This window comes from Ornithorhynchus anatinus, chromosome 19 (genome assembly GCF_004115215.2).
Source record: "Ornithorhynchus anatinus isolate Pmale09 chromosome 19, mOrnAna1.pri.v4, whole genome shotgun sequence".
Taxonomy (NCBI): Eukaryota; Metazoa; Chordata; class Mammalia; order Monotremata; family Ornithorhynchidae; genus Ornithorhynchus; species Ornithorhynchus anatinus.
Window position 1 is genome coordinate 6,268,702 of NC_041746.1, and position 57,849 is coordinate 6,326,550.

Genomic DNA, 57,849 nt, shown 5'->3' on the forward strand with positions numbered 1-57,849 from the left:
ACAAATGCCATCATTATTATTATCTGCTATTCTCCCCACTCCCACAGCACTTATGTACATATCTTCAAATTATATATCATCAATTATTTACTCATATCACCGTCAGTCTCCTATACTGTAAACTGAGGTCAGGGAAGGTGTCTATCAGTTACGCTATGGGGTACTCTCACAAGCGCTGAGCACAGTGCTCTGAGCCTAGTAAGCACTCAGTAAATACCACTGATGGTGGAACTGTCATTGGCCACCCATTTCCTCCTACCTATGGAATATATACCTTTGGAATGTATACAGTCCTCTTTATCTCTTGTATTTCCCAAGCAGCCCCCACTCCTCTCCTGGGCCAGTCCGTGCAAGGTCGGCTGGTCCCCCCAAGACGGTGGGTTTGGGCCCCCCCCCGGAGACTGCCCCCTGGCGCAAGGGTGGGGGGACAGGCCCCCTATAGGCCCTATACCTGCCACCGGAAGTGAGTGAGGAGGGCAGTATAGGCATTTCCTGTGACGCGACTGCCTGGACTCCATTAGGCAGCAGCTGGGGGAAGAATCAACACAGCAGGGAGCGGAGCCGGAGACAGAGGCAGCGGCTGCCTCTGCCGCCGCCGCCGCCGGGGCCCAGCGCAGCGGCGGGTCCCCTCGGCAGCGGGGACCGACCCCCCAGCCCCCCCCCAGGACCGGCTCGACCCCCGGGACCGGGCTCCCCGAACTGCCTCCGGGAGGAGGGGGAGAAGGGCCCGGATCCTCCTCCTTTCCACCACTGCCACCTCCTTCTGTCTGTCTGTCTGTCTCCCTCCTTCCCCCTTGCTCCCCGTCCATCCATCCATCCATCCATCCACCCACCCACCCACCCTTCCCTACCCCTCCGTCCCCCTCCTCGCCCCACCGCCTTCCCACCACGGCCTCTCTCGGCGAGGAAACTCTGGCCTCCGCTTCCTCCTCCTCCGACTCGGACACCGGCGGAGCCTCCCCGCCCCCGCGGAAGAAAGCCCGAGCCTCGGCGGCGGAGGGAGCAGGAGAGCCCGGGGCTTCATCAGGCAGAGCAGGCCTCTCCCCCCCGGCCGCGGCGTCCTCGGCGGCGGCGTCCTCCTCCTCCTCCTCCTCCTCCTCCGTGGTGGTAGTGGTGGGACTCCCCGCGGCTGCTGCCTCTCCTGCCGCCGCCCTCCACCGAAGCAGCGGCCACAGCCCGGTCAGCGGCGGCATCATGCAGGCCAACGGGGCAGGAGGAGGAGGAGGAGGAGGCGGCGGTGGTGGTGGTGGTGGGGGCGGCCAAGGACCGGCCCAGCCCCAGGAGCTCGCTTGCCTCTCGGCCCAGAACGGGGAGTCCTCCCCGTCCTCGTCCACCGGGGGGGACCTGGCCCACGCCAACGGGCTGCTGCCCGCCGCCCCCTCCGCCGCCAGCAACAATAGCAACAGCCTGAATGTCAATAACGGGGTCCCCGGCGGGGCGGCCAACGCCGCCAACGCCGCCGCCAACGCCGCCTCCTCCTCCTCCTCGTCCTCCGCCTCGCCCAACAACGCCAACACCGCCTCCTCCTCCTCTTCGTCCTCGGCCGCCGCCGCCTCGGACCTGGGGAGCAGCCTCAAGAAGAAGAAGCGGCTCTCCCAATCGGACGAGGATGTTATTAGGCTAATAGGACAGCACTTGCATGGCCTAGGCCTCAAGTAAGTATCCCTTGGAGGGGCAGCAGGGGGACGGACCGTCGGACACCGAGGGGAAGGCTCAGGCAGGCCCGGGGACGTGGAAAAGGAAGGCCCTCGGCGAGGAGGAGGGACGGACAGGCAGACGGACAGGCGGAGGGGGTGGTCGTGGAGGGGAGGGGGGGCCGGCAGACAAATACACCAACCCCTCGGGCCTTCTCTGCCCCCACGATGATCAGTCGATCCGGGCAGATCCATCAGGGGGTCTGGAGGAGGCCGACGACAGGTCTGCCACGGAGACTGGATCTGGAAGGACGCGGGGTCTAGGGACAGTCCGGGCAGACCTGGACAGGTTAGAGCCCCCCCGGGGGCGGGGGGGGAACACACGACACCCCCCCCCCCCCACATACACACCCAGATCTCTTCCCCACATCAGAGTTGAGGCTCCCGGCCCGAAGTTGTCAATCAAAGGAGAGAGACACCTCCAAGTGGGCTGGGGTGGCTTGGGGCCCTGCTGGAGAAATCGAATGGGGCGCTGGGGATGGGTATTTTTGTTGGCTGCAAGTCACCTTCAGGGGGGGTTTGGGGAAATCCACATCTCAAGCGTGGCAGTGAGCCCGATCTAAAGATGTATCATCTCGGAGAATCGTTTCCCTCCCCCGCCCCCCCCCCCAAGAAAACCCGTTTTGGGTGATTTGGGGGCGGGGGGGGGGGTGGCTGATCAAGGGGGGAAAAACAGCCTTGGCCATCATCAGTGATATCGGTGTGTTTACATATCAAAGACAAACCAGAGGGTGGGGAGAAGATTTCAGGGAGAAAGCTGTTGAAAATAATGGAGGAGGTGAAAGACTCAAAATGAGACAGCCCTCCCCTCCTCCCCCAAAGAAAACAAAAATGGAGCCTGCCACTATAGAGGGTGGATTCGTAGACTCTGGGGGAGGAAAAATAATTTTTGAAAAAAATGTGACATCAGTGCACAGACACCCAGAGTGCTGCAGTATTTTCCTCAACAGTAAGTGGAGGTGAGGGAGAAAGCATTGAATCCAAACAGAACAGACATGGAAGGCCAATAAATGAGGATTCTAAAACCTCAAACCTTCACATATTCTTCAGTTTTGGAGGGCTCCACCGTTGATGAACCCCAAGGAGATTAAAAGCTAAACAGCTGTACTTTCAGGAAAGACATCTCTGTTATGAAAATGAGTGGGAACGAAGTTAACTAAAAAAAAAATTATGACTTACTGACACAAGGCAAGTTGACAGCAGCAGGAAGAAGTAACTCGTGACTGGAGTCTACACCATAGTAAATTGGCTATTTTTAGTGTAGAGGGCTGGGAGACGGTTTTTGAGGATTTGTTTATTTCTCTTAGGTAAGACTGAAATCAGACCCCGCTTGTATTTATAAGGAGCATAGTGTAAGATCATTAATAGCATTAGCATGACCTCCCCTTTAATGTCATGTCCGGGAACCTACATTTTGAAATGTTCCTTCAGACAGCTTATGGGTAGCAAGTGACATTTTATAACTGTTCAGTCAGAAATACTTTGTGATAAGCCTTGAAAGGAAGGACACCTTTTGATGCTACATAGGACATTTAAACCTGTTGATAGTGTATAAAAATAGCTCAGATTTGATCATGTATATCTGTCACTAGTTTGAAATGAGAAGTGTGGTTTTATATATTTCAAGCTGTTGTTGTAGACGTTGGTTTATTTGGAAGAGTTAAACTACTGAAGTTGGTCAGGTTTTTTTTACACTGTATCTCTCCTGCAGCCAGACTGTTGATCTCCTCATGCAAGAGTCAGGATGTCGTTTAGAACATCCTTCTGCTACCAAATTCCGCAATCATGTCATGGAAGGAGACTGGGATAAGGTAAAGTAGGGCATATAGGACAGTATAACTGCTGTTAAATTTACAGTGTCTGATGTGCATTTCATAACACTTTGCTTTTTTTTTCTTCTTATACCAATTTTTACAGGCTGAAAACGACCTGAATGAGCTTAAGTCTTTAGTGCATTCTCCTCACGCTATTGTGGTAAGAGGCGCACTTGAAATCTCTCAAACGTTGTTGGGAATAATTGTGGTAAATACACTTTTATTCTTAGTTTAGAGCAATGTTGACATTTTTTACTTTTTTGAAATTACATAATGGTATCAGTTTCATAGGAAATGAAGCTTAAAACTACTGAACCAATACTAAATATTAGACTATGAACTAGGGATTGTTTTGGTGCAACTCTAAAATTGGAACTAATCCTGCAGACATTTCCAGTGAAAGGAAATACTTGGCCTTATTTTAACCCTATAAAAATGTCAAAAGAATCATAGGATCCAGGGATTGACATTCAAATAGTTTTCTGTTTCACATGAAGCTATTAAAGGAAAGATCATGTTTTTTGATGTATATGCAGTGATCTATTTTATAAGTCCTAGGGATTCATACTGAACATTTCTGATGAAAATGAACATTAAATAATATTGCATGGTTTCATAATGCACCTAAATAACAAATGGTTGGTTTTTCCATTAGATTGGGAGATTTGTGTGTTGGGGGCTGGGGAGTGTATTTAGGGATTTTGTGTTACTGTTTGTGTTTGAGCAAATCAATCTTTGCCATTTTTTAAACTTGAATATTTGAGTTGTATGACTTGACAAGTGGGTACAGCCATCTTTATAATTCTAGTTATTTTGTGTGGCATTGAATACTAATACACTCTGCTAATTGGGCTTATTCCTAGCACAATCTCTAGAGTTGTGTCTTTTTAGAGATTTTCTGTTCTCCCTCTGACCCAGAGATCTTACTTTCAGTGTTGACTGAACTAATGCCTACTTGATTCCAGTGCTTTTCTTGATGTTTGGGAAGGGAGAAGCTTTGAGTCTTTTGTATTTGTATTGTATTTTAAAGTTTCTGATTACAATGAAGAATCAGCTGATGGCTGCTTGGCTTTTTACTTCTAGCTGATTCATTTGTTGTCAAAAGCAGTGTTTCCTGTGTGGTGGGGGAGGGGAAGAAAGAACAGGAAGTGAAGTAGAGAAAACAGATGTTTTGTTAAACATTAGTACTTGATAGATACATTTTGTTTTTACTTTAAAAAAAAAAACTGGGTCAGATTTAACTCTTAAGTCCTATGAGTTAACCTAATATCTTCTTTAACTTAATAAAGAGGGCTATTTACAAAAGATAACTTGTTAAACAGACTGTTCCAAAAGAGATTTCTACCTTAGCAGAGAAATCTAGAATGGATTGTTTGTATTCAAATAAATGAAATTACATAAATATACAGTTTATAGTACAACTTTATTTTTAATTCTTGAGGTTGACTCATTTTAACTTGAAGAGCTTACTCCAGAAAGGAAGCTACTGCACCTTTTGAGGGGTTTTTTTTTCCAGATGGAAATATGCTATGAATTTGTCTGGTTGAGCTATAGACTAAAAGAAAATGAACCATTTTATGAATTAGGAATTCCCCAAAGCAGAAGGAGTGATAGTGTTTGACTGCTTAAGGGCTTAATATAGTGTTCTTTATACATTAACCACTCAGCATTGTAGATTTTATATCTGAGGAATGTATTTGTTTTAGAACTCGATCTCTGTCAATTTTTCAACACGTTTGTGTTCACACAATTTTGTTTATCTTGCTTTAACTGAATGGAACAAGAACCTAGTAGAGAAATGAGGCCTAGATTATCCTTAATTGAATATAGCCATTCCTTTGGAGAGCAGTAGAAGGTTTTCTCTCATTCTTAAAACCCAAGTTTGGGTGTAATGTGGTCTGTGGAGTCATGTTGTTTTCATTTTTTTTATTTTTGATTATGCAAGCTTTCTGCCTGTAACTTTCATTTTGTAAGTATTTGAAATAACAAGTGTCCTATTCTTTGAATTCTTCAAAATTAAAATTTCTGCCAGGATTCATTCATTCAATAATATTGATATTTCACCCTAACACACAAAAATGGAAGTAAAATAGTGCAATTGGGAAGGAAACTTTATTTTTACAGCCCATTTAGATTCTAGAATCTAATAAAAATGACCGAATCACATGCTATCAAGTTGTGTAGGATTTTATTCAGAAGAGGGAATTCCAGTTTTTTTCCTTTGGTAAGTCAGTTTGACTCAACTGACCCTCACCTTGCTGGTTCTGTGCACATTGTTTCTTTTTTAGAGACTCTCCATATTTATGCCTTCAGTCAAATTTATAATACTTGTTGGGATGTAAAAATCACCTGCATGAGCATTTTGCATTGTGATCAAAATCTGTGGCTCATACCCTAATTTGAGTTAGAGTTCATCATTAGTTCTCCAACATTATATAGTGTTCATGTTCTTAAACTAGACCAAGACTAACAATATTTGCTTTGGATTTTTCTGAAACCTGATCTCATGAGCTGATACTTTATTTTGGGTTCAAATATGTCCAGGCATGTCTGGAGGTTTTGTGTGGGCATTTGAGCCCGGTAACTTTAAGACCTATTCTACAGCGTTACAAACAAGTAAGTTTGTTAGCCTCAAATTTTTATAAGGTCAAGTGCAGTTCTGGGTGAGAGAATGCAAACATTTCTCCTCTTATTTGAATACAAAATAGGGAATAGCCATCTAAAGGGTGGAGCATTTAAAAGGTCTTCCTGTTTTCCTTTTTTAGGATTTTAATCTGATTAATCTAGAAATAGTTGGAATAAGATGTGACATTTTTCTAGAAATTATTTCATTGTTATATTTTTCTAGGGAGACTGCTTCTGAACAAGGGTTCCACTTTTCTCACAAATTATGGGAAGCTTTCCTTCACATGGCATCTTCCTGGACAGCCCCAGTCCTAAATTTGCTTAAACATTGGCACACAAATGTCATAAATGATGATCTTTGCCAGACCCTAATCTGATTAAATCTTTGTCAGATTTGTTACCATAAGCCTAGACTTTCTAACTGTGAGAATCTTCTGGTGCCTCAGAGTTAAATAGGCTTCATGCATTGGCATATATTTAATTTTCACCAAGAAATCTTTGCTTTTGAAATGTGCACTTAATTATGCAAGTTGTTTTACATAGAACTTTGATTTTTGCTACAAATACTTTAGACATTAAAGGTGGCACATCAGTGAAATGACTAAGTGCTCATCATATTGCTCTGTTGATTGTCTTTTTTATATTGGAAGCTTGGTGAAATTTGAGTTGTATAATTGAAGAAAAATTATTACTGTAGTATTTGGGAAGGAAAATCTAAATCTAGGTGACTATATTACCTAAAAGGTTTTCTTATGCCACATGGGAAATGAGATGGACATATTCTAAGAGCAAAAAAGTGTCAGAGCATGACTAGTACATCTTTCTTTTTAAGCTGCGATATTATTTAATCAGATTGAGGAAGTGCCAATCACTAGATGACATAATTAGATGTTAGCCCAATGGGGTAAAGGGAAAGTATGCTGGGGAATTAGTGGGACTCCAGTACTCTGCCAGAAATACATTTTTTTTTTTTTTTAAACCCAATCAAACCAAAAGTACTGTCACAGAGTGATCAAATAAGGTGTCCGGAAGTGGCAGGGAAGGTTGCATTGCCTTACCTAAGAAAGCAGAACAAAGTCCATGACCCTTTTTAAAATGTCGAGCCATTGGTAGAACCCTGACCCACCTCAGTAAGTTTCAACTTAGGCTACGCAGTTTTAAAAAGATCAAGCAATTGTTTAACTTAGACTTTTCATGGAGTCTTTAGGATGAGTTGTAATGCACTTGTTCAGGCATTCTAACATTTTGGGTAATATGGTAACAATATCTTTAGTCAATATTTTCTTATTTCTTACTATAGGGATTTACTTTTTTGAGAATTTATTTTGAAGGAAATCTTTACTTATGGAACCAAATCTCTTCAGTGCTTGTCAATTGCATATTACCAGAGCTGCCTCTTAGTATCAGTTTTGGAATTCTTGCGTTGATGGGAATAATCACCTTATACTGATTTTACATTTTCTATAGTATACAAAAGAACATGTTGATATTGGCCTCTTTCTTGCCTTCTGTTTTCTACTTACTCCCTGCCCCTTAGAAATATAGTAGTGGTATATCCTTCTCTTGGTGGGAAAGCAAAGGAGGGAATTGTAAATCGTACAGGTGTGTAGGGCTACGTGGGTTGATTGTTAACTCCTTTTTTTAAAAATTGTATTAAGTATTTGTGTCAGGCACTGTCCTAAGCACTGAGGTTGATATAAGCTAATGAGGTTGGACACTGTCCATGTCTCACATGGTGCTCACAGTCCTAATCCCCATTTCATCCCCATTTCATCCCCATTTCACAGATAAGAAACGTATGCACAGAGAAGTGAAATGACTTGTCCAGGGTCACAGAGTAGGCAAATGGCAAAGATGGGATTGCAGTCCAGGTCCTTCTGGCTCCCAGGCCAAACTGCTTTTCCTTGTGGGCAGGGAATGTGTCCATCAACTCTGTTATATTGTACTCTTCTAAATACAGCACTCTGCACACTGGAAGTGCTCAGAAAATACCATCGATTGACTTAAAACTGTGACCTCACAGGTTGGGGAGGGGGGAAAAGGCGGGAGAGAAGGCAAACATGAATGTCAAGACATGGAATGTGCTCATAAATGTGACTTCCCAAAAAATGCTCAACAAAATTCCTAAGAGCTTAAGCAATCGATGAAGAAAATACCACATGTGCTGGCCCATCTCACATGACAATGAATGGAAAAATCCTGAAACCAATAATGTCCTTAAGACTAAATGGAAATACCACTTATAGAAAGAAATAGGGTTAAATATGAGAATTTTGCATGAAACCAACCACACTTCAGTCACTGATAAATGGGAGCCTGGTCTTGTGAAAACTTCATCTTACAAACCTAATATTACTGAAAAAAGAGAAAGTAGTAAAAGTATACAGAGTGACTTCCATCATATTTCAAAAGCTGCAGTTTTGACATGAAAAGTTTAGGTCTGATGGGCATGAGAGTACTAAAAGAGAGTTGAGTTGCGATGATTGTTTACATGCATAGTAGCCTTGAGGATACCTTTTGTTAATTTTATTTTGAGATATATGCAGTGCGAACCTAGTTTTTTAATGAATTCCATAGAATTTGGTATGTGTAGTTGTTTAAAAAGAGATCCCATGCAATTATAAGATATGATTTTATGACTTTAACCCAAGATCCCATGCAGCAAACCTCCACATATAAATTTTTTTAAAAACTTCTGATAGGAATTAATGTTTTACTTTATCGTATGGATGAGAGGGGCTTCTTTTTTCTCCCTTTTAAATGGGCTGGGAGATTTTCTTTACCTATTTGATTCCATTTCTCTTATGAGCAAGCAAGTAAAATGGTGGTTCTGGAGGTGGCTTCTTATTAATACTAATGTTCCCCAAATGAGAAATTTTCCTATGGAGTAGTGTACTGTAATATTCTTCCATATAATGAAGCATATGGGTTTTTTTTTGTTGTTTTTTGTTTTTATTAAATGGGCATCTCAAAGGATGAGGGGTACCATTTTTATTTTTAAGGGGATTTGACTAGTCAAACACTAAATTCCTAAAGTTCACTAAATCCAACTAACCTTTTCCACCCAATGCCCTAAAATGCAAACATAAATAAAAGGCTACGTTTAAGTATTTTAATCCTTTAAGGGAGGCTTGCAAGACATTTAAAACAAAGCAAACTCTATCTGAGAGAATGTTTGATTTTGTTCAAAAAGAAAATGAAATATATCTCATGGGGCTACCTGTCTGGAAAAACTGACACTTTTGCTGTCTTTACTATTACATGGCTAGCCCTAATACCAATTCATAAATATAATTTTTCATAGTTCATAAATATAATTTTTCATAGTCTGAAAAACAAAGAAGCTGAAAAGTCACTTTTTGCTTTCCTTGTCACTTTTTTGTTTTTACTTCCACTAAAAATAAACTTCTATTTTTTTCAGGACTATAGTAGTAGTTGCCTGATTTTGTACACAGCCCTTCAAGGACTATTCAATTTATGTAGTGCTTCATCCTCAAAATATCTGTACTCTTCACTGACAAAAACTAATAAAAAAAATGACCATAACTATGCTACACTTTTTTTAGTCAAATCAGATATACTACTTGCCATTTTAAGACCAATGAGAGCCTGTTTTTAATAACTTAAAAATGAGCATAATTGAGCTTTTAAAACTCTTAATATGCATAGGCTAATCATGGGTACTAACCATTTTAATCCTGTGGCAAATACGAAATGCAAGGTTATTGAATTAAAGTTTTAATAGGAAAACATGCACCAGGAACGTAAAACAGGAGGAAAAGTTAAAATACTTTTATTTTCCTTAAAAGTGAATTTAATGACATTTAAATAGGGGTGCATATTTATACATTCTCCCATAAAGGAGAATGTATAGTAAGTACTAGCAATGTAGATTGACTACTTACTGGGTCCAGAGCAATGCAGTAAGTACTTGCGAGAGTACAATACAACAAAGTTGATAGACATATTCCTTGACCACAAAGAGCGTATAGTTTAGGGTACCCATTTGTATTTTCCCAAGCACGTAATACATTGCTCCATGTAAAATAGGCCCTCAAAAAATGCTTTGTGTGTGCTATTCCTCTTTTACTGAAGTACATGAAGTGTGGGCCTAGTGGAAAAGAGCTCGGACCTGGGAGTCAGAGGAACTGGGCTGTGATCCTGACTCCACCACTTGTCTGCTGTGTGACCTTGGGCAAATCACTTAGTCTCTGTGCCTCATTTGTAAAATGGGGATCTAATCCTCTTCCAACTTGGGCTGAGGGCCCCATTTGGGACAGGGACCGTGTCCAACCTCATTTTCTTCTATCTACCCCAGTGCTTAGGACAGCACCAGGGACATAGTAAGTACTTACCAAACCTAATTTAAAAACAATTCATGACCCAGTTGATTCAGCCCACATAAAACTGAACAGTGATGGGAGCCCCATTGGAGAACAAAGTCCAGGCAAAGTTCCAGTCTTGGTAGACTTCGAGACAACCTGAACGGGGGAATTGATGATAGTGCAAGTGGTTTGCACAGTACCAATCTCATTCTCTCATCCCTGCCAGCCAAGGTCTCTTTGGGGCAATGGGTGCAACTGAGTTACACTGTTTAGCCCAAAAGTCTCTGAATGTGGGTTTTCCATGAAGTGTGGGATTGAGCACAGCCCCAGCCAGTGTTGGCCCAAGGAGAAGGGTGCCAAACATTCATCACCAGGAGGAAATGCAGGGAATGATGTCTCAAAGAGGAGAGGAAGTCTGGGATTATTTGCAAGCCAAGATGTGTTGACCATAAAGCTCTGTGTAGTTTTTGTTAAAAGTATCGTAGGCTCTTTTCCGCTCTCTGTGGGAGACAGCTGCACAAATGTGGCAATATCGGGAAAATGTTTTTCTCTTATTCTTTCTGTCCTACCAGAGGATGAAGTTTTTGCTGCTGCAGCAGAAGTACCTAGAATACCTGGAGGACGGCAAGGTCCTAGAGGCACTTCAAGTTCTCCGCTGCGAATTGACACCCTTGAAATACAATACAGAACGCATTCACGTCCTCAGTGGGTAAGACTATGAAGTTCATGAGGTCTCCTTAGGGTAATGTACCTATCTAATGAAATGACTGGAGTATTTGAGACTTTCCGACGACAACACCAGGAAGTTTTTGTCTGTGTGTATTTTGTCGTCTTTTCATGTGTTTGGCTATACTGCCATTGCTCTTCAGATGGCAGCAGCCTGTGAGGGTAGCCTCTGTTGGCATGGTGCTCCAGGGCCGCAGCCTTGGTGTCAGGAAGCTGAAATGGAAACACAGCTGCACTCTGGCGTAGCTTAGAGCTCCACACAGGCTGAGGTCAGCCTAGGCTCCGCCAGCCTGCCAACAATCTCGATGGGCATAGGCCAGGCTTGGAGGACTCTTCCTTTTTCCCCCCAGATTTCTTCACCCTTTTCCCTGCAATTAAAAATCACCGAGGGTAAAGGTGGATGGCTTCACGTGGGGGCAATGTCCATGTGACATAAGTTTAAATGGACAGGCAGGTGCCTAGTGCCATTCACGGACAGGGAGGTGTGTGTGTTTGTTGTACTCTGCCAAGTGCTTAGTACAGTGCTCCACACACACAGGAAGCACTCAAAATATATGAATGAATGACAGCATCCCCACTGCATTTGTGTGATTGGAGGCATGCCATTGTTTCTGCTGACCCATCGTGCACTGGCCTCCGCACTATGAATTTGCAGGGGTGCAATTGCTGCTGTGGGCTTTTGAAACTGTAGTGAGTAGAGCACTCCGCCATAGCAACATGGGCCCAGCCCTGCCCCTGAGAAGTGAGAACAGTCCCTGTCGGGTGTTTCTCCAGGCCTTATACTCAGTTCGGTGCATGCCTGACTGGGGTGGGCCAAAAATATCCCACCCCACACTGTCCTTTACCACAGTTCCCTCTAACATTCTCACTCAAACGCAGAACATTTTTCTTCGACATTATCATCGAGAAGTTCTTCCTAGTTGAAAGGTACAGCGGAAAGCTTGATGAAATGGGGAGTCCATTTTGAAAATGGAACCTGCAAAGCATGTTATTGAATTGAAAAAAATCCCTGGATGTTAAACTATTTTATTGAGCTCAGCTCCTCAGTGGTCTGAATCTACCCAGGCATGTCTTAAAAATGCATAAATAATTCTTAGCTTTTTTTCTTCCACTAATCATCAACATTGACCCACATTTTTACCAGGCAGTTGTTTTAATCTGTGTCCTTGATGTTGGAAGCCCTGTGGCTCTGCAGTAGATAAAATGAGCTCTTGAAGTCTTTCAAACTCTGGGTGAAAGTTCCTGTACAGAAACTAAAATCTCAAAGCACTGAGAAAACTAAATTCTTCGAATGTCATGATCTTTCCTGTGTAAATGGAGACAGATACCTAGTTTCTCAAAGGTCGAATGCCAAGTCAGCTCTGGTGGAAATGCCATAAAAGTCAGGTTTCCTGACTCCTAATAATCACATTCAACCAGTGGTTTGTGCTTCCGATCTTTCTTTCTGATTAGGGGTGTGTGTGGTGGGGGGAAGGTGGGCAATGAAAGACGACAGTAAGTACTGAAAATAATGCAAAATATCTTTGATTTGGGTTTCCGACTAGAAAAATTAAGAAAAGTGATGCTTGTGTAATTTGACTTGGTGCCTAAGTTTAAGTTTTTTTTTCTCCTTTCCCCCCCAAAGTCTGTGTTGTTCTTGAATTTTCTTTAATTTAGGGCCCCCAAAAAATCTCCTTCCCAACGTAGTCTTCCTGCAATGTAGATAGGTCTACAAAAACTCAATATACAGAAAAATTAAAGTAAACAATGATCTCATTGTGACAAGAGTGTTGGGCTGAGTAGCTTCTCAAGACTTTACCAGTTCTAATTACTATGATTCAATAATACTTTCTTTCACTTCAAAGTCAGATCTATTTAGTAGTCAGGGGTGGACTAGCAGGGGAGGAACCCATGGCAGAAATACTTTGGAAGTCAGTGGCTTTGTGGACTCTGGAAAGGGCACAAACTTTTGAATTTGTTGTACCTCAGCCAGCTCATGAAGTGAGTAGTGAAACAGGTCCTAAATTAATAGGTTGTTTAGCACCCTTCTGGGGATGACGAGATTCATCTATTCAATTAGATCTTTTCTTACAGGCTGTGGTAAACTCTTGGGGCTGATCTGTTTTTGTCTGGGTAATTTATGAAGTCCATTTGGGAAACCTTTTTTTATTCTTTGTTTACAATTTATAAATGTTGAGGTGCCAGGGCCGTATGTTAATAATGAATTTAATCTGCTTGTTTTGGACATAGTGTGAGTCCTAATTTTAAACTTAACCCAAAATAAAATCATTGTTTTTTTCGTACTCTGCTTTTGTTCTGCCTAGTTATTTGATGTGTAGCCATGCAGAAGATCTACGTGCAAAAGCAGAATGGGAAGGGAAAGGGACAGCTTCCCGATCCAAACTTCTGGACAAACTCCAGAGTAAGACTTCAAAACCTCATGTTTACATGCATTGTATATTGCACTTTGTTTTTAATTTAAAACAAAAAAAAAATGTCCAAATGCTCTTACCAATGGGTGAAGGTGTTGTTGGTTCACTAAGTTGTATGAACAAGATGGCAGGCCTAAAATTGCTCTCTTTTAAGGTAGTCCGGTAACAAAAATTCCAGTTAAATTAGAATTACACAGCTTTTTAGAAAATGTTTGTGTTTTTAAATGATGATACCTATGTAATGGAACAGAGGAGGAAATGCTTTTCTCCCTTGTGCTTATGTCACCACCACCCCCCAAACAGAAACTGTAAAACCCTACTATTGTGTAAAGAGTTTTCTTCCTTGCCCTTTTTTAAGCATTAGTAGGAGAAGGTCCCTTAGGTTCTGTGTTAGGGTGATGAGAACCCAATGATGTTGCATTCGGCCCATCACAGCAAGCAGCGGGAGTGAAGGGGAGGGTCAGAAGTGGTAGCAGGGTAAAGTTAAGGTGGAACTAAATACAGCAGCTTTTCATACCACCAGCCCTATAAATAGAGTGATCGGGTAGGCCCGGGGCACACCCCCAGTTACCTTTCTTTCTTGCTAGGTCTTCCAGCATTAGGGGAAATCTTTGTCATACCAATAATAAACTTCTAATAAGCTTCTGCCTCTGTATTTTAGAGTGGAGACGGTAGACTCTTTTTCAAGTTGCTGGCTGCTAAAATTCTTCACCCAAAATGTGGAATGTCACTTGTAGAACAGAGTAATCGGATAGAAATGATTTTAGAGGAATTGTAAACATTTTTCTGAAAACACAAACTTGTTTGTTTTTATGTTTCAAAGCCTATTTACCACCATCAGTGATGCTTCCCCCAAGGCGTTTACAGACTCTGCTACGTCAGGCTGTGGAGCTTCAGAGGGATCGGTGCCTATACCACAATACCAAACTTGATAATAACCTAGATTCCGTGTCGCTGCTTATAGATCACGTTTGTAGTAGGTAAGATGAAAAACTGTTTCCATCCCTCCAAGATAAGCATTTATAGTCAGTCATAATAAGGTCGATTGTTAAAATGTTTTCTTCCTTAGAGCTGGTGTTATGTTTTTTCGTATTTGTTAAAGCGCTTACTCTGTGCCAGGCACAGTACTAAGCGCTGAGGTAGATACAAGGTGGCCGGTTGGACAGAGCCTCACAGTCTTAATCCCCATTTTACAGATGAGGTAACCGAGACACAAAAAAGTGAAGTGACTTGCCCAAGGTCACACATCAGACAAGTGGCGGAGACAGAATTAGAACCCAGGTCCTTCTATTTCCCAGGCCCATGCTTTATCCACTAGTCCATGCTTTTTCCTATTGTCAATTTCTCCTGAAATTTTGAGGATAATAATAATAATAATGTTGGTATTTGGTAAGGGCTTACTATGTGCAGAGCACTGTTCTAAGCGCTGGGGTAGGTACAGGGTAATCAGATTATCCCATGTCAGACTCACAGTCTTAATCCCCATTTTACAGATTAGATCACTGAGGCACAGAGAAGTAAAGTGACTTGCCCTCAGTCACACATCTGACAAGTGGCAGAGCCGGGATTTGAACCCATGACCTCTGACTCCCAAGCCCCTGCTCTTTCCACTGAGCCACGCTGCTTCTCTGAGGATATTCATGTCAGATAAATTTTCAGTGGAGAGCTAGGTTACTTTAACAGTGGAAGCATACTGCTGTAATTGAAAGTTAATGGGAATTTTTGTGAGGCAGGAGAACATTGCTCCCAAAGACTGAAGCTGAAAGGTTATTTTTGAGCAAGCCTACAAGTATAAATTGAAAAAGAACAATCAAAGTCACATTTGTGTGAATTCCAAGAGACATTGTTTCTCCCTGTGGTTCAGATTCTTAGCATCTTTTTGATTACAACTGTCTCTGGGTTTTTGAAGAAACATTTAATGTAAGCCATATGCAGGACTATCCCTAGGGTATGTCTAATCAAGACAGCCATCTAGATCCTGCAACCCTCTAGTCCCATCCCTTTCTAGGACTCCAGGTAGCTGCTGTTGCGGGGAGGAGTGATGGGGTGGGTTGGGGTGTAGCAAAGGGAGGGCTCTTGTCTGCTCCTATGTTTGGAGAATTCCCCAGACTCCCTCCACGGAATAAGGTGGCAGAAACCCCTGTAGAGTTCAGGGTTGGGGAGAGAAATAGAAAGAATTATGAAAAAAAATGTAGGTTTCTATAAGAACACCACCTCTCCTGCCATCCCCCTCCCTGGAATATAAGACTGGTCTTAAGTCAGATATAAGCATACTGAAAGTATAACTTCTTTGGAAGTTATCAGTTATATTTTGAGAGTAGCTATTGCTAAATTTTTTTTAGGTTGTGCTACCTAGGGTACATTTAATTTACAGGAATGGAAGATGCTTCTCCTTGTATTAGTTGTAAAATATCCCAAGTTAAAAATTGTGCAAGACGATCTTATTAAAACTGAAAAAATTACTTTGAAAGATATATATGGTACATATATCTTTCTAAGTAATTATATATATGTATTTTATATATACATATAGCTGGTGAGTAGCCTGAATAGGAATTATAGAACCTACGATTTTGGTAAATAAATGGGCTTTACAAACTCATCATTCCTAAAAAGATAAACATCTGCAAATAGAAGCTATTTAAGTTGAATATATGCTTTCTTCCCAAATTTGGGGTGCTTTTTAGACCCAGTAGCTGACTATATCTTTTTTTAGATTTAAATCAGAATTTAAAGGGTATATTTGCACTACAACTCCTGTAAATATTTAACAATCACATTTTAGAAATGTGGAATGACATTCTTTTTCCTCAATGCATTTTTTTTAGTCAGATAATAAAATTTCTGGGTACTCTTGGTAATTTTTAATCTTCCTGCTTTTAATACTCACTGTTCTAAATTTACCCTCTTAATATGAGGATTCACAATCTTTTCACTTAACCAGAGCAGGTGTAGGAGGTGATGATGGATAAAAAGACCGTATAGTTTAATATCCTATGACACCTTGGGGAAATATCAGGAATGATGGGGATTTGAAATTAGGGCAGCTGTAAACTGTACCAAAGGTCTTGTTTGGCTTCTTGCTAACTCTGAAATTGTGCAGTTAACAGTGATAATAAGGATGGGGTTAAATACAGAACTGTCATTATTTGAGATGCTGGACTTGCAGGTCAGACGTATGTTTTAAAGGAACCGTTAGCTTGTACCCCAGTTTTTCCCAAACACATGTCCTTAGGATGGAGATCTTCAGAAACACTACCCCCACATTATAGGAGAACTGGAAAGGTTGTTGTCTTTAATATGAAATTTTGTGTGGGTGCAAAAACTCAAACCATAGTAATCCTTGAATCTCTTAAGGAAGACCATCAACTCTGATGTCAAACCTGCAGTTCTGACAAACTGGGTGGTTTGTAAGCATCATGTTTTTTTCCATTTTGGGTACCAGATTTCACTTGCTTCCCCAAGTGACTTCAGAAATGATGCTCAGTGGCCGCACAGACTCAGACAGTGGGAGTGATGTAGCAATCATTCTGTGTTTTGTGGTTGTTTTTTTTTAATTAGCCTAATGCTTGGCACAATTCATACTCAAGACTTTATTCTTCTCCAGTTAGCCCATTGTATTGTGAAACTATAAAACTGAGGGCAGTATAAAACACACAGTATATGCTATAGCACTTAAACATAATGACAGGTGATAAAGTACATAAAGAAAACCTTATCAATCAATTGTATTTGTGCTTCGGATGTGCAGAGCACTGTATTAAGTGGTTGGGAGAGTACAGTATATTAGAATTGGTAGACATGTTCCCTGCCCACGGAACTCTTATGACTTCAAAACTGAATAAATTATTGAATGTAATTTTGATTCTACTGTAGGAGGATTTTAAAAAAAAAAAATCCTGTCAAGAATATTTCCTATAGCAACTTCTGTTTTGTCGTTTGAATTCAGTTCTAATCTTTTTTTGGACCATAAACCAAAATAGAACACCATTACTCAAATCAGCTTTGCCTTTTCAAACTAACCAGGAAAGACCTGAAATTGAAGCAAATAGATTAAATTACTCCTGCTCTCTAGCAGGCTGGTCAGAGGGAAGGTAGGTGGTCCTGAATTCTTACTGAACAGCCAGAGAAGTTATAAAAAGAGAATTTTAAAGTATATTTTGAAGTGTTAGACTTCAAGTGTGTATTAACCTAGCATAGAAAAAATATTTTTTTAGAGGGGGAGATAACTTCGTCAAAGACCTTGTCTAGTTTGAAAGTCTATGTATTTGTCAGTGCTTTGCATACAGCAAGCTCTCAATAAATATGACTGAATTGAATGAGTATGTCTCAACAATCTCTATTGAGTACTTTCTGGGTACAAAGCACTGTACTGGAAGCATATAAGAGAAGTAGATGATCTGATCCCTCCCTTTAAGAAACTTACAATCCAATATGGGAAAAAATTAGATTGTCCTAATTGACAAATATACCATAGTTAGGAGTGGGAGAATCACAATAGTTAGAAAAGTGAATTAATAAATATGAATCTTGAGGTCACTGATTTGGAATGACTGGGAAGTTGAGGAAAGTATCAGGGAATACCACATAAAGGAGGTAGGTTTTTTGGGGGCGGGGGGTTAGTTATTTGGGTAGGGGAGAGTTGGAGCAGAAAATATGGTCTTGAAGTTCAGTAAAAAGGAGTTATTGGGAAGTGTGATCTTCAAGAGTGAGGGGCAATTTGGATGTATACTTGAGGATCATAGAGCATTAGCTGAGAATTAGTCTTGGAGAAAGATGGGTTGAGGCAGCTAGGTAGCTCATGAAGAGCCTTGAACCTTTCTGTTTTATATGAAAAGTCATTTGAAGACTTTTGAGGAAAGGAATGATGTGTTCCTTTGAGCTTCGTTAAAAGAGTAAAGTGAGAAATAGCTAGGGGTAGGGACACAAAGAGGCTACCTCAGAGGTCCAGCTAAGAGGCAGTGAAGGCTTGTATGAGGGTAGCGGTTGTCAGAATGGAGAAGCAGCAGTTCCATGAAATATATCTTGAAGATGACAATTGAGGTAACCCAAAGGTGGCATTACTGTAGCAAGCTGATGCGACAAGATGGATGGTGGTGTTAGAGATTAATGATGGAAAATTAAGAGGAAGAAAGATTTTTAGAAGGGAAGGTGAGTTCAGTTTTGGGTCCTCTTACATTTCAGGTATCAGTGGATCATCCTAATGATAGCCTAGAAGCAGGCAGTAATGCAGCATTGAACAGCAGTTGGGAGATCCAGAAATGTAGATTTGGAAGTGTTCTGCATAAAGGGATGTGTTAAGTCTGTATTTTCTGGGTTCATCAAGTGTTAGTCCTCACAGGTTGAAAATCTGATTTATCCATCCTGACAACAGCCCTAAACCTAAATGGTAAACTAGTCTAGAAACAGCCCGCGTCTCCTTCTGGGTGTTGTTGCTGGCATATGTAGAAGCAGTGTGGCCTAATGGCTAGAGTGCATCCTGGGAATCGGAAGGACCTGGGTTCTAATAATCCCGGCTCCACCACTTGTCTGCTGTGTGAATATGGGCAAGTCATTCAACTTCTCTGTGTGCCAGATACCTCATCTGTAAAATGGGGACTGAGATTATGACCCCCTGCAAGCATCGGGTACTGGGTCCAGCTCTGCACACAGTAAGCTCTAAATAAATATGATTGAATAATTCGCTGGTATCTATCACAGCACTTAATATAGTGCTTGGCACATAGCAACTCAACAAATACAACTATTATTATTATTGTTGTTGTTGTTGTTTTTTATATTTATGCGACTCCCCAGTGAACAACTGGAAGATTAGTCCCAGCAGCCTGGGCTTGAGTCAGCACTATAGCTGCATCCTGGGGTGCCTCCCATCTCTGGCCTGAAATTCCTGGGGTTCCCAGATGTGACTTGTTTTTCATTTCAATGTTCTTCATCTTCAGTCAATCAAATGTATTGTGTGTTTACTGTGAGCAGAGCACTGTAGTAAATGCTTGAGACAGTATTCCATAATGGAATTGGTTGGAGACATTCCCTTCAACTACAGGAAAGAGGTTTTCCTGCTCATAACTTGACAGTTTCAGTGAATAATGGTGACAGGTAAAATTTAAAAGCTTTGACTATTTGGGAACATTGTATTCAATCTGGGAAACTTCATATGAGGGGAATATTAATGTTTTAATATGTTAAATGTAAAACTCCTTGCAAGCAAACATGAAAACTGCTTTCTTAGGAGACTTTAGAGGGTAATTTTACAAACTGAGTAGTGCTTCATTTCCTTGATTAAGGAAGTGAAGTGATGTTGATGGCCATGACTCTTTGACTAACACATCAGTGACATTCAGTATTGGAATGATGCCTACATTCCAGTCTGGGAGCCCTGTAATTTTGTTTATGAATCAACCCATAATATTTTGCCACCTTTTTGAAACACTTCCTGCTATTAATGATTGACATTTATTTGTGAATCATTATGCTAAGTATGCCCTTGGCACATGTTGGATGTGCTTTTTAAAATATAATTGGTAGGTGTGTTATTGCTACACTTTGAATTGTCTACATAGGGGAAAAATACTTCTGAAGTGATTGATAGATGCTAACATAAATCTCAAAGTTTTAATTGAAGAATGTATCAAAATTGGTGTGGTGATATTCTATATTTTTATTAATGTAAGGTCTGTAGTGCTTGTCTACATCAGAAGAACTACAATTCTTTGTTTAAAAACCACATGGTGGCTGTTTAAAGCAGCTTCTAAATTCCTGCTTAAGGCTCAGAATACTTTTTTTTCCCTCTTAAAACATGAGTCCCTCGGACTGCTTTTTTTGTGATATTTATATTTTCATGGCAGATGTAAAGATTTCTAAACCTGTTGATCTTTCCAACTAGTTTTTGTGTTAAAATGATAGTCATAGGTCTCTAATTCAGATCATGGAAATTTAGATGGTATATTCAAACCTTTGCAATTAAAAAAATACAAGCAGTGCTATTCTGTGAATTCATTTTTGAGCAGCGACTAGCCAGTAGGGTCTTACTTTCTTTTGAATTTAGTTTTCATTGCTTTAGCTGCTCCTTTGGAGTAATTGCAAAAGGGGCAGTTTAGAAATAGCATATCTAATCTGGTAAACAGATAAATTTGTTTTACACACACATTCTCTAGGTGTAGTGTTTCTTAAAACCATTTTTTTTCTATCTTGAATTTAATAAACAGTGGGTTGTTCAACGTTGTCTGCAGAGTCAGTGTTTGGGTGTTTGTTTTTCCCCAAGACATTCTCTGTATTTGTGTTCAATCTAGTTTGGATGTAAAATTTAACTAAATGTTGCTTTTCAAAAGCTGTTATGCAACTTTATCCCAATCATTTAAGTAATCTTAGTTCACCTAAGGCCCTGATAAGCAAATGTTGTTAGCCTGATTCATACTTAGCCAGTTGAAAAGGAATTTAGTCTTGTGCAGATTAAATGCTTGGTTTAGATCTATTTTAATCAAGGGGCCATCTTTAAAAATCTGCTTCAGAAAGCATCTCTAGGTAAACTCTAACTTAGGGTAAAGTTCAAGTAACTGATTTTCTTGGAGACACCTGCATTGTTCAAGTGTAAATATTGTTTGCTTGGTATGCAGTTAGCAGCTCTCTGCTTCCCCCCAGAGAGGTGACATTTCTCCATGTTTATTATAAAAAGATGTTTGTAATCAAGTACTATTTCTTATTTGCTTTTGTGACTCTTGGTTTCACTTTGTCTTTTTCTTTAGGAAACAGTTTCCATGTTATACACAGCAAATACTCACAGAGCACTGTAATGAAGTGTGGTTCTGTAAATTCTCAAATGATGGCACTAAACTAGCAACAGGATCAAAGGATACAACTGTTATTATATGGCAGGTTGATCCGGTAAGTTGTCCAATACTGATTTTTAGATTTTTATTTAATAAACCCAAGGTCCTTTTTAGGGGTTTTATTAGTCCTTGCATACCTCCATTGTATAATATAATATTATTTTTAAACCACACTTCCTTTCTCCAGAGCCTCACCTCTATTACCACCTCTTTTACTCCCTTATACAGAATTTGTTAAAATTTAACCCCTTTTGCCATCTTAATGCAAGTTCTGATTAGTCCATGGTAGGTTAGGAAGGCTTTATTGCATCAACCTTCTGTTTTCAACTTATTGCCGTGGTGTGACTTGTGAAATTACACACAAACTTTGGCAAAACATTTCAGGTTTCTGGATTCATTTCTCTGTGATTACTAGGAGAAGAAGGATCTGGTCTCAGGGCAGACCTTTGCGCCCTTCTCTAAACACTAGATGTGCGGTGCGTATCTTTACTTTTTTTTTTTTTTTTAGTCAGTCAACAAGTATTTATTGAACATGCAGGGTACATAAACAAAGTCCCTGCATTCGAGAAGCTTGCAGACTAGTGTGTAAAATGGGAAATATATATATTTATATATATGACAAATATGCCATTTCAGGGGTACATTAAAGCGAAGAGGTTCATTCAGTCGCATTGGGTTCTTACTGGGTGCAGAGCACTGTACTGAGCGCTTGAGGTGAATTGAAGGTCCGTTAATATTAATCAGTGAGAACTTCATGCGGGAGATGGGCTTTAAATTAAACTTAAGGGAAGGTTGTGGTTCAGCAAACAGGTGGGAAGAAATAGTTACATGCATGCATGCTTGGTACAAGTTGAACAGAGACTCCAGGCGGAGGAATAACTGAGGTTAAGGTGTGATGAGAAGGCAAGCATGTCTGTTTTCAAGTTTTGGGCTTGAAAAGCCAATTGGACTGGAGACCCTTGAAGGTGGTAGTTAAGAGTTTATATTTTAAAGTTTGAAATAGCATAGTGACATATTGACAGGCCAGACCAAGGTAATGTTAGCAGTAGACTGTAGTATATTGTGAACATACCGTATGAGAGGCAGTGTGGAAGTAGCACGGTGTAGCAGATAGAGTACAGGCCTGGGAGTCAGAAGGTCATGGGTTCTAATCTCGGTTCTGCCACTTGTCTGCTGTGTGACCTTGGGCAACTTACATCACTTCTCTGGGCCTCAGTTACCTCATCTGTAAAATGGGGATTGAGAATATGAGCCCCATGTGGGACAGGGACTGTGTCCAACCCATTCTGCTTGTATCCACCCCAGCGCTTACTACAATTTCTGGCACATAGTTAAGCCCTTAACAAATACATAATTGTTATTATAATGGAAAGAGCACAGGACTGGGAGTCAGGAGACCTGAGTTCTGTTCCCGGCTCTGTCACTTGCCTGCTGAGGGAATTTAAGCAAATCAGCCACACTCATATTTATTGAGCACTTACTGTGTGCAGAACACTATACTAAGCGCTTGGGTGAGTACAGTACAACAGAATTATCAGGCATGTTCCCTGTACAATATGAGCTTACAGTCTAGAGGGGGAGACAGTCATTAATATGAATAAATAATTTGTAGTAATTTAAAGATACGTACACAAGTGCTCTGGGTGAGGGGTGGGACGAATATCTAGTCTCCAAAGAGAGCTTAGAACAGTGCTTGGCACATAGTAAGCACTTAATAAATACCATAATAATTATTACTGGCATAGATTGAAGTGCATAGATGATGCAGAAGGGAGAGCGAGCTGGGAAAAAGCGGGCTTAATGAAGGAAGGTCTTTTGGAGGAGATGTGACCTTAGTAAGGTGTGCAAGGTGGAAAAGACATACTTTCCAAATCAGTTCAGAGTCCAGAAGTCTAACTGATATAGAGTTCTAGCTTTCAGTGAATAGTAGTAATGGTACTTTATTAGGCAGTTCTTATGTGCAGACCTCTGTATTAAGCACTGGGAAGGAATACATATGTGGGAATTAAACAAGGTCCCTGTCCCTCCGGGGGTTTTATCAGTCAATGATATTTGAGTGCTTATTGTGTACAAAGCATTCATTCATTCATTCAATAGTATTTATTGAGCGCTTACTATGTGCAGAGCACTGTACTAAGTGCTTGGGATGAACAAGTCGGCAACAGATAGAGACAGTCCCTGCCGTTTGATGGGCTTACAGTCTAATCGGGGGAGACGGACAGACAAGAACGATGGCACTAAACAGCGTCAAGGGGAAGAACATCTCGTAAAAACAATGGCAACTAAATAGAATCAAGGCGATGTACAGTTCATTAACAAAATAAATAGGGTAACGAAAATATATACAGTTGAGCGGACGAGTACAGTGCTGTGGGGATGGGAAGGGAGAGGTGGAGGAGCAGAGGGAAAAGGGGAAAAAGAGGGTTAAGCTGCGGAGAGGTAAAGGGGGGGTGGCAGAGGGAGTAGAGGGAGAAGAGGAGCTCAGTCTGGGAACGCCTCTTGGAGGAGGTGAGTTTTAAAGCACTGTACTAAGCGCTCGGGAAAAGTACAGTAAATTTGGTAGACACAACCCCTGCCCAGAATGAGCTTTAAGTTTCATCTAAGAAGCTTGGTTAAAGTATAAGGGTACCCTGATGAACACTCTTAAATTATTTCATGGAAGTGAAGTGAAAAACACCAAAGGAAGTGTAGTTTCTCAGAGGAAATAATGCAAAGTACATTAATGTGATCCCAAGATCCCAAAATAGTATAAATTAAGCATTGATTAAAAAACACAATTATAATATCGTTGACCTTCAGTTAGAAAATGAAGCTGACAGAGCCGACATCTGTGAACCTGAGTGACTTTTGAGAGAAAACCTCTTGCACACATGCCCACCTATTCCATGAAAATACAGTAGTGTGCCTTTTGTGGCCCCCTGCTGTTTAGTTGAACATTGCTTAGACGCCAGCAGCTCGGGGGAGAAGTGTATACTGCTGCCAACAGGACATGTGCTTGAGTTGGTGTCTAGACCTTTTACACACATTGTGAGATGGCTGAAAAGCTGTTTGTGGTTCCAGAACAAAATAACTCTGAGACCTCAACAGCAGTAGACACCCCTCTACCCTCACCCATTTGGTAAACTGTGGCTATTATTGGCATAGTCTGGAAGGGCTGAAGTGGTTTTCTCATCAAAAACCAAAGGAAAAGCAAACGGACACGAAGGACAACAACAAAAAAGAAAATATAATTGACCTTGCACAACCAGGCAGCCTAGAGTTGGAAAACAGCAAGAGCATCCAGGCAGGGCATACTTCGATTAGCACTGTAAATATGTACAAATATATTTCAGAACAACCTGTTAAGACCATGGCCATTTCAGTTCATGTTGCTTTGTCTGGTGCAATTTGTTATAAGCGCTATTTGGTTAACTTGGTTTTTTGTAAGCTAGAAAGAGAAAATCTGTGTAGAATGCTTTTAATGACATTTCTCAACATGCTGTACCTGAGCATGTGATAAACGAAAAATGCCTTGCCCAGCAACAGCAGAAATGGAGGCAAGTGGATGAATCAATTTAAGGGTATTAAGCACTTACCGTATGCAGAACACAGTGCTGAGTGTTTGGGAGAGTGCCATGCAAAGAGTAGGTATAAATGATCCCGCCCACAAGAGCTTAAAATAAAATAAACTACAAGTGGAAATGTATATAAATGCTGTGGGGCTGGAGGTGGGGGGAGCGGGGGACTATCAAAGTACGAAGGAACGGAGCCAAGTGCTTAGGTAGAAGACAGGGAAATGAGGGCTTAATTGGGGACGGCCTTTTGGAGAAGGTGTGATTTTAGTAGGGTTTGAAGATGGGGAGCAAGGTGGTTTGTTGGATAAGAAAGGAGAGGGTGTGGCAAGCCAGAGGGAGGAATTGGACAAGAGGTCGGCAGCAAGAAAAACAAGGCTGAGGTACAGTGAGAAGGTTGGTGTTAGGGGAAGAGAGTATGCAGGCTGGGTTGTAGGAGAGGGAGAGCTCACTGAGTCCTTTAATGGTCTAGCGTGACAAGAGCATGAGGGAGGGCTGACACTTAACACACTCTTGCAAAAAGTGGCAGCACTTAGTTACCCCATGTTTTAAAACTTTAATATTTCACAGTGTAGGTGCATATATTTGGAATCTTAGACATTTTTCCCCTATCAACCTCTATATTCAAGTTTTTTGAATTTCAGTAGTGTTGTTTGTAGATGTTTAAGCTCTGTATAAAGCATGCATGATCTTATTTTGGCTGTGGAGTAGTCATGTGATTTTTTTTTTTTTCTAGACCTGTTAACATCCTTCTGTTATGTTAGTGTAGAGCTATGGCTTCATTTGGAGAGGGTGCTTTTAGCAAGTGAGCGATGCTAATTTCAACTTCATTCAAAATGTTGGCATTTCAACATTTCAAAGGAAGCCTCTCTGCCAGGTGGAAAAAGGATGAAAACTGAAAAGGGGCAGGAAGAATGGAGACCATGTTTTTAAGCATCTCAGGGAAGTACATGAAGAAGGATCCTTCGTTTTATTGTATAAAATCTCAGATGATTTTTTTTTTCAACAGTAGACAACTGTCAGAAAACTGTCCTGTTTGACAGAATTGTTTTCCTGACCCTGCTCAATCAAATCATATCAGATTTATTTTAGTGGCTTTGGACTACTGAATTCAGATGTATCAGTTTTTGGCTTGAGCTATTGCCTGCTAATAGCATCTTGGTTTAGTAGTGTAAACAAATTCATTGTGGGAAGGAAGTTATTTGAAACCTTAATTTAACTTAGCATTTCATTGTTATGGCATTGAAGAATGTGCAGGATCTTAAAGCAGATAGAAATGGGTTATCAAAATATATGGAACATTTAACTAACTGCATAACTTCAACCTCCCAAATCAGCTTATGCTAAGGAGCTAAGGGAAGTCAGATTTTGACCTTAAAATCACATTTCTCCTTTTGTTTCCTTTCTGATAGGGCTTCCCCATATTTTCTGGTTGTTATTGAGACTCTTGGATGCATTTGCTATTTGCAGTCACTCATGTTCTCCATCTTGTTCCATTATGAGGGATTGCATTGCTGGGTGTGGAGTAGAGTCAGTCTGTGTGTTGCGTACAATTGAAAATTTTAGTGGGCCCAAAGTGTATATGTAGGGTGTTTTTTGTGTGGAGGCCTGGCCTGGAAGAATTATGAATAAAGGGGTCCTCATCAGTTTCTAAAATCCAATTTTGTGTATGGCCACTCTGTAGATCATAAAGTTGAAGATATTGTCTGAGAACCTGAAGATAATATACCCTGGAATTACTATTTTAATTATGAACATGCTATTTAGAAACTGCAAAGAATTGAGCAAATTTATTATATTGGTTAAATGTCATAACATTTTTTTCTTAAATTGACCAGTGACTTGGTGTGGGCCTGTGTGAGTGTCTTAAAAAACCTCTTCTAGTCCCTCAGGTACATAACTTGATCTTGAAAATGTCAGTTTTGTGACTGATGAGCTTTTTGGAAGTGATGTGTTGCTCAGTTGGAAGAGTGCTGAAAGTCAGGTTAGACTTCTCTCATGTTAAAATGTACTAACAAAAGTACACCTTGTTTCTTGGCGGTTTAAGCTGTCATTCTGCAGAATAGTGGCACTAAATTCTAAAGTTGTGAGTATGTTGTTTTTCAGGATACACACCAGCTAAAACTGCTCAAGACGTTAGAAGGACATGCGTATGGTGTTTCTTACATTGCTTGGAGTCCGGATGACAACTATCTGGTTGCCTGCGGCCCCGATGACTGCTCTGAGCTCTGGCTCTGGAATGTACAAGTAAGCAGCAATTCCATTCTATCCTCTTCTGAACTCAGAGAGCCATTTGATAGCCATGTAGATACCACACTAGCTGTGAAAATTAACTCTCCATGAAACTTTGTCTCTAGTCATCGCTGGATTGACCCAGAGTGAGGTTATTTTAGCAAATTATCAGGGACCGTGTCTTCTACCATCATTGGCCTCTCCCTAGGGCTTAGTGCTCTGCATGGTGTGAACAGGTCAAATGTACTGATCGAAGTAAACTGTTCGCGGTTTTTTCTTAGCTGTGATGAGAATCTGACAATTTAATGAAACTCGTAAGGAACTGAGTGTTGCAGTCAAGGCCATTTATGGTAACATTGTAGTATACAAAGCTGCTTCTTTGGGATGAATGATGCTCTTCAGTCAAAACATGAAGATTGAGCAAGAATGTGGTTGAAGTTTTGTGAAGGATGCCCTGAAATTGTTGAAGATGGTGACTGTATCCCTGTTAGATCATGTGGCATCTTTTTGGTGACCCTATGTTAAGAAACTTGTGTAGTGCTTGAGGAGTGTGTGTGTTTACGCCCACATGCCAGTTGATGTCAGCAGACAGATTGACAGGTTAAGTCCTTTCAATCCTTGTGGTGGTTCTGACTGTGGAATTTCATGAAGGCCATGTCTTTATGCAGACCAATTGGCTCTGCTTTGTGGAGCCTTGTCTTGTTATATAAAGTGTGTCCAAGACACTGTTGAAGTAGTTTCACTGCCTCTGTGGGATTCACTCCGTGTCTGTGATGATGGAGTCATTGTTTGCTCTTCAGTAGAGGTGGTATACTTCGTTTGGAGACACGTCTATGATTTCAGTGGTGTGTACAAGAGGCAGTCTACGTAGCCTAGAGTGTAGGCAGACTTGCAAACCCCATGACTTGTTTCATATTTCTTAATTTGATTTGCATTTTGTAAGGTGAGCTTCTTTTTGTCTCAGAATTGTTTTGGGGCTACAAGGAGGCATTTGTGCATTTCTGGTTTTGCTGCAGGTAACTTAGCTCTTGAATCGGAGTTACTTTCATCAAAACGGTCTTGTGACAAAATGAAGTATGAATTAGAGAAGGGAGAGGCTTGGAGGCAGGGAGATCAGATTTTATTTCTGAGTAGAGGACAGCCTCTACCCTTAAGCTTGTGATAAGGGTCAGCATTGGATATTCACTTACTTAGGGTTAAAGCAAGAGCTGTTTCTGTTTACATGGTTATGAGCAGCTAAGTTTTCATTTCCTAAATGATAAGGAAGTAACAGTGATTTGATAAAGAATTTGGGGAAAAATTAAGTAGCTCTTTTGGAATCTTTTAAAGAGTAGCTGCTTAACTGTTCCAGTGCTCATTATTTTTGACTTCCTCTGAATCCAGTTCTCCAATAGGAAAATTCTGAGCACTAATCACAGTGACACTCTAAATATGATTGTATTTTTTTTCCTAAAGATCATATAGTCTGAAATGTTAAACTTTTTAAATAGCATGTTTCTGGTCTCTCTCATTTTATTTCCTCTCTCCTTGGACATGTCATAGCGTCAGTTGACATAGTAACATTGTATGTCACTTAGGGAACCCATTAGCTGCACACACCCTCTGGTGGCTGCTTCAGTGACCTCTGGAGCAAGGTAACTGCCAACTATTCTACATCCCTAAATTCTTAAAGGAAAGGTGTGAGGAAGTAATATTTCAAAGGATTGAAATTGGCCTGGAAGGCAAAGCCTGAAAAGTGTTCTGATGCCATTTCATTCGGAAGAATAATTTCAGGGTGTGTATTTAAAATGCTCTCAAATTTTATCAGATAATATTCTTTAGTGTTGGGTGAGTTACCATTTTTGTTTAAATGAAGTTGGATAAGAACTATTCCTTAGGGACTTAGGTGCCTGCAAGTCAGTGGTTAGCACCAAAAGTTAATGTTTAAGATGAAAGTTTACTTCCTCTGTAGCCATTACAATTTTTAATTCCAAGGAAATCATTCGAGTAATTAGAAACATAATTCCCGAAACACAAACTAGTAGGTAGATATGACTTTTTTTAAATAAGGAAAAACTATTTTATTCTAGGATTTTTTTTTTTTTTAATTTCCCCCCCCCCCCACCACCATAGACTGGAGAGCTAAGGACAAAGATGAGCCAGTCTCACGAAGACAGTTTAACCAGTGTGGCTTGGAATCCAGATGGGAAACGTTTTGTAACTGGAGGGCAGCGTGGACAGTTCTATCAGTGTGTAAGTACTTAACACTTGTGCCTCTCAAGGTCACTCGTCAGGAAGATAGTTGCAGTTTTTGCCAACTAAATAAAGTAGAACCTTCTGATAATCAGGAGTGGATGTGGATTAAAAGAACTACTTTCTCAATTCATGAGGAAAGCTTTTAAGGGAATCATCCCAGGTACACAGGGAAGTAAATAGCTCCGATGTAATCATTTCTCTTTGCCTCAACCATAATACTTATATATAATTCAAGGCCTCTGAATTTAAGCAAAATGTGGCACAAAAGGATAAATGTATTTGCTAAACAACATTATGTTGTGTAATAAAAAGATTTTAAATTTTATTTCCTTTGGGTACTTAAGTCAACTGAATTTGATGTAGACTGGAGACTTCTTAGATAATGTTATGCATATTACTGCAACTTTGGTGTTCTAAGCAGTAATTAGGGTAAAATGCCTACTTTATAGATAGTAAAACCCATTGGAATCTTTTTTTGTGCAAGTAGAAACTCCACAGATTTTTCTTTCTAATTTGGGTATTTAAAAGTTTCTAGTTTATCAGACTAACTTGGAAGATGCTTTTTTTGTGTCCTATTTCTCTAGTAGTAGGTAGAATGTGACATAATGGACCATAAAATATGTAAACTCTAGAAATTCATATATTTCCCACTTAAACCACATTTAAAAGCTATCATTTAAACTCTTTCTTAAACTAGAAAGTAAAGTTGTTCTTAAATGAGCCACTCAGAGGTGACTGCCATACTTCCCTCCATTCCTCCCAAATACTAGGTTAAGTGGGAAACACCATTTCAGGAGCCCAAGTAATTAGTTAATGTTAAAATTATTAATGTTAGTAAAAGTAATCTGGATTTTTTTGGAAAGCTGTGGTAAAACATTGGTCATTCCAAGCAATTGTAATTTTTTCCTGTATAGGATTTAGATGGTAATCTCCTTGACTCCTGGGAAGGAGTGAGAGTGCAATGTCTTTGGTGTTTGAGTGATGGGAAGACAGTTCTGGCATCAGATACACACCAGCGCATTCGGGGTTATAACTTCGAGGACCTTACAGATAGGAACATGTAAGTGTTTTCAATAAATGTGTTTATATTATCTTATTTGTGTAAGTATTCACGTAACACAGGTTACTCTGGCTATATTTATCAGAACTCACATTCTTTGTAGTTAGTACACAGAAGATAAAATCGGATCTGCTGTCCCATGATGATAACCTTTAAATGATTCCAGTAGTTGCAGACTGAATTATGTTCTCTCAGCTAGAAATGATTGTTCCCCAATTCACAACAAATTCAGTAACATTTGTGATGTTTTCTTCTGATTACAGAGTACAAGAAGATCACCCTATTATGTCATTTACTATTTCAAAAAATGGCCGATTAGCTTTGTTAAATGTAGCAACTCAGGTAAGAGTAAATATTATTTTAAAAAGACACTGAACTATTTCTCCAGTGGTTGGAATTTTGAGGTCCTTTGTTTGGGACTAGAAATACTTGCACCATGTTTTGTGTACTATTTAAAGAATGTAATGTGGTTTGTGAATTTGTAAACCCAGACTAGAAGCTCAAGGACCAGTTTCACCAGCCAAGTAAAATACCTTTCTAAAAGTTAAAAAAAAAAAAAAAAATACTAAAGGTGAGGACTTTAAATTCAACAAACTTTTATTTTTTTTGTTTCCAGGGAGTTCATTTATGGGACTTGCAAGACAGAGTTTTAGTGAGAAAGTATCAAGGTGTTACACAAGGGTTTTACACAATTCACTCGTGTTTTGGAGGCCATAATGAAGACTTCATCGCTAGTGGCAGTGAAGGTAACTGTGTGATTGCAGATGCTGTATTTCAAAGCTTCAGTGATTAAAAAAAAAAACAACTTTTTTTTCCCCCCCTCAAATTGAATTGGTGATTTCTACTGTAATAGGAATCATAGTAGACCACCAAGATGAATGGACTTGTAAGTGGTATTTCCCAGGCTGTGAGAGTTTTCTGGTTGAGCTGTTTTTTGACTTCTGAATATTAGAAATTAATCAAATTTACTATACCTCTTTGGGGGTGAGTTCAGGTGCTGGCCCTAGATCATGATTAATTTATCCTTTCTGATGGCTGTGCCATTTTTTTTAGTGGGGGGAGGGCAGCAATTGATGCTTTTCAGAAGTACTTGGGGATCTAAGAATTCTAGGGTAATTGGCATGTCATGTTACGTGTACTAATTCAGTCAGGCAGTTACCCATTAGGAAAAGGAACTGTTGAAAGATATTGCCACGTTAGTGTATTTAAGGCATACTTTTAAACATTTTTTTCCCTAAAATTACCGTTAGAGATTATTTAGTTTGATATTTCCCTTGACTTTACAGGTGCTTTTAAATCTGCTAGTGCAGTGACCAATTAGGCAAGCCGAAATGGGCTTTCATTAAGGTTGTGCCTGTCCCTTTTTGTTGATTCTTGCTACTTTGTGGACTGAAGTGCCCTGGTTGCCCAGTGATTCATGTATGGCTTTATTACAATCTCTTCCAAAGCTATTTTTAATGAGAAAATATCAAGATGTTCTACCCAGACTTTCTTATGCATAGGAATCAAAGTGTGAACCAGATCCAATTAATCCTCTCGACTAATGGAAATAGTATAATCCAATAGTAAATGTTGGTTTTTTATCAAATAAGCTGACTGCTCTGAGTTGATGTAAGCCAACTTCAACTGTTACCGGTTCTGGGTTTTGAAAAGTATTTAAGTTCTGTAAGTTGGATGCCTCCAAGATCCCTACTGTTAGGGAAAAAATCTTCTAGGTACCTCTCTTGATTAATGCCTATACCCTTGAAAACATCACCATTTAGATTTAATAAAATTTAGATTAAATATTAGCAGGTGGCTCCAGTCCTTAGCCTTTGGGACAAGGGGTTGCCAGCTGAATCCTGTTGATCCTTTCCCACATTGGTAGAACAGCTACAGTTTATCAGCTGTGTACCTTCTGTGTGGCCTTGGACACGATGCTTAGCTTCCCTGTGCCTCGGCTTCCTAACCTGTAAAATGGGTATTAACCACTCTCCCTCTCCTTACACGTGAGCTCCATGTGGGACAGGGACTGTGTCCTCTTTGACTGTACAGTGCTTGGCACGTAGTAAGCATTTAACAAATACCACAATTATTAGCCACTTAAGCCATGCGGCAAAAATGATCCTTACCCTTGAGGAATTTTCTGCCAAAAGACAAGGTGGATAGAGCGGGCACAGCTACCTAAAGTAAATTAAATTGACTTTTCCATTTTGATATTTGGGGCCAGAAAATGGTGTGAATTTTTGGAATTGTATCTTGACATAAGAAAGGATAAGCTGTGGGCTTGTGTATTTCTTCTCTTATTCCTTCAGATGCCATTCATTATTGGGTAAATGGATTTTAAGAAAAAGAAGAGTGGTTTGTCAGACAAGAAGTAGGAATCATTCAAGGCTAAAATTATTTTGGCCCACTGCTTGAATGACCTGTCTCATTTAAAACTCCCCATTGATTCCCAATTCTTGTCCATATCCAACTCAAGCCTCTTTGCCAGGTTGCTTATATGTACCTAAATCACCTCCCTTGTGTCTCCCCTCAGTCTCCCAGCCCATTATTCTGGCCAAGTTTGCTTTACAATTGGACCATATACTCTTATCTTGGCACTTTTTTCCAGGCCAGGAAGATAAAATATACAGATATCAGTACTCTAAAGACTGTCTTTCTCCAGTATTGGGATTTCATCTCTGAAAGGCAAAAGGTCTCTGACTTCAATTTTAGAAGATAAATTACAGGTGTGAAGCCTGGATTACCTCTTGGGGTTTGGTGGAAGTTAGTTGAGTCAGTTAATGGTGCAGGTTTGGATGAAGAAATAATTTGGGAGATTAATTTGAACCCCTCAATTGTGTGTGAGCTCCTTGTGGGCAGGGACTGTCTCTCTTTATTGCTGTATTGTACTTTCCCAAGTACTTAGTACAGTGCTCTCTTTGCACACAGTAGGTGCTCAATATATTCAATTTCATGAATGAGTGAATGTGTGAATGAGAGATTTAAATCTGACTGGAAAGTTTCAGGATAAAGTAGAATGGGCTTGTGTGATTTCCCACCAATCTATGAAGAAGTTTTAGTATTTGCAACCAAGCTAGTAGGAACTCACTGGGATCAATCTAAGTTTGTTGAGGGTAGGGAAGAGATGTATTTAAAAAGGATGAAAATAGGTCAGTTAAAGGAAGGCTCTTTCTCTGTAGAATGCGTAATTTTTATTTTTTTTTGACCAATTTAACTTATGATATAATTACTTTAAAAAATCTTTCTTGAAAATGGTTTTTATCTTGGTAACATTTTGAAAACATTGTGTCTTCAAGGATCTTGGAAATCACAAATTGTGCACTGGTGTTTTTTGGGGTTTTTTTCTGAGTCCCACCTTGACACATAAAAAGTATAGTATGGCTAGATAGACAAATGGAAGACCATTTACACAGGAACTCTGGGTTTATCACACTAGGCCCATTTTAGCACCCATGCACTGATAAAAATTAAATATAAAAACCAAATGCAATCAAATCATTGGAGGCTAGTTGGTCTGTGTGATTTCCTTCACAGTGGGCAAAATGATGTTGGACTCTTTTTTTTTTTTTTTTTCCTTCCCTCTCCCTCCTTCCATTCCCCCCTTGGAAAATATTTCCCAAACTTCAGTCACAATTCTCTATTTTTAAAACTGTTGCTAATCTAAATCTAAATGAAAAGACAGGTGGTGACACTTGATGCATGCAGGCTCATCCTCCTCTGAACTGCTGTCTTTATTCAGATCATAAAGTATACATCTGGCACAAACGTAGTGAGCTGCCAATTGCAGAGCTGACTGGGCACACACGTACAGTTAACTGTGTGAGCTGGAACCCACAGATCCCATCCATGATGGCCAGCGCCTCCGACGACGGCACTGTTAGAATATGGGGACCAGCACCTTTTGTAGACAACCAGGATATTGAAGGTAACACAACTTAAAAACGCTATTGGTTGTTCCCAGTTTTCAATAAATTGGGGCAAAATTGGAGTCCTGTGACTTGTCTGCCATTTATGTTTAAACCGTATGACTATATTCTGTCAGTGTTCCCCCTTCCTCCTGTTTGAGCACTAATGGATTGGGAATGTCACCTGCTCATCTCAAATCTTGGACCAATCTTTGATAGGTGCAGGGAGAAAGTCCTGGCACAAGCAAGAAAGATCTAGTGGTTTTTGGAGTTGGTTTTTTTTTTATTGTTTCTCATTTTCCTCAACAAAGTTTTTGAAGACAAATTTAATGTTAGCAGCTCCGTTTTTATTAAGATGCTGCCATACTGTATTACACAAGTTGGTGTGTTCTAATGGGGTATATGTCATTTACCAGATTAAATGATAAGCAGCAACATTCTGTAACAGCATTGAAAGGTTTCTGGTGACCTACTCAAGGTGGGCATTTAGAAATCATACTTTGCTAACATCCATTTTGATGCCAGTTATATGCTTGCCTGGGCAAGGCCCAGACAAAATAGGTAGAGCTAAAATCTTGATGTGAAAATCCAAAAAAGCGGACTGGAAAACTATTCATCAGCCACATAAGTCTATCATTAAATTGGCAACAGCAGACCCATGTGGTCTTAGGAAATCTTTCCAAAAGGTTTTATAAATGAAAAACCTGAAAGAGGGTGGGGTGGATAGAAAGTGAGGTTAAAAAAAAAAAAGAATGCAAGAAGAAAAGCTATTTTTTTTCCTTCTTCCACTCCTCCCCGCTGCAAAAAAATGCTGATAATCCAGTGAATACTGATAATAGTCAACAAAGAACAAACTTCTCAGATCAAGTATTGGCAAGTAAACATAAGAAATATCCTCTGGGGCTCAAAGATTGATTCCATCCAGGATTCAGTCAAGAGAGTGGCAGAGGAAGCTTGGAGGCACAGTATACCCTCCTTGGCATCCAACCTCGTGGTTTAGGTGGACCTTCTAATGTCCATAACCTTTTTTTCTTTAACTCAAGCTGAATTTACCTTCCATAAATATATCTAAATCTTTCTTGAATTTGTTGATGCATTCCTTTCTGTACAACAACCCTTGGCAATAAAATCCAAGACGTACTACCTGTTGGGAGAAAGTGTTTCCTTTCACTCTCTTGAACCTACCACCTTTAAACTTCAGTGGATGCTCTCTGATCTAAAAATGTGGAACTCTGTGAGCAAAACGTTTGTGCTTACCTCATCCATCCCTTTCATGATTATGTAGATTTTAATCATGTCCTTCCTCAGCTTTCATTTTTTCTGTTCCAAAGAGCCCTAAGTTTTCCCACCTATTTTATGGAAGCTTCTCCAGTCCCCAGACCACCTTGGCTTCCCTTCTTGGAACCATCGTCTCTTCCTAAAATGTGGCAACCGGAACTGCATGCCACATTGCAGGTGTGGTGTAACATGGATGCTGTGGGGGGGAGTGTATGTAGCTTCCAGGGGGAGCTACAGCTGTGCAGGTGCCTGCTCATCGGCTTGTGGGATGTTGCAAGAGTTCTGGAGCCTGACACCACTGTCCCAGCCCTCCACCAGCCCCCTGGGTCCTTTGAAAATGGGAGCAAGCAGCTGAGAGTGGTGGAGGGCATGCAGCTCGATAGTTTGGTTTCTGGATGGGCACTCTGGCCATGAGAAAGCAGCTACCTTCCAGAAGCTATAAACACCAAGCGGGTAGGGGGTATCAGTGCTCCTGGTGCAAGAATGCCAGTCTTCATTAATTCATCTGGATGACCTCTCTGGAAAGTTCAGGCTCCTCTTTGCTACATTCTGGAGATTTGGCCTGTATCATCTGGGTAACAGCATTTAGACAATGGAAGAGGTGCAATAGAACCACCAAGATGACTTTTTCTTTTTTAAGCCATTTGGGTATTGCAGAATTACAGGAATGACTCTTGTTGGGTGTATTTGAACAGATGTGTGACTGTGTGTCTTCCAAACTCCTACCCTGAATTTCAACCCAAGACCTGTTGTAGAGGGATCATATTCCGGCACTGTCATCATATGCACTGTCATTGCATTTTGTAGTACCTCAAGATTACTATTGACACTTCTAACCAAACCTCTTTTTTTTTTTTCTTCTTCCCCTCTTTTCTGAATACATATTTCACCTTGTCTTCACTCAGAGGAATGCAGTAGCATGGATAGTTGATGGCGAATTCGGAACAGACGACTTCTGTTTAACTTAAAATTAGTCGTATTTTAAATGGCTTGGGATTTGGTGCAAACAAACATGATTGATAGCTGGACAGACATGCTCGTCATGAAAAAAAAGAACCATTTCTGAAGCCCGATTGGGGCCAAACATTTACCACCTTGCTTCATAGTAACCAGTTGAGATGAAGCACGTCGTTAGAACGTTGTTGGACACCGTGTTGAATTACCCCCCCATCGGTTGTGAAGAACTGTGCTACATTCAGGCTACCCATTGAACTCAGTATATATATTTTTTCCCTCCTGCCTTTTTGTCTGGCAGGCTACCATTCTTGTTGCTCTTCTGTGTAATGAAGTTTAAATGCTTGTTTGGAAAACTTTATTTAACAGTTTAGAAGGCTTGATAGAAAGAGTGCTTTAGTCTGAAGAGTATACATTGGATAGGAAAGTATTTCCTTCTCTTGTTTCTCTGAATCTCTCCGCCTTATTTAGCTTGAGATCTTTGCAGCTTGGTTCATGGATTCTAGCCTTGCCCGTTGCGCAGTATCTACTGCTCCAGATGATAAACCAGTGAACTATGTCAAAAGCACTCAATATCACATTTGACAAAAAGTTTTGTACTTTTCACATTGCTTGTTGCCCCTTAAAAGGGTTAACAGCACAATTTTTTTTAAATAAATTAAGAAGTATTTATAGGATTAAAGTGACTTCATTTGTATACATTTGGAACTTAAACCAGCTTAAAAAGTGTCATCTACAATTTAGATATGCAGTATAACTAATGCTCTTCTGGAGTACCATACAAGACCCGGTCAGAAGCAGTGCTTGGAAAGACTTTTACACAGGCAATTCAGAGTTGTTGGTTTTTTTGGTGGGTTTTTTTTTTTATTTTGATGATTTTTGTTTAACAAACCTCATCCTTCATCAATGAAATTGGAGAGTTAAAAAATACCCCAAAATGTACTACTATGAGGAAATTCGGGGGACAGTCAGTTTGGAGTTAACAGAAACACATGTTTTGATTAGTCATCACTCAACTCATTCTTTCAAACACTAGAACAGATTTGAACCAGGGACTATTACAAATAATTACAATTATACCTACACTGAATTTATAGCCTCACCTGGTTCCTCTTAGCCTTCGTACATGTAGCTGCATTTTCCTTAACACTTTGACCAACAGGAACACACAGCTCTTGAGACTATTCCTTTTTAGGTTGACATTTTAAATATATACTGGGCTTCTTGCCAAACTGGTGCTCTGGATAATCTTTACTACCCCCTCCCCCTATATCCCCCTCCCCTCCCAACCACCACCACCTTTCACATATATATATATATATATATATATATATATATATATATATATGAAATTGATTTCCCTAGTGGAAAAGTCTTATTGTTTTGAGTATTTCACATTTCTTAAAATAAACCAAGCTTAGTATTGTGTGCTCTGTACCCTTAATAGTGGTGTACAACACACACTTCCTTAAGATACTTCCTTCATCTTCTCTCTCTCTCTCTCTCTCTCTCTCCCCCCCTTCCCCCCACCGTTCTGGTAGAGGTTGTTTTAGAGCGAAGGTGTGGGGGATTTAGGCCAGAGCAGAAGATCGTAGTACACTGGAAAAAGGGTAACTGGTCAGGGTTTGGCTGGGAATTGAGCTCATACTAAAACCAGCTAAATCTTCACAAGCCCTAGCATGGATAGGTCTTCTCCAGGATCCACGTGAAGCACAGGTCATGGATAGCTGGATGCCAATGATACTGGAAAAAGTTATAGGCAAGGTGGAGAGAGAAGTGAGAAACACAACTGGCCTTTAACTGGATTCTCCCAGAGTTTATAGTAAAAGAGAAGCTGATGGATCCTAGGCAACAGATTCCAATTTAAAGAGCGTCTTGATGTCTGTGTATTATAATTTACAGAGATCACCACTTAAACAAAAAATTCCTGTCTTTTAGCAGCCTCTAGCTTTAAAATGAGAACTATGTTTCCAACATCATTATCTTAATCATTTCTCTAAACTGACTTAAAATTTTGAAATATAAACACGAATAAACAACTTCATTGGAAATGGCAACAACTTCTCTTTACCTCAGAACCATTAAGAATATTTGTGTGGAGTGACTTCTTTTGTCCTCCAAGTGGCTCGGTGTTTCCTCTGGTAAAATCTGCAGGCAGTTGAAATTCCAGTGTTTACAAACTTAGTAAGTGAGCTTTGTGGTGCACTTGAATTGGCATCTCAGTGAGTGTTCCAGGGCAATCTGTAACTCTGTTTCCCTCTCCTTCACCCAATCACCCCACACAGTTTCTGAATTTGCAAAGTATGCTTCTGAAGCTTAGTAAAAAAAACACTCTAAGTGGAGATGAGGTACATTTTACAAGAACATCGCTCCATTAAAGTGGAGCTAACACAACTATGCAAAGGTTTCTATATCAGCTAGGTGAGTTAATTTTCCAAGTCTGTCTTACTGGCAGTTTCCTGTATACACTGGTACTTGCAGTGCCAATTTACTCAACACCTGTTTCTTACATATGCTGTACAGTGACTGTACCAGAATGATGAAACTTGTATGGCAGAGCAACCTAGGGTTTTATTGGTACTGAAAACCTGACTCTGGCATTGTCAAAAAATCCACAAGCAGTTAATGAAAGCTTTTGAAGAAGGCTACAGGCTAAAAGAAAGAGGAAGTAGCCTAAAATTTCTCAGTCACCACAAGATACTAACCAATGTGAGAACTGAAAAGTACCAATACTTTTTGCATTGTAGACCAAAATGGAGACTAGCTCTGACCAAAATCAGGTTAGGCTCATCTGCAACAGGTTAATTTCCATGTGCTTAAAAATGTTTCTAGTCTGGGGTCTGAAGGCTAGTGGAAAAGTATGAGAGATTCTCATTTCCAAACAATCAGTAACTTTCCCCTGCCCCCCAAAAAAATATTGGACTCTCTGGGTAGGAGTGAGAAATGTGTGCTGTTGGGGTGAGAGGATCCAGAAGCTATTAGGGGGATACCAACAAGCTTGTATTTTTGCTCCTTGACTTTAGTAGCTGATGGTTAGAACTCATAGAGGCCACACAAATGCTCATTGGCATGGTAAATTCTACATTATTAACCTGGATCAGGTAAGTAGTCTGAAGATGGAGGCCAAAGAGAAAATATAACTAATTCTGGAACTGCCATTCCAAATTGTTCCCTTTAAGGTGAAGGGAAAGTTCTATCCAGTTGATAGCTTTAAATACAAGCTTGAAAGACAATTACTCAATTCTGAATATTTTTCACAATCAAATTACCTGAAGAATTTTGAAGTGCTCTACAATTAGGAGTGTTTTGCCTTCAGTGGCATTACGTGACGTTAATAGAAAATCCTTCTTCCCCCTCTCCAACCCTACCCCAACCCCCTTCCCGTTTCAAAATTTTCTTTTTTAGGATTTTGGTTCCTGCAAACCAGAACTGACCCTATCACCTCTGCCTCACAGTGGGTAAATATACGGTACATCTGTTGATTCCCCCAAAGGGGAAAATATCCATGTTAATCTCTTCACAACAGGAGGATAGTTGACTGAGGGAGAAAGACATTTTTCTTGATATTTTTTGAACCCCCATCCCAAAACATGGAATTATTTTCATTTATTTATTTGGATTCATTTCTACTATTTAAATAGCAATCCATTTGGTTTTCCCTCCAAATTCAATACTTGAATCCATTTTTGCAACTATATCTGATTTAATCTGCTAATTTTGAAAACAATTAGCACATTTTCATTAACACTTAGACACTTTTAAATTTTTTAGCATTCAACTAATGCTATAGTAGCTGCCTCTAGTTGCTAAAACAAACTATAATCCCATTTCCTGTCTCTTTAATCCAGGTAATCTGGATTCATTAAAACCAAGAGCTGAAGGAGTATAAGAGAGAGTGAGTGTGTGTGTGTATGTGTGAATGTATGTGTGAGCGTGTACTGCATTAGTCATGGGACTAATAGTTCTAGTTAAAGTTCTCGTCATGTTTAACTGAAAACTTTTAAAGTCTTGTGCATATGTGAAGTGCCCTCTCTGCCTTTAGGTTTGGTTGATACCAGTATATTTTTATAAGATTGAAATTCAATGTGCCCCATCTTTTACTTAAATAATTTTCATTATTAGGATAAATGTATTAGATTTGAATCTTAACATTTTTAGGCACAGATGGAAAAAAATTATTGGCTCCTTGAAAACGTATGGGGAAAAAAATGGATCCACAAAGCATGTATGTACTTACAAACCAAGCTGTAGAGATCAAGAAAAGAACTTTATTGTTGATCTCAAGATTTCTAAATTGTCAAGATTTATATGGAGTTGTGGTGGAACTAGTTAACACTTAGAGCTTTTGGTATGTAATGACTATTTGCTATGGACTGATATTAAATGTTTCAAAGGATTGCATTATTAAACTTTCTCAGTTTTTGTTACTTTCTTCTCAGATTATATTTAGTAGTTTAAATTTCTTTGCTATATTACATTAAAGCATAAGAACTTTGGGTCTCGATATTTATTTTCACTTGTTTTACTAATTATTACCAGAACACCCTTTGTTAACTTTTTTATTTTATAAATGTGTAGTATATTAAACATATCTTAAATTTTTTGGTTTGATTGGAACTACATTAACTCTTGATTTGTTTTACTAGGGTTTTTAAAAAAAAAAATTACACTTTTTCCATGTCGGTGCACAGCACTTAACAGAAATCGTTTGTATTCCCTTTCTTTCAATTCAATAAACAGAATGAATAACTGGATTGAATAGTTCTTAGTCTTTTAACCCTCTTATACTTTTGTTTTTAATATGGATTTTATTTTTTTTTAGGATTTGAATTTTCTTTACTTGGAAGCAGTTGACTCATGTCTCTTAATTTAGTCCATATTTGGATGAAGCTGAATTTGGTAGCCTTTTGGCTCAAAAAATAATTCATCAGAGCTGAGTATAAAGTAGGTTTTCATAGGTTCTCTTTTACCATTATGGTGAGTGATCCTTTCAGGTGTTTTTTAGGGCAGACAGTCCATATGCCCATCTTTCTACCCACACTGGCATATGTGGATCAGATCTGACCATCAAAAGTATTTTTCTTGGAGGGTGATAGTCAGCTATAGAGGTGTGTATAGAGAAGAATCACATATTATTGTACAAAAGTATCTGAGTACATAATATGCAACTAAGCAAGGGTCTTAATTCGTGGGCATTGGTCTGTTTGTTCTTAGCCATTGTTATAAGATTTTTCTGTCTTCAGGAACCTGGGCATCAGAGTCAGCCACAATTCTGAACTTCATAATGTGAACTGTATAGTACAATAAGGTGCCGTAGGGAAAGAGTATAAATTTATGCTTCACAATCAGTCAATTGTATTTATTGAGTGCTTACTGTTTTCAGAACACTAAACACTTGGAAGAGTTCAGTACAACAGAGATGTGAACGTTTCCTGCCCACAAGGAGCATACAGTCTAGTGGGGGGAGAAAAGACAGTAAAATAAAGTATGCTTGTATATATAAAGTGCTGTGGGGCCGAGGGTGGGGTGATTATCAAGTGCTTAAAGGTACAAATCCAGAGTTGACAGAGGAGGAAAAGAGAATAGTGGAGATGAGGGATTAGCCTCTAGGAAGATATGTGATTTTTGGTAAGGCTCTGAAAATGGGGAGAGTGGTGATCTGTCAAATGTGAAGTGGGCGGGAGGTCCCAAAGTGACTTCATTTTTTTTCTTCTAAGAAAAATCCTGCCGGCTCATTGGTCTTATTTGAGAGAGATGGTGGTTTCTAGGCTACGCAAATAACATGAACTGGCAAACGGAAATGTGTGACAGTTGTGTTGCTCTGTGGCAAAAATGTTCTTCTGGAAGGGACTTAAGCCTGTTGACCATTTCACCTTAATGGGATGTATCTTCTTGTTGCTAAACAGAGGGAAAAATTTTTCCCATTTTGTTTTCATTTGGGGTCGTACCTACTCCCTCCCTTCTGCCCTTCTACCCTTTTACTCTCACCCTTTTCTATCATATGGAGTTAAAACACCTAGCAAGACTGTTTTTGTCCACTTTCTGCCATATTTCAAAGAGTAGAAACAGTGATGCAAAGCTATCAGAGGAGTGCTCAATTGTAGTAAAGCCAACCCAATAGAGAGCTATTATGCTAAGACCCCACTGAACTCTTTTTCACCATGGCAGAGATGAACTTGATGATCTCTTAAACCTGCCTTGTAGTTTAGCAGCTTCATTTAGTGTTGGATATGGGCAATTTTTTCAAAAGACTATAAAAAGCTTCCAGAAAGGTAGACCTAAAGTTCCTGACCTGGGGGATCAAGGTTATGTTGAATTATTATGTTTAGTGTTGGTAGTTTCTATCCATTGTGTCCATAAATTTGCTTTTTTCTGGAAAACAATACTCTTCTTGGAAGTGACTTGTATTAACTGAACTGCTCCACCACAACTTGGTATTAATTTCGTAGTAGATTACCACAGATTATGGGGGCCCAACTTTTTTTTTTTTTAAAGAAGATGGTAGAGACAGTTGTAGCTCAAGATTTCCATCCATGACCTGCTATCAGATCACAAAATAATTCTGATCAAATCTCACCACTTTTCCCCTCCAGTTTTAAAATGGGTAGAATTTGGGGTTGCCCTCAGAGTGTGTGTGCATGTGTATGTGTAGAAGATACAGCCTTTTTGATAGCTCTTTCAAGCTCCTTTGGATAATTGATGGATTTAAGTACTCCAACAACTAAAAACTAAACTATTAAACCATTATTGAATGATTAGGGGAAAAAAACTGCCTTTTGCACAAAAGATAGCACTTAGCTGTTGAGTTCCACATCATTGTATATGTTAAGATGAAGACCTGCAAGTCTTAAAGCAATAAAAATCCCTCATCGCTCTTCTGTCATGACTCTTTTCATTCATTCATTCAATAGTATTTATTGAGCGCTTACTATGTGCAGAGCACTGTACTAAGCGCTTGGGATGAACAAGTCGGCAACAGATAGAGACAGTCCCTGCCGTTTGACGGGCTTACAGTCTAATCGGGGGAAACGGACAGACAAGAACGATGGCACTAAACAGCGTCAAGGGGAAGAACATCTCGTAAAAACAATGGCAACTAAATAGAATCAAGGCGATGTACAATTCATTAACAAAATAAATAGGGTAACGAAAATATATACAGTTGAGTGGACGAGTACAGTGCTGTGGGGATGGGAAGGGAGAGGTGGAGGAGCAGAGGGAAAAGGGGAAAATGAGGCTTTAGCTGCGGAGAGGTAAAGGGGGGATGGCAGAGGGAGTAGAGGGGGAAGAGGAGCTCAGTCTGGGAAGGCCTCTTGGAGGAGGTGATTTTTAAGTAAGGTTTTGAAGAGGGAAAGAGAATCAGTTTGGCGGAGGTGAGGAGGGAGGGCGTTCCAGGACCGCGGGAGGACGTGACCCAGGGGTCGACGGCGGGATAGGCGAGACCGAGGGACGGCGAGGAGGTGGGCGGCAGAGGAGCGGAGCGTGCAGGGTGGGCGGTAGAAAGAGAGAAGGGAGGAGAGGTAGGAAGGGGCAAGGTGATGGAGAGCCTTGAAGCCTAGAGTGAGGAGTTTTTGTTTGGAGCGGAGGTCGATAGGCAACCACCGGAGTTGTTTAAGAAGGGGAGTGACATGCCCAGATCGTTTCTGCAGGAAGATGAGCTGGGCAGCGGAGTGAAGAATAGACCGGAGCGGGGCGAGAGAGGAGGAAGGGAGGTCAGAGAGAAGGCTGACACAGTAGTCTAGCCAGGATATAACGAGAGCCCACAATAGTAAGGTAGCCGTTTGGGTGGAGAGGAAAGGGCGGATCTTGGCGATATTGTAGAGGTGAAACCGGCAGGTCTCGGTAACGGATAGGATGTGTGGGGTGAACGAGAGGGACGAGTCAAGGATGACACCGAGATTGCGGGCCTGCGGGACGGGAAGGATGGTCGTGCCATCCACGGTGATGGAGAAGTCTGGGAGCGGACCGGGCTCGGGAGGGAAGATGAGGAGCTCAGTCTTGCTCATGTTGAGTTTTAGGTGGCGGGCCGACATCCAGGTGGAGACGTCCCGGAGGCAGGAGGAGATGCGAGCCCGAAGGGAGGAGGAGAGGACAGGGGCGGAGATGTAGATCTGCGTGTCATCTGCGTAGAGATGGTAGTCAAAGCCGTGAGAGCGGATGAGTTCACCGAGGGAGTGAGTGTAAATGGAGAACAGAAGAGGGCCAAGAACTGACCCTTGAGGAACTCCAACAGTTAAAGGATGGGAGGGGGAGGAGGCTCCAGCGTAGGAGACCGAGAATGATCGGCCAGAGAGGACTCTTGGCAGTGATGGGCTGCAACTTGACTTGCTCTGGTGAGAGCCCCGCAGCCCATGTCTCAATCCATAGTAGGGTGGAGTTGGTGGTGGTGGAGGAGGAGGGACAGGTTAGACTCCCCTGAGTACATGGGAATATCAGCTCTACGATTCTTCCTACTGTATGATTTTGGCTTTGATAAAGGATTGTGGGAGAGGGGATGGGATGGGGGTTGGAAAAATGGATTGTGCCAGGGACATAGGGACTGAAAGTTGCCCCTTACCTAAACACATTCTGAAGTTTGGCTACAGCAACCTTCACAGGTCATGTAGTTTTAGCTTCTATCCACTCGAAATGATACAGCTTGGGTGCTGCTTTCAAGGTGAATACCTGCTCTCTTCCTTTCCCCTCCATCCCATAATCAGGTTCTCTGACCACTCCTTATGCTCACTAGTTCTGTGTGGGATTGTCTATCAGGCAGAGGGTTTCTTCCCGCAGGAATTAAAAGAATAGAGGGAAGATGTCATCCTTCCCCACCACCTAACCTAGGTTCAGAGAAACAAGCTGCACAGCTGCTGCTCATCCCTGTAGGAGAAAGAGGTGGGGCAGGGAGGTATTCCTATGTGACTTCCATTTTTTTATATTTTTGCAGTAAGACTTCTGGTGACACCACACACACACAAATTTAAGCTTTCCTACTTTGAACAGCTTGATTCCTTTTAAAAACGTTAAGGAAGGGGCAAGGCTCCTCCCAGTAGAAGAGACTAGGTAGGTTTACAAATAAAGTTCACTAACACCTTGAGTATTTCATCATCCTGTGGGCTTCTGCATAATAAAGGTTACCACCTGAAGCCCTGAGCAGGCAGTAACCTGATGTACTATCAGGGATCTGCTTCCAGGCTAACATGGACCTATGGGGGAAGCTCAAAGTAGTGGTCCCTTGGACTACAGCAAGAAGATGGGGGAAAAAAAAGCTTCATCTTCTAATGTGTGAACCTGTGTACTGTACTTGTTTGGATATTGAGCTATGGCAGGCAGTTGATCATTAATAATCCTCTTGGTTGTAAAGGATGATTCAGCCATTATGCAAATTACCTGTCTAGGTCAATGCCAAACTCGGGTTGGGAAGGCTGGGAAGAGGCAGAGGAAGGGAGTAAGGCATCAGGCCATCCAAGCGCTTAGTACAGTACCAAGTGCTTAGTAAAGTGCTTTGCACACAGTAAGCACTCAAATATGATTGAATGAACTTGGGGGAGGTGTGGGGCGGGGGCGGGAGCAGCAGAGCAGAACCCTGCTGTGAGAGAAAGCATGGCTGTGGCACCCAGGGGCAGTTGAAGATTGCCATGGAGAAGGGCAGGAACTGAGAGATTTCAGTGTCAAGGTATAGTTTTGCTTTTATAAAAATGCTGCTTAGGAGTGAAGCAGTTCAAACCACAAACCAAGTCCAAAGGACAACTTGATAGCTTAATTTGGTTTTATGGGTGGCAAGTGGTTCTGAAAAGGTTAATAACCCCTCATTAAGCATTACTCCCTAGAGCACCTTAAGCACTTTGAGCCTCCCACTTTACTTTGTAGCACTCAGCTGCCTTGCTGTAAACCTCCCCAATGTGCATACCACATACACCCCCCTCCACCCCCACACACCTCTTTAAAAGTTAACTTCCCTGGTACTTCTCCTCCTTTAGTGACAGGTAGCAGCTCAGAAATCCTCCAGTGGATGTATTTAAACACTGGGGAAAAGGAATGTGTAGTCAGTGGCTACAAATTGATCAATTAACAAAAAATCATCTAAGCCTAATGGAAGTACCCCTTCTGATGCTTAGAGCTACTGCAAGAAAGGGGGTGAGGGGAAAAGGGAATAATGTGAGGAGCAGCTTTTAATAAAAACAACTTATCTCTCTTTGCTCAGTATTTATTTCACCCATCTCTACAACAAAAATTACATTTACCTACACAATTCAATTTTCACAGCCTCTTCAATGAAAGGATAGTGTTGAAATGTCACTTCAACTTTGTATAAAAAATGATAGTCCTGAGTGTCTTACAGGAAAAGTATGTTTGGAGATCTGGCCATGTAGGCAAGACAACTAACTTTCTCCATTCTTAGCCAACTCATGTGAAAGATGGCTCTTCAGTACACACATGGTGGGCAGCTCTAAGCCAAGAAGTATGTCACTTGTTCTTTTCTTTGGTGGGCAGTAATCCAGGGGCAGTGCTCAGCCTTCAAACATTCAGTGTTTTCAACAAACAGGAGAGCATTGGTCAATGGCACTTACACTGGGCTGAGTTTGAAAACAAGAACCAGAAATCTACAAAAACTCATGGTTTTTTAAATACTTTATGTGGTAAAAATACAGCAAAAATAGTTTTTTATTCAGAGAAAAAAATATACTGCTTATTGGACATTGTTCTAGGTACGGTGTAAGTCGTCTCTGGCTTCTCAGATGTTCGCTGTAGTGTCAACTCCATGTGTGGTATTTCCTTCCAGCTTCAGTCATTTATCAAAGCCAAAATCATACTGTAAGAAGAAAAGAATCATAGAGCTGTTACTCCCATGTACTTGGAGTCTAACCTGTCCCTCCACCACCACCAACTCCACCCCAGCATGGATTGAGACATAGGGCCACTGGGTTCTGACCGCAGCAAGTCAGGCTGCAGGCTGCAGGCCATCACTGCCAAGAGTGTCATGACATGAAGAAGTGCGATGAGGGCTTTTTGTTGCCTTAAGACTTGCAGGTCTCCGTCTTAACAATGATGTGGGACTGAACAGCTAAGTGCTATCTTGTATGCAAGATGCAGGGTTTTTTTAATCATTCAATAATATTAAGTACCAGTGATGTCCAGGACAAGCTTAGGAACCCTTTAAAACTACATAAGTAAGGCGTGATAGCAAACACCAGGGACAGGAATCTTTTTCTGCTTCTCCTTGGGGGCATGTTCCATGATGACTCCCATGGAGGCCACCACCAATGCAGGGATGGGAGAAAGGGGGCAGAGGCCCTACTGTCCAGATTCATTTTCCACTGTTTCAGGTCATTTGCCATCCCCACTCATAGCGAGCCCAAAGGTACAACCTTAAAGTGGGTGGGATGAAATTACCACCCAAATGAGAAAAAACTTGTTCCCATGATGTTTGTTGAAGTATTTTTGGTTTTTAAAGTCAGCGCAGATTTGAGATCCAGAAACAGAGACCAGGCTAGTTTCTCTGTCCCAGCTAAATTAAATTCAGAAAAGCAAAAGAGCAAAGTGGAAAAATAAACCACCTAAACTAATTTCAATCTAATCTGTGAAGCTGAGTAAAAGCTGGAATAGGATTTTGGAAAATAAACTTTGTTAGGAGCTGAGTCCATAATAGATGACAGCTTTGTGTTTCTGCCACATTCCTGTAAATTCAGGTTACAGTTTAAAACCTAGGAAACTTGATTTACCAAATTTTACTCTTGAGATTCACCTTAATTTTCACGTTAACCTTAAGAGGCAAGCAACAGTGAGGCCAATCCCAGAGCAAGGACTTTTTCATTTCTCCATTTTAGAGGACTTCAAGAGGAGAAAGACTAAGGCAGCCTACTCAACCACAGAACAGGAGGTTTTTAAAATTAAATAGTTGAAATGACACCAAAGCAAAGGGAACACTAGACTTACCAGACCCAGGGACTCCACAAAGTTTTTTAGCTATTTTTAAAGGCTGAGGTGACTCCGAATAAAGTATCAATTTGAGAGAACAAGATGTGAACCCTTTAGGCACTTGATATTCACCCCACCCTCAGCTTCACAGCACTTGAGTACATATCTGCATTTATTTGAATGTCTGTCTTCCCCTCTAGACTGTAAGCACCTGTGGTCAAGGGACATGTCTACCAACTCAGTGTTTAGTCCAATGTTTTACATATAGTAAGTGCTCAATAAATGAGTGATTGATGAAAGTGATTCTAAGAGCAAAGCAAGGAGGTCTCAGTCATACTAGTCCAGTCAACTAAAAGGTTGAACAGACCACCAATTGGCCAGAGCCCCAGCATCAATATAGCTGTAAAAACTTTGTGCATAGTAGTAGTGAGACCCAGAGTAGCCCAAGAGGTCCAGAGACTGGCTGTGATTAATTTCAGTGACTGGGTCAATAAGTCCATTAAAGGAGTTCATCCCAAGCGCTTAGTACAGTGCTCTGCACATAGTAAGCGCTCAATAAATACTATTGAATGAATGAATGAGTTAGGGCAGGGCATCTTAGAAGACACCAGTGGGATTTTTATACTCACCTGTAAAGGTACATGAAGAAACAGAGCAAGTGAAAGCCAAGTTTGATCATGGCTTCTTTCATATGTGACTTCAGCTGCCCTCTGTTGTGGATCTCTGTAGGATCAAACACCCCCATGTTACCACTTGGAACCATAATGAACCTGGAAGATATGGGAGAATAAAGGAAAGAGCAGGGGGTAAGGTAAAATGTCAGAAATACTAGCCAAAAAAGGAACAATTGGAAAAGTACTGCAGAGATGGGGCATGACAGATCATTTCTGACACAACCAATCACAGAAAGCTGACATTAAGACCCAAAATGGAACCCAGAATTTTTATTGGCTGAAAAGTGAAAGCAACAGCAGATTAAATCTGGCAGAATTTTTTTCCTCCAGACGATTTAATCTGAAAGCATTCTGCCCCCTCTGAAATGATTTCATTGACCCCTACAGATGTATTTCTGGAAACAATGAGCCCATTCTCTCCTACTAGCTCATGCCTAGGACCATTTAAGGAACAACAGGGAATTTTCCTATGTTTTCCCACCATGCTCTTGAGGGACTGGCCAAGTACAAAAAATTGAGAATAAGATAAGGCGATTTGTACAGACTCACATGTTACTCTGATTAGGTGTGATCCTGGTGATCATGCTGATTTCAAAGGACATGAAATAAGTGAGGGAAAACGAGGCTCACTTAAGAGCAAAAATCACAAGCTGAGGAGAATATACAAATATATTCCATTACCCTCTACCTCACGTAGTTAAGTTCATCAGGTGAAGTGAAGAGAGGCTCTCTGGCCCACACTCCAGCATGTGCCTGTCATAGGGGAAAAGAGGGGTTGCTCATGGCAAGTGCAGGGCTTACATTTTATTTATGTAGCTAAGTAGCCCAACAACTTTTACTAACCCTCAAATGCACCTAGGAGTTTAGTAAGTCTTCATCTTTATCCTGTTCCATACTTACCAGCACATTACAAAATACATGACCAATTAATTAAAAAATATATTATGAATGGTAATAACATGGACTTCAGATCTCTCCCCAGAGCTGGAGTCACTTTACAGCTGGGAACACGATTCTTGGGACGAATGGGAGTTAGAACTCACATTCCTGGTTATCAGCCTAATGTTCAAATGCCACCCTTCCATTTTGGGCAGTTTAATAGTTCAAATAAACTGAATTTTTGGTCAACTTTTACCAGCAGAGGATAACAATATTAATGATGGTATTTGGTAAGTACACACTATATGCCAAGTACTGTCCGAAGCACAAGGGTAAGTAGTCAGCCTTGGTATTCTACCATATCAACGATTAAATGGTTTTGGCCTTATGCTGCAGTTAAGTTTCATGGTCTCATTCACTCAGCCCCCGCCCCACAATATTGTTTTAAAAAAAATATTAGCTTGCCACAGGTTTGAGAATTTTAACGCAGCAATTCCTGATGGGACTGTCTGACAACTCACCCTGCAAACCCCTCATCCCCACCCTCCTAAACAGCAGCGTGGCCTAATGGAAAAAGCAAGGGCCCCCAGGGAGATAGAAGACCTGGATTTTAATTCTGGCTCGGTCACTTGTCAGCATGGGCAATTCACTTAATTTCTCTGTACGTCAGTTACCTTATCCGTAAAATGGACATTGAGACTGGGAGCCCATCTGGGACAGGGACTGAGTCCATCCTGACTAGCTTGTATCTACCCCAGAGGTTAGTACAGTGCCTGGCACATAGTAAGCACTTAATTCCTAAAAAAACTGGACCTACCACAGACCAGTTTTTGTCTCCTCTAGGGTAAGCATGGGCAATTAAAAGTACACCCATGGTAATGCATTCTGGAATATGTAACCTGATGGACAAGACAAGGTACAACTTTGCACTTCACCCCATAATAGGGTTTTCTGTTAACAGTTCCTCCTTAAAGGACAGACAAGGCCTGCTCAATGTATGTCCAAATTTTAGAGGAAGAGTGCATTAAGTATGCAGACCAGTCAACTGTATTTACTGAGTGTTTACCATGTGCAGAGCACTATACTAAGTCTTGGGCGAGTACAATACAGTCATAAACAGAAACAATTCCTTCCCACAACAACCTTACAGTATAAAGGAGGAACAACTGACTGGAGTTTTTTGGAGGCTCAATTCAGTCTGCAGGCCAGCTGGATTTGCGATTTATTTGCTGACCTAATCCCTCCTCTAGTTCCGAAGGAGGCCTTTCAAAGCAGCATTGACAAATCTGTTGTTGCATACAATGAAGTACAATAAGTAAGGGCCAAGTATTCGGGACAATGTTCTGATTTTAACAAGAATTCAAGCTACTGTAGCAGCAAAAAGCCAAGTTTAGTTTGAGGTTAATTTGGGTTATTTCACAGAATCCTCTGTCCCGGATTCCAACTCTCCTCCTCCCCACAAGCCAGTGCCTGTTGTTGGGAGACTCATCTATACCAGACCTAGCAGAACCTGAGGAACAGTGATTAGGGTGAGGCTGCAAGGCATTTTGTTGTTTATCCACACTGGACCCAAGCTGGGGACTGTCAGTGAGTCAGACGGCAGTGGGTGTGAACTGCTTTTTCTTTTGTTCTGCCCAAGTGAACCTGCCTGAAGGGTGAAGGGGTCCAGCACTGCCCAGCAGGAGACTGCCGCCTCGCTCAATTTCTCCTCCTGTTGATTTCTATCTCAATTAGAAGAGTCAGACAGGGCTCTCTGGCTCATCTTGGCTCTAGTACTGATAGGTTATCCTCCTGTAACCATCCAAGCATTCTTTTCTTTGACCTTTTACCCCCCCAACTCCTGCTCGCCACAATTCCAATCAAAACAATGGAAAATATGCTCAATATAATGATAAACAGTGAGATGGGGGTGAGGTGTGTGTGTGAGAGAGGGGAGAATATAAATCAGCTGGGTACAAATTAAAAGACCAGACACCAAAAGATCCCCCAAAACAGGCACCGCCATAAAGAATGAGGATTTTTTATGCTGGGCTTCTCTATCCCAGAATTTTGTTTTTCAAGTTTGAAAAACAATGTTCAGATGATGCATAACTCTCTATCAATCACTAGTATTTATTCAGAACCTACTGTGTGCAGAGCACTGAACTAAGCACTTGGGAAAGTACAACAGAATGAGGCCAGATTCCTTACCTCATATCTTTCTGTTTTTAAATGCAGTGTTTTTGAAAACACAAAGATGAATTTAAATATCAAATTTTTAATGGTTTTTACAGTGGAAACCCATAAAGCATGTTATAATGAACTCAATATTTTTGCTTTTTCTCATCCCTCCCTGTCTACCATCCTCTATTTTTGATCTGTTCAGCTTCCCTCCTCCCACCCAACAACATTCCTTACCAGTCTCCTCAGCCTCTTAAAGTACTCTTTTCTGCTACCCTGAACCCAAGTTTGACTTTAGACCAGATAGACAGGGTTAGCAGCATTTGCCTTCCTTCCCCATTGCCAAGGCAGCCTCAATTGAGGTAATATGGCAGATAACTGAGTGTCAGTTACACGACAGTTCCTTAACTGCATATGCCTATACATTTCACACTTCACAGATTATCCAAGATTTCCTTAGGTCAAAAATGGCCTTACCTGAAAAGGAAAAGGCACCTCACTTACCGATAGATGTTCCATGTTGCCACAGGCAAGTTGAGGAGGAAGATGAACCAGTGCAAGGAAATGAGCATCAGTACACTGACAGCAGTGTGGCCGATCAATTCTGGGACCACCCACTGCAAAGGAAGTTATTGGGGATGCGTCATTAGGTGGGCTACTTGAAGGAAAACACTTACAGGAAAACATATCTTGAGCTTCCATTTTACACACAAAAGAATTACAGCCTACTCAAGTTCAGGACTTTGCCCAAGAAAAAGCTAAGAGGTGGGAGGAGCTTCATACTCCTCTAGCCAAATGCCCTCTAATATTTTATGTCTTTCATATTACCTTTGGTTACTGCTGCTTCTTCTTTACTAATATGTCTATTGCCAATCCTCCTCACAACTTTATTCTTAAGATTGTGAGCCTTGGGGGCCAGGGCTGTGTTTAATTTTCCTCAATGCTTATAATAGTGTTTTGCACACTGCAGGGACTTAATAAATACTACTACTACTTATAAAATACAGTATAGCCTAGGATAGTTTAACAAGACCAATGGGATTAATACTGTGAGCCTCACATGGGACATGGACTATGTCCAACCTGTTTAGCTTGTATCTACCGGAGCTCTTATTACAGTGCCTGTTACATAGTAAGCATCTAACAGATGCCAATAAAAAAACCAAAAAAAATCCAAGACCACAATCCCTCTTGTTTTTAACCTTTCATTTGGAATGTCATTTCCTAGTTCAAATTCGGAGACTACTCCAATTCAAACCTTAACCCATAATGGAAATTCTTAAAAAATTTTTGATCAGACGTGGCTAGGTCCGAGCTACCAATCTGATTCCACCCTAGAATCAGAAATGGGATCTATGCATCCCTATCTCACCTCTCAGCCACCAAAACATTTCAAATTTCATTTCAGATAACTACAATATTAGTAATCAAAAAGCATATGGAATCAGTGAGAAGCAGCATGGCCTGGTGATAGAGCACGGGCCTGGGAGTCAGAAGGATCTGGGTTCTAATCCCAGCTCCACTTGTCTGCTGTGTGACCTTTGGCAAGTCATTTAACTTCTCTGTGCCTCAGTTTCCTTTTCTATAAAATGAGGATTAAGACTATGAGCCCCATTTGTGACAGGGACAGTGTCAAACCTGATTAGCTTGTATCTATCCCAGCACTTAATATAGTGCCTACCACACAGCGTATGTTTAAAAAATACTATTTTAAAAAAAATCAGTGTCTCCTGAACTGGACACACTCAGTAACATCAAAAAGGAAAGCAGAACCGATTCTGCACAGTCACTCAGACAACATATAGAGATCAAATGAAAGAAACAGCAGAGGTGAGAGACAAAAGGAGACAGATGTGTAGTCAAAAGAAATCCAGAAGGACAAAACAATGCACAGTAACTGAGTCAAATGGAAAGGCAAGAGACACAGAGACAGACACAAATAAAGTAGTTAAAAAGGTGAGGACGTAGCTTGTTGTGTGGGGAAAGAGGAGCAAGGAGGATAGGTCTGCAATAAAGTTGCAGAGTGGAGTTGCACAAATTTACAAAACCATGATTGTTGCTCAGTGGCTTCTGTTAATGCACTGAATAAAACTAGTGGCCTGAAAATATTACTACCCCTCTAAAAATCTTTAACTTTCTTCCAAAATATCTAACTGTTCCAGGGAATAACATAAGCATTCAAAAGCCCAAGATAATTAGTTCTGTTTTTTCTACTTTAGACTCCCCATATATTAAAAATAATGAGTAAACCAAGAGAAATTAAATCCAGCTGGTAAAACACTAATATCCCAAAATGAATTAACTACTGTTGTTTTCAAAAACCTAACAATTTAGCTTTTAATTTGCTTTGCCTTCTCTACAAACTGGGGGAAGTATAGTTTTCTAAGAATACTGAATTTTTTTCTGCATTTTCCTTGTGGGTATCACAAGACTTAAAAGGATCTAAGAATGAAAAGCACTGTTGAAAACTGCTTAGCAAGGTTCCTTCGACATAAACAGTTTGTTTCTCCATCTATCATGTTCCTGGTGTCTACCTCTGACCACTAAAAATTTGATTGTATTTTAAGCATCTCATCTCTGAAAGTCTGGTTTCTGGCCAAAACAAATTCTGCCTTTAGACATGATCATAGCTAATGGTGAAGAAACAAAATGTCCACCACAAAAATAACAAAATCAACCCAGATGGTGGATTAATTTTACCCCCCAAAAAGGATGTCCCCTAAACATTACATTCTGATTCGGATGCTGTAAAATGGGAAAAGAAAACAGGAGAAATGGCTTACCTTGTTTAATTTTGAGCAACAAGATCTCGCATTGATGTAGTCACATTCTAAATCAGAGAGTGTAATTATCTGAAGATCAGGATGAGGAATATATTGGGTTTAAAATGACATCATGAGAAGCAATTGGTGTAGCCAGTCTACTGGAAGATGGACCTAGGGTTTAGGGTAATTCTCATTTCCATGCTTTACGTTTATTATGACAATTTAAAAATCTCACTGGTTTACTTCCTATTCCCTCTTTCCTGTATTCTCTTCGCAGATAATCCTCCCTTTACTCCCAGCCCTGGGTCCCACAGGAGACTGTGGGGTAAATATGAATAATATTAAGAGTTGGGAAATAAGATTTTTGAGAAAAGTTTAACAAGAAAAGGAATTTGGATCTCTTCCTAATTTTATTAACACTTAATGATTCCACTACTCCCCTCCCTAAGCCACATGTGCCTTAGCATGGGGTCATTTTTGAAACCGCTCCGTCATTTAATTTCCACATTCTGACTATTGCTAAGTCCTGCTGATTCTTCCTTTTCAATATTTCACATATCTGCCTCATCCTTTCCAACTTTAAAACCTCCTTCCCAGTACAATCCTGGGAAGTCCTCACCCTTTCCCAGCTTCCTTACTGACCTCTTTGCCTCCACCCTCTCCCTGCTTCAAGTCTACCTTACCAACAGCTGAACAGATCATCTTGCTAAAATTCTGATTGGAGCACATCACTCCCCCCTTCAAAAATTAAAAGCCAGTGCGCACCACACCAACAGTCCGCACAGCAAATGATTCTGTCTACAATAATGGCAACAAGATGCTTGCGACTATTTAGGGATGTACCATCTAACATCCCCAACTTTTCCCTTCGACATCTTTATTTCTGTCTAGTAACCCATTATGGACAAATAGTTCATGAATTTAACCACAGCCTTCTTTACCCTCCTAATATTTTCAATCAATGGTATTTGCTGAGTGCTTACGGTAGGCAGACATGCAGACTACTGTACTAAGCACCTGGGAGAATAAAATAGAGTTGGGAAACATGATCCCTGCCCATAAGTGAAGGAGCAAAGTATAAAGATATTACATAAGAGCTGTAAGGGTGGGGCTGGGGTGTGTATCAAAGTACTTATGTGGTAGGGACCTAAGTGCATAATTTGGACCTGTTCACCTTCTTACATAATATTCCATATTCTTTCCTCTGTGTGAAGAAAGTGTTTCCTTTTGCACTTATTTTGCACCCACCTCCCTCACATTTCCATGGCTTTCCTTTGTCCTGATGTGGTGGGATTTGGTTAAAAAAAAACCAAAATACTTGTCTACCCTCTGTTGACTTCTCTAAGCTTCAATCATCTCCCCTGACTGTTTCTTTCCAAAAAGAAAAAAAAAACTCCTGGGGCTCCCCACTGCTTGACTCGAAACAAAAACTCCTGACACTTGACCATAAGGCTCTCCCCCCACCCCCCTCTCAACACAGGCTCTAACTATACTCACAGTCTCAATCCTTATTTTACAGATGAGGTAACTGACACACAGAGAAGTTAAGTGATTTGCCCGAGGTCACACAGCAGGTAAGTGGCAGAACCGGGATTAATAATAATGATGGTATTTGTTCAGCACCATGTGCCAGGAGCTGTACTAAGCACTGGGATGGATACAGGCAAATCGAATTGGACAAACAGTCCCTGTTCCACGGGGGTTTAAAGTCTCAATCCCCATTTTACAGATGAGGTAAGAGAGGCACAGAGAAGTGAAGTAACTTGCCCAAGGTCATGCAGCAGACAAGTGGTGAGGCTAGGATTAGAACCCAAGATCTTCGGACTCCCAGGCCTGTGCTCTATCCAAAGGCCATGCTGCTTCTAGAGTGTAAGCTTGTTATGGGCAGGGAACGTGTCTGCAAATTCAGTGGCACTCTATTCTCCAAGGGTTTGGTACAGTGTTCTGCACCTAGTAAGCACTCAATAACTACCATTGATTAATTGATTGGGGGTGAAAGGTCACAGCCTGAGGGAAAGGGGGAGAAGAAGCAGGAACAAAAGGGCTAGACTGCAAATTCTTTGTGGGCAGGGATCCTGTCTACCAACTCTACTGCAGTGTACTTTCCCAAGCGCTCAGTACAGTGCTCTGCCTGAAATAAGCGTTTATGAAATAATAATAATGACATCTGTTAAGTCCTTACTATGTGTAAAGCACTGTTCTAAGCGCTGGGGGGGATACAAGGTGATCAGGTTGTCCAACGTGGGGCTCACAGTCTTCATCTCCATCCCCATTTTACAGATGAGGTAACTGAGGCCCAGAGAAGTTAAATGACTTGCCCAAAGTCACCCAGCTGACAAGCGGCGGAGCCGGGATTTGAGCCCATGACTTCTGACTCCCAAGTCCGGGCTCTTTCCAAACCCATGACCTCTGACTCCCAAGTCCGGGCTCTTTCCACTGAGCCACGCTGCTTCTCTGTTTCTAAATTCATTCATTCAATAGTATTTACTGAGCGCTTACTGTGTGCAGAGCACTGTACTAAGCGCTTGGAATGGACAATTCGGCAACAGATAGAGACCATCCCTGCCCAACGAGGGGCTCCCAGTCTAATCGGGGGAGACAGACAGCAGAGTAAAACAGAGCGAAAGAAAAACAAGACAGCACTGATTGTTTGGCCGGGGGTTTTAGGGAGGCCGAGCAGGTTTGCTCTTCGGGGCTACCTGCCCCACGGGACCTGCCTCTGCCCCAACCTCCGGGGCCGCAGCTTTTGAGCTGGACAAATGGGTGGCCAAGGCTCCCCAACTGCCCGAGCCAAGCCCCGACCCCGGAAAAAAGCCAATGAAATCCCTGCCCTGCCCTGTCCGTCGCACCCA

The 57,849-nt window shown here is 40.8% G+C and overlaps 2 protein-coding genes across 3 annotated transcripts in view; one reads left to right on the forward strand and one right to left on the reverse strand.

Moving 5' to 3' along the window:
• Positions 1-844: 844 nt before the first annotated feature.
• WDR26 (WD repeat domain 26) lies at positions 845-41,375 on the forward strand. Of its 2 annotated transcripts, none has more exons than XM_029047597.2 (14): positions 845-1,655; positions 3,406-3,505; positions 3,612-3,668; positions 11,031-11,167; positions 13,488-13,585; positions 14,419-14,575; positions 21,338-21,476; positions 27,079-27,219; positions 29,317-29,436; positions 30,354-30,499; positions 30,763-30,841; positions 31,116-31,245; positions 34,224-34,409; positions 40,027-41,375. In XM_029047597.2, the coding sequence occupies exons 1-14, from the start codon at positions 1,195-1,197 to the stop codon at positions 40,101-40,103; spliced, it is 2,028 nt and encodes a 675-aa protein (XP_028903430.1). In that variant the 5' UTR covers positions 845-1,194; the 3' UTR covers positions 40,104-41,375. The 2 variants fall into 2 exon arrangements, with proteins under 2 accessions (XP_028903430.1, XP_028903431.1); XM_029047598.2 differs by lacking the exon at positions 40,027-41,375 and adding an exon at positions 36,573-37,298 and having other exon boundaries at positions 846-1,655.
• Positions 41,376-46,791: 5,416 nt separating this feature from the next.
• The window catches only part of CNIH4 (cornichon family AMPA receptor auxiliary protein 4), a 12,343-nt gene continuing 1,285 nt past the window's right edge, over positions 46,792-57,849 (reverse strand). The window contains exons 2-5 of the mRNA XM_029047148.2: positions 55,016-55,084; positions 52,737-52,849; positions 49,149-49,289; positions 46,792-47,413 (exon numbers count right to left, since the gene is read on the reverse strand). Coding sequence (XP_028902981.1) covers positions 47,386-47,413; positions 49,149-49,289; positions 52,737-52,849; positions 55,016-55,084 — 351 coding nt within the window. The 3' untranslated portion in view covers positions 46,792-47,385. The remainder of the gene's footprint in view (positions 47,414-49,148; positions 49,290-52,736; positions 52,850-55,015; positions 55,085-57,849) is intronic.

Coding starts and splice junctions, on each gene's coding strand:
- WDR26 (XM_029047597.2), top strand. CDS start 1,195: ATGCAGGCCAACGGGGCAGGAGGAGGAGGAGGAGGAGGCGGCGGTGGT. Junction 27,220..29,316: donor TCTGGCTCTGGAATGTACAA/GTAAGCAGCAAT, acceptor CCACCACCATAG/ACTGGAGAGCTAAGGACAAA. Junction 30,500..30,762: donor GACCTTACAGATAGGAACAT/GTAAGTGTTTTC, acceptor TTCTGATTACAG/AGTACAAGAAGATCACCCTA.